The following is a 72,089-nucleotide window of genomic DNA, read 5'->3' as shown; positions in this document are numbered from 1 at the left end:
TTCTGCCTCATAAAAGGAAATTTTTCCTTGCCACTGTCGCCTGGTGCTTGCTCATGGTGGGAACTGTTGGGTCTCGACCTTTGTAAATTTCCCCATTGTGGGACTAATAAAGGATTATCTTATCTTATCACGCTCTGTAAATACCTATTTTAAAGACTATGGTCTAGACCTGCTCTATATGAAAAGTGCCTTGAGATGACTTTCGTTGTGATTCGGCGCTAAATAGATAAAAATGAATTGAACTGAATTTAAAGTTTTAAGCTGACAAAAGATATATTGTCCTGATACATCACCTCTGAAGCTGTGAACTTTTCCCTTGGGCCTGCAGTTATCCACAACTTGACACCCTTCAGCTTCTCCAAAGACAGCTCTTCTTTCATACTATGAGACACAGCATTTACGTCACGTTTTTCCATATAAAAGGGCAAATGCTCCATAAAATGCATATGTTTCAAGCCAACGCAAGTAGCCTCAGACGGAAGACACTGGTTCGTGTTCCACCATAATATCTTACCTCTGAATTTTACATTGCGTCCGTAGTTTCTTTTGCATTGATTTGTATCCATTGCTGGTGTTAAAAAGTTCTCTTTTTGAAGCACTGAAGACCACGGAATTATGCGCTTCCCTCTCCATTAGGTTTACGGTTCAAAGTTGATTTTTCTATGTCTCAGTGCACCTAGAAACCGTTATTCACACCAAGTCAGATACCATATTATTAGCTACGTACTTGCCTTAATACATTATTCATATATTAGCTAGCCATGGATTGAGTTCGCACGATTAGTCCCAGAAAAAACCTCACATCAAATTGCTAACATAAAAAACAACATCCGCTGTCGTGCGCTTGGACACTGTTACATAGCTGAGAAGCTAGCTAGTTACATTAGCCGCATAGCCAATAGCTTTGTATTGTTACCTTACAATAGCATCCTGTGCTAGGGTTTATCTATTATGCTCACTTGATTATAGAGAGAGCTAAGATAACAGTTCATTTCCACCTGTAACGCTATTTTATATTTTATTAACAAGTTAGCGTTAGCCCAAGTTACCTCGAAAGCTCTCCTAGACGTGATGCATTATGGGGGAGAGGTAACCAAGGGCGCTGACAACATAGCAACTAGGGAGAGCACAGAACAGTGTGACAAAATAAGGTTCTGTTACTACATTGTCTTTCCAAAGCCCTTTACAGTATCTCATTGTATTCAGCAGTGAATGGAGTTGCAGCATTGATCACACACACTATAAACTCATCACACTGTACGAGTTGAAGTTCTAAATAAGCCTATGAAATGCTAAATAAAATAAATGCGTCATGGTTTAACCGTGGGTTCACTTACTTTTTTCCAAACTCATCTCACAGTATTAACTAAGTTTATTTGCTGTGAGATGTTTTCAAAATTACTTGAATTACTGCTACTATATTACTACGATAAAGTATCAAACCTAAAATTTCCAAGGTAAGGAATTTACTTTCTCTTAATGCTATAATGATCGATGTTACTATGCTGGTGACTGAGTCCAGTGAAGTGGTAGCAACCTTTATTTTTCTTTTTTTAAGAGTAACATTATTTATTGTTAGGTGTAGGGACCTCAGTCTCAGGCTCAAGGGAGTTAAATGTTCAAATTCATCAGTTAAATTATAGATTGCCAAATAACTAGCTGGGGGATTATTTATCTCCTGATAGAATTAGATAATAGAAATCATCTCATTTGGCAGCCTCTTCTTAAAATGTGTTATTTTATTCCAATATGACATTAGAAATAAATGCTGCAGATTGCTTCAAAATGGAATTCCCACTGGAGATAGATCAGGGATTTAAAAGGCAAACAGGTCAAAACAATCATCACAGAACATACAAATTATATTAGTTTGCACTTTTATATCTTTCTATTTGGATTTAGTACATATATGTTATCAAAATATGAAGCAACTTCTGCCCCTGTTCCCTCTCAAATGTTACAATTATGAAAACAAAAGAAATACTGTTATCCAAAGAGTTACAACAACTTCAGTAATCCCTTTAATACATTTCTGATAATCGTTTTCCAGAAAAACTAAAAATCAAAAGGTACAAATAATTTTTTGATCTGTAAACATCTCAAAGCACATCAAACAAAGGCCTGGGATGTGTATTATCACTACATTTTGTTCAGTTGTTAAAGTTTGTTAAAGAAACAGTCAGTCTTGAGAGGCTGATCTGGATCAAGAGCAAGACCTGGAGCGGGATGCAGGAGAGCTGACAGTCCGTGCCAGGAGGAGATTCTGAGGCACGTTTTGCATTTCTTCTCTCTGAATGGGAACACAAGCGGCTTTGAGACTTCTTGTTGGAAGATTTCTCTTTGGAACCTCTTCGGGATTCATGTTCCACTTTGACCTTTGGTCTACTCTTGAAGCGTGACTTGCAAGTGTCTGAATGAGAGTGGGACTTTTTGCACTTAGAGGGACTGTGATTTGCGGGTGCGGGAGCGAGACTTCCCTGGGGATTTAGAGCGGCTAGACTGTCTCTTTGACCTGGACTGTGACTTCAGTCCTGACCTGGAGTGAGACCAGTGCTTGCTGCATGACTGAGAACTGCCAAAGTGAAATAAAAATTACAACCAAATGAGGTCATGTGGCTTTGTGTAATATAAAAAAAAAAAAAAAAAAAAAAACTGTCAAACCCAGTTTCTAGACTTTATTTCTTGACACGGATGTAAGACTTTGTGCTCAATATAATCTCATAGAAAGTAGGTAGTATCACTTTCAACTATACTATATTTAGACACTTTTTTTCAAAACAGGGTGGGAGCCCGGTGCTTGACTAGCCATGAGTGAGACCTGGAACTGTGAGAACTTCTGCTTCGTGGCTGTGGCTGTGAGAGTGCCACCTGCTGCGAGATCTGTGGGTTCAACATGACAACCATAAAACTAAATAATAAGAGAGAAAAATAAGGCAACAAAACAAATACACTAAAGTATCATCAGGAGTAAGAGCGCCTGCACTGAGGTTTGTCTTCCACCAAACGAATCTTCCTCCCATTGACGTAAGTGTCATCCAGCTTTTCTAAAGCTCGCTTCATGTCTGAACAGGATCTAAACTCAATGACGCCCTCGTTGGCACAGCCTTTATGAGCATCAGCATAGGTTACTTCACCTGCTTGCTGCATAAAATCCTACATAGACACAAATATTTCAGCTCAACACACCAGAAGAAACTAAATAAAATTAATGTATTGCTCCTGCATGAAGTGGACCAGTTTCACACACCTGAATCAGGGTCCAGTTTGTGTTCTACTATATTTGTCTATTTAGCAATTCATAAGTCATCATAAAATTACCAGATATAGACAGAGTTATTTAAGTATTGCATTTGAAAAAAAAATGAATGACTGACTGGATCATCTCTCACCTTGAGGTCCTGCCAGTTGCACCTGCTGGACAGGTTCTCCACAATGAGGCGGTGTTCAGTGCGTACACGTGGCCCGTACTTGTCCCTGCCGGAGCGATTCCAGCTGCTGTAACCACCACCTGCAAAGAAGAGAGAGAGATTAAAATTTAATTTGAAGACACCAAATCCTGGAAAGGTGAGGACTCCGAACAGGCATAAATCTATGAAACCACTACAGACAAGACGTCTTTACCTAGAATTTATTTTTCTGCCTAAGCCTCTTAACTTAATCTATTAATAGATTGCTAACAGCTGTCAAACAGCTGTCTGTGGACCAGGATTAAAAATCACTCAATTAAGGATTAGACAGCATTTTTCTCAACTTGTGTGTATGAGTGGTTTCTTTGAAGTACAGCAACAATAGTAAATCCTGTGACCACAGCTTTAAAGAAACTTGTATAGATTTAACTTTACTAAATGCAGGAATAAAAAATTTTGGGTTGTGTGGTTATGAAACAAAACCTAGTGTCTCTCTTATGTATTTTTGACTAATTTTATGGATTTACTGTAGAATGTTTGACTTTTTATGATTAAATTGGCTGTTTTTTGTTGCTGCCAAGAGTTGCAGATACAACTTGCTGGTGTGTCTCTTGTAAAACCTGACTGCTTTAACTGTTGACATCAAAAATAGTTTTTTGGCTCTCCCCCAAATTAATACTTCCAAAATTCTTTACTTGACTTGTAGCTTTGCATTAAAATTAATCAGTTAAATAAGCAGAAAACATCTCTTAACTTTAACTATGAAGTTAGGATTTTCTCTTACTTTCCTGTCTTACTGAATGCTACAATATTAACATAATAAGACAAAAATGACACCTACCAAAAGCTCTTTGTTTTATTACAAAGTATTGGGAGCCAAATCAGTGACTGAAACATGTGTTGGCTTGGTCCTCTGCAACATGTCTTGCAACAGTAAAACCAACAGGATTCCTCACCATCACCCTGGTCTATTGGAAAAGGATGCTCTCATCATGGCTTCTGGTTATGTCAACCAATGGTCAAATGGCAAAGGTCACACACACATTGTAAGGGGAAAGCCCAGGCCAAACAGCTCAGGCAGTCATCTTTACCCTCATTGAACTCGGACTCAACCCGCAGTGGATTCTTTCAAATTAAAACATCAAGCACTTTGTTAATGTTGACTTCAAACTGAATACATTTTACCTTCAAAAGTCTTGCCTTTTCTTTAATCACAGTTACTCATGGGTTTTTAACATACATCTCTTTCACTGTACTTAGTCTTTGCTTCTACCTGCCGTCAGGCACAATGTCAGATCCATTAGGTGGCTTTTGTAAGAAGACAGATTTCTAATTACCACAGTGTGAGGTAGGACATGTCATGAATGTTGACGGCTTCACTGAAACTAGTTTTTCGGCTGTATGGCGAGTCAGTGAAAGTGAATATCATGTGCTAACAGAGACTGTTTAGAACCCCGAATTTACATGTACTTAGATGTGCTGAACTTACTGCGGCCTCCATAGCCGTATCCGTCTCCCCTCGGTCCACGGGCATGCTCAGTGATGACTCGCTCCCCACACAGCTCCTTTCCATTCAGTTCGTACACTGCATCGTCTGCACCTCGCATGTCCTTCGAACTCTACAAAACCGTACCTGTGGTGGATCGGTGTGCAGGATTCAAAGCAGGGACTGAGCATTACCTCCATTATCCTTTTATCTATGTTTCATATTGACACTTAATCAATTCTGAGTGACTAAAATAGTAACAAATGTCTATTCCATACTATTGTCACCGACCTTAACTTATATCATGAGCTATAGCATGAGATCATCAATTATTAATTAACTATGCAAGGCTGCTTTATATTGGAAAAATGAAATTCATAAGCGACATACTAGTCCCTTCATCATTCAAAAGGAGATAATAGGTGCACATACCCAATTAAAACAATATCGAAGCTATAACGAAGAGTCCTTAATGTTAGTAAGATAATTAAACGTTATTGCTCTGTAAGGGTAACGAGATGCATTAACATTTAACCATAATACGATTTAGCTTGTAGAAATTCTCGTGTTCCTAAGTTTAATAGTGCAAACACGAGTAAGTCTTAATGTGCATTAATAACTATCTCTTCGCGGTGGCTAACCACGTCTTTTTAGCTGAATTATTCGTTTATATACTAGCGGGAGTGCCCAGGCATATAGTTATGTTATCAGTGTATGATTATAATAAACCAAATGTTGTGACTGCTGGTGTCACGTTAACGTTAGGTAGTAAACAATAATGTTTTACAAAACTTTGTGTAACTGTGCACGGTAAAATAACAGAGAATTATTTATCTAATTTTGCTTTTATCAAACATTGGCAAATGCAAATACAGGACACTTGGGCCCTGTCTCAGCACTAACGTTAACATTAGCTAATCTTGCTGTTATGGATGATGACGTGATCTTACCCATTTTTCAGGTCGATCTCTAATAATTTACCATACCCGCTAAAAAAAATTTCTTTGAATGTCTTTCTCTCGAACATGATAGCTAAACTTGCCGACATTTCCGATAAAAATTTACAGTCAACTCTACAAGTTAATATTCGACTTGTGTTGGGCCAGACAGACCAGGGAAACGCAGAAGCTTGTCGGTTTCCGGCGGAATCCTTCAGAATAACAACGTAGTGTAAAGGAAAAAAAAACTTGCACACATTACGCTGTATATCAATGACTCCTCTTTACCTTCATGTTGACCTCAGAGTTACTTAATCTACATGTGAGCAAGAAAAACCTACAAGCTCTCAAATTCCACCATATCGTGCAACAGTGCAAAAGTTCCTAATATTTTGTGCACAGCCTGTAACGCATTATGCCCTTGTCTGTCATCTTGTAAAAAAAAAAAAACCCTAAGTAGATTTTAAGATAGTATGACAGTTGGAACAATCTGTACATCTTTGTGCGGTCATGCTCCACAGTAATGTCACTTTTTATCCTTCCGTAGAGGATAAGTTTGTACATATGTCCGGTTGTCCTCCTTTACAATGATTGTACTCATTTCATTTTCGATCAGTAGATAAGGTTGTCCATTTCCTTGCCTCTCCTGAAACACCATAATTTCACTTTTTTCACTCTCCATTGAAGGCCATTCCTTTTCATCACTGATCTGTCCTCTCTGAATTTTATTCATCTGCTTTATTCTCTTTAACATAGGTGTTTTTCCCATTAAGAAAACCCATGGGACACCTGTTAGCTGCATGCGCTATACAGGCATTCAAATTTCATGCCATCTAAGTTTCTAGTCTGCAGAACTTTCAGTCATTGAAATGGTGTAAGAAATTTTTTTAACCTCTTTTCACAACTAGGCTGTGGCTGGCCATTTTTCCACTATTAGCATTCTAATAATGTCAATGTTGACATTGTGTTTGTTCGATACCTTTGTAAAAGCCTTATAAAACAAACTCCCATGCTCTGTATTTCTTGTTTTCTTATTCACGGAAGGTGAGGTGTAACCTCAAATATATGTAAAGGGAGAAAAAAAGTAGCATATGGCCTTGAAGTTGAATTTGAAATACCAGCATGAATTGGAATCACTTTTGGCTATGATATGCATATCATCTCAAAAATGACAAGCATGCATCCGTTATAACCCTTTAATTCTTGACTGAAAATGAAAATAAGACTTTATGCTTATAGTTTGCTGGGCTCTGTGACTGGTTTCACTCTCAGGACACCCTCCTGGGAGCACGAGGCAGCCAGCACCCCATCTCTTCTCCACAATCGGCCTTGAACCAGTCCCCTACTGCCCCCTGTGGACCACAACACAAACCACATTAGTCCAAAGCAAGATACACAAAAGTGTCTTTGTGTCCAAGCTTTTGACAAGGATGACTGATATGGGCCACATCAATTGCATACTATAAATTGTTAATATTCCGAAAGTATATAGAGATCAGTCATACCGAAGCAAGTCAAGAAATATGTTTGAAAGTTAGAACAAGTTGCTCAGAGTGACCAAGTGTAATTTGCTAATGTGTAAAAATGCTGTTGTTTCTCTCATGCCTACTATTACAAACAGATTTTATTTTCCTACATCTGATATTTTTAAATCTTACTGAAGAAGCAACTTGTCAGTGCTCTTTGGGAGGAAAACTATGTAATGGTGACAGTGTTTCAAAATTATCTTAGACCTAGATTCTGTACTGTAATTTCTTCTTAGAATTACTTATGGGTTAAAATATACACTATCGATGTGTACGAATATGATTACATTAAGCTCATGTCAGCTGATATATTGGCCTGGCAGATTTATTGGTCTACCTATATCAGACCACTCTGAAAGTCTCTCTGACTGAATAAATCAACACTGTATAAAACACTGTATAAATCTAAATACCTGGATGGCTGTAGCAGTTATGACCATCATTACTTTATAGCACAGATAGGAAGTAAACAACACACTGACCTGCCCATGGGCTCTCACACTCATACAACATCCACTCATCACTGCGGAAAGTGTTGTGGAACCACATGGCATGGTCCAGAGAGGCCGAGAACTGGGCCCTGTAGTTGGGATGCGGCAGCAGTGCTGTGCCCAGGAATGCGTAGTCTGACACATATGCAGCAACACAGCAATGCAGCTTCATGTTGCCTTCACCTAAACAAACATCCAAATAAAATGCATCATCAAATTTTAGCCTAGAATTTTTAGATGTCTCAACATTTTCATTTATTTTTACATTGCAACTATTTTTTATACATACATGCGTAGTGTTAAAACTGTTTGCTGGAACAAAAATAAATAATAAGCAATGATAGAATTTTGTGCTTAGAAATCCTGTTCTTCACAGTTGTAGCTTCAAATGCTATTCACTATATGAAGAGCATTTCTTCCAATGGCAGTGTAATTAATCAAGAGCATTTTACCAATATATCCTCGTGCTCGCACCCAGAACAGCTTTCTCAACTCAACTGCAGAAAGTCTGTAAAAGTGTGGTGGGTGGACTGGCTTTATCTCAATGGGGACCTCATTAGCCAGCAGTTTGTTGAGGCCTTGTCTTGATTTCTTGGCCAGGTCTGGTTTACTGTAAAATAACATAAGGAACTACAGATCATGATTTGAAACCCCCTCTGCAAGGTAACTAATGGACTTTCATAGCAAATGCAATTAATCAACATTTTTAAGATAAAATAAGATAAACTTTATTTATCCCACTTGTGGGAAATTTACTTATTATAGCAGCGAGAACAAAACAAGAGTGAAGAATAGACAAAAGATAAAAAATATAATATAAAAGAGGCACAGGAGGATAAAAATTAAAGTGCAAGAAGCAGCATAAAAACTGCAGCTTGTATTACAGAAAAATGATGATAATCAGTGAGGTAGATGAAAGTATGTGCGGTTAGTGGAACTGCTCCTCTGATCCTTTGACTACTCTGCTTACAACTGGAGTCAGTTCCACTGACTGTTCTTTTACCATAATCTAGCAAAAAATACAACAGTTTCATGAATTGAACCAGATCCAGTAAGAATCATAACAGACTGTGTAAGGCTACATGCCAGTAGTCCTCTGATAATCAGGGGGTAATTAACTGTGCTTGGGTCACAGCCACAAGATGGCACCAGGGCACAGAAACATTTTACAGTCATCATAAGACCCCATTAAAAGAATTAGGGTCTTTGATTGAGTAATACACCTTTCTAATAACCTCACTCCTCTACATGTTGCAGTTTTTATACTTCATTATACTTTCTCATCTGCATATTTCATCACACTGGTTTTCCTTTCTCTTTCTATCCCAGGCCTGTAGATTATCAAGAATCACTGAGACACTGATGCTTTGAGCATCAAAAATAAAATTTAATTCACCTCCATTTTATTGGGGTGATGATATAGGACACTAAACAAACTGCAAGGCTTTGAAACCACTGGTGCTTACTTTGAATGTAAAACTCTAATCTAACCCACTAAGAATACAAATTACATGTACTACTTATCATTTAGGTATTTTTTGACTATATTAGTTCCTTGTTAATGTCACCAACAAAATAAATGTTATTCTACCTGAGATATCGATGAATAAGCTCCTCCACAGTGAGGAGGTCTTCAGGCTGAGGGACCACTGGCATGGTGAACTGGTGCTGCAGGGGGCTTGGCTGCAGCATATGGAAGGATGCTTGACAAATCAGTATAGGCTGTCCATGCTGGATGGCCCTCACGGAGCGCACTGTGAAACTGCGACCATCTCGTGTGCGATCCACCTGGTACAGAACTGGAACCTTAGGGTCCCCTGAAAAACATCCAAAAGACATCTGTGGAGAAAAAGTAACTGGGACTCTCTGTGGCCAGTTTACAGGATCATTCTTTTGCTGATGATGTGATTATGGTTGGGAGACAAGGAACTGTTTTGAAGAGGAACTTAATCAAACTGGGCTTTCAAACTCTTTTTATCCATTCTTTTTTTGGAAAGTTCTGTCTGTATAAATGAACACTGTCCACTATCACATGTGCAGTTCATACTGTGTAGGATCAGTTCATCTTACCTGCTCGTACAAAGTAGCAATGGAGAGAATGGGCATAGAGGTTGTCACTGACAGAAGCAGCGGCAGCCACAAGGGCCTGACCAACTATTTGACCCCCAAACAAACGCTGACTGCGGGGCACCCAGTGATGTGTCCCTCTAGGGAATATTGAAGAAATAACTCAAATAAACACACAGTTGCCAGTTTATTAGGAACACCTAACTGAAACTAAAGCAGTCTAATGCAACAGTCCTGGAATACATCATGCTTCCACAAAGGCTACAACACTGAGTTAGTGTTGAAACTGAGTTGAAGAGGTGCTGAGTCCATTGTATTTGGGAGGCTGCAACCTGTGGTGCTGTTGAACTGTACTGCATTATACAGATAAGTATTTATGATATTTAGCCAACCCTCACTGAAATGAAAGGGGTGGACAAAATTGTGGAAACACCTATCAGTTTTACGTTTATTATAATAGACAGTGAGTCATTTTGGTACACTGTATGAAACAAGCATATGAATTTTAAAAAATATCCATATTTGTTTGGTTTTCAGGTACTTACATATTATTTAGTCAGGCATGTCGACTTGTAAAATTAAAATTACGTTGACTTGAACGCTGTTTACGAGTTAGGAGTACGGTCATTCCGACAGGACACGAATGCGGCATTAATAACTTCTGAACTGTCACCATAGCGTTTTGCCAAGGTAATAAATGGACTTCGGCCAGTTACCTGTACAAGTCTACGTCGAGCTTCTCTAAGTTTAAAACGCTGGTGATCAGGACGCTTTTGAGGTCTTGGGTACACTGAGCTTCAGGTCTCTCCGAACTTTCATCTTCAGGTGATTTCGGTGGCTCAGTATCTCCTGAATGATTACAGTTATCCGTTGAGCCGCCCATTTCTCTTTCCACCATGTTTATTTAGCAAGTTCTTCTTCTTAATGTTGCGACAGACTGGACGCAGCCAAAGCGTGCTGCTGCCCTCCACGGGTCAGATAGAGTATTCCACTGATAACCTTAATATGTAATGAAGTATCTCCTATGCCAGGTACGGATTTCAATGAATAGTGACATTTCTGACACTTCTACTTGCAAGATGTAATTTTCTTTGCGATAGTTCCTGCAGTGGATTGATCCTATGTCACAGTCTCTGCCTCTCCACAGCCACACTGGTTTTGTCTGCTTTCCAACCAGTGCCAGCCTGTTTTAGTGTGCAGCAGCTTGGTCCCTATTTAGTACCTTTACCAACTTCTTAAAATCAGATTATGTTCTTAGAGTTAGTTGTATGTTAAATAGAAGCTGCCTGTATTTATATCCCCCTATTCCCCAGAGTGCTTTAACATGCACCATATTTGCTTCTTTAAGGCAGAGAAAGCTGCACCACCCATCATAAGTTACAGATCTTATCATTAAACTAAATATAATCATTAATGTTTCTCTATTATTTCCCTAGTCTGATCATATCAAACAGTGTGTAACACAGAAGACTTTCTCAGATTTTGCAGTTGCTTTTTCCACGTTCTCTCCAGGTCATTCTTTCCTCAAACCAGACCTCCGGGAACTTCATTGTTTTAACCTTTTCTGATATAACTTAAGCTGGTACCATGTTTTTCTTTTTTAAACCCCCACAAATTTAGATTTTGCCAGAGAAAATTTTAAACCCCACTCATCTGCCCATGTCACTGCTTTGTCTGGTGCTTGCTCAAGCTTCCTATAAATACAACCAATATTTCAACCATTGTTCCGTTTGGTGCCATCATCAGCAAACAGCATGACACCACTTTACTGAAAATATAATTAATCATCACATTAAACAAAACTGATTTTATATTGTGCTTATTTGAGGGGTGCTGTCATCCACATTTTCTTGTCCTACCCTCTTATACTTGAACTGTATGAAAATTCTAATCTAATCCAATTAGATTAATCTAATCTAATCTTTACTGTGTGATTGCTGGCAGCAATCACACAATAAAGGAGCCTATTAAGTCACACGCAGTCCATGTCCCATTTCCATTCGTGGAAAGAAACTCTTCATATAGTTATGAAGTAAGCTATTACTATCAAAAGCTTTCACAATTGAGCATTTATATCACAGTAACAAATATATGAGTGAGAACTACAGGGGTATCATGGTGACTATCAAAACAAGTATATTTTAGCATCCCCTGGTGGCTTAATTGCTGTTTAAGAATACAGTTTCATCCTGGCAGGGACATTATTCCTTTTTCTGAAAAGATTATAGAGAAACAAAACACAACATTACTTGTTAGCAGCAACATTCCATGATACTGATATCAACTTAAAAAACCATTTGGTCAAACTTCATACTATACTAAGGGGTTCTTCTTCTGGCATGATCACCTCCAGCATCTGCTGAGTGTTTATTTACCCAAAGCACTTAAGCCATTACATAAACTGGAACAAGCCAACTGTGGAGCCACTGTGAGCCAAATGCTGAAAACTATGGAATAATCATTTGAAAAGGTGTACATGACAACAGATTTGTAACTGTAACTGTCATTTTGTAAACTTGCACATTTATGTTTTTATCAGTAACCATATTGAAATTTGTATCTGTAAGCTTAATTTTGTGGACTTGAGTTTTCTGGAAACTCAGTTTTGCTAGTCTGTACATTCAGACACAGTTTTGCAAGCTCACTCATAAGCTGTGTGGCAAAAATAGTTACACGTGTGCATGCATGCATGAACTTGTGATAGGTTTACTGTGTGGTAATGGTTTCTGCACAGGATATCTCAAAAGAAACAGGCTCCGTAGGGGAGAGAAGGTTTTACATGTAATGATGTTTAACATAGGCCTTAGATGGGTGTCTTACCTCACCTGTATGTCCACTTCATAAAGAAAATTATATACAGTATTTGTAATGTTTCATATGTTTAAATAAATCAAATCGTCCTCAGGGTTAATGTATAGTATTTTTATATAGTATTTTTTAAACCACTGGTGCTGGTCATTATAGGGACTATAGCATGTACTGCAGTATACTGGTATATTTCTTATACTATACCAGAATTGTATATATTATCATATAATATTTGTTATAATTTCTTTATTAGACGGCATTAGTCTTAGAGAGGAGTGCCTAATAAACTGGCAATTGAGTGTGTTTTTATGTTAGGTCTTAAATAACTAGCTCAGGGGGTAAAACGTACAGTAATTGTCTCTGAAATGTTGAGTAAAAGTATCAAGTGGTATAAATCGGAAATAGTCAAGTAAAGTTAGTGCATCAAAATCATACTTAAGTACAGTACTTGAGCTTCTTAATTATGTTGTGACACTGTCCACAGCATTTTCATTCTCATCAAACCATTCAGTGAACAACTGTGCTCTGTGTGGAAGGATTGGCTTCTCTAGGTTACCAAACTATCAATACAAAGTGAATGTTTTAGGAAATGCATTAATAAATATATGTCATTTTTTGCTCTCTGTTCCCCACCCACAAAAAATAATGGCTCACTCCTTTGGTTAACACACCTTGCCATTGATTGGCAAGGTATCATAGATGTCTGTAAACGCATTTGAGAGGATGGGAGCCTCTTCTTGCGCTCCACCCCTCCCCCTACAGCTCCGGCACTCCTGTAGCTGCTATTAGAGCCCTCCCTGACATGACGAGTATCACACTGCTTTGGGGAAGTATCAAAACAAACTGGAGAGTTTTATTGGTTAAACCTTGGAGTTACAATTACCTTTACCATGTCTGCATGCAGCTGTTTTCTTGTTAAAATTAAGCGACTGGTTTTCAGCCGTGATATATTTGCTTTCCGATGATGGCTTTCACTATGCAGTTTGTGAACTCCTGCAGATTCAACTGAACTAACCAAGAGTTTTAAGTTCAGAAACATTCACTCTGCGCTGACCTAAAACATTTGCTAGCCTAGCAATATAATACGGCTACAAACAGCTCACAACACAACACAAAATACCATAGTTACACTGGTTCTTGCTCCACTAAAAAAGAACATCTGTTGTAAAGAATGGAAGCATGATTGTATAGCTAGGCCAACTGCGACTTTACATCTAAGTTTCAGGGGAAAAATATTGCCATATATTACTGCCAATATGGCATCCATTTTTTAACTGTAGTGTGCAGGATAAGAGAATAACTGCAAGAAAGATTTTATTGATACATTTAAAGTGGAATTTAGTTTTCAATAAGGAAAACACTTTAAGAAACTGGATTTTGTGGCAACAAGAGATTTGAGATAAGAGCTTTTATGTCTGCAGTTTACACTAAGATGAAACTCTAAGATCCTGGTTTGTTTTCACCCTTTCTTCATGAAATGTATCCTTGGAGAAATGGTGAGTGTATCAAACCGTGAGCCCTGTATTGAATATCAAACTGACTCTTTAGTTGTTTGAATTGTTCCTCCCCTAACAAAATGGTTCTAGAATTGCATGATTGTTGCCCATTAGTTGCATATTTGAATCATACATGAAGACAACCACTTGTACAGGTAGGCACTAAGGTGGGCTTAAGCCTCTGTCCTTTTGCCTTCATTCTTGGTACTGTCTTGAGTGGTTTTAACAGTATTAACCTTCTCTGAACACATGTGAAACAGATCTTTGTCAGCGTGCTTGATGAAATACAATGATTTATGAGGCATATCTTTTCCTGTTGCCAGTAGGTGGCGCTATCAATATACTTGAATATTGACATGTAGATGTGTTGTAGCCAAGACTCTTATCAAACATGTGATGTTTGGGGCATATTGGATAATGTGTATGTGAGTTACAACAACTTCCTGTTTCATGGCGAAGCTTCAACATTCGCCACACTGCCATGGCAAGGGTGTTTAATGAAGACTCACAATCTTCACAATAAAACATAAATACAGTTATGATCCTTGTCTGACCACATTTGAAGTGAATCTGATCAACCCACTTAGAGAACAGTATGAAACATGTCATGTCATATCATGTTGTTTCCAATAGGTGACACTATGAGTATGGCTGAATATTTGTATGGTGATGCATTCAGGCCAGGCCTCCTGTCAAACGTGACACACCCTCACCAGCACACCGTTCAACAAAGCCCAAAAAGCCTGGCAATTTAACATCACAAAGGTCTATAAAGTCACCTACCAAATTTGAAGTCAATTGGGTCAAATCTCTAGGAGGATTATGTTAAAGTACAGAGGCTGCAAATGGTGAAATTTGGCGCCAAAGTTACATACTAAATTCAAAATGGCCAACTTCCTGTTGGATTTAGGGTATGGCTCCGAGAGGCTTTTCGTGGGGTGTTACATCTCCCTGCCAAATTTCGTACACCTGCGTAAAACGGTTACGTGGGGGCTGCTTTATTGAAAATTTCTAGGGGGCCCTTGAGCCATTTTGCCACACCCACACCCAAGACCCAGAGATCAGGAATTAAGTTACATGACTGATAACAAGTTGCGTGAGCATCCAAGATTGACTCCCACCTGAAAAGTGCTGAAAGTAATTAGGGGGTGCTAGAGAACTGCTATAGCACCCCCGTGGCCAATTGTGATATTAAATCAAAGTGCTTAGGTGTTTAAACGTGTGTAAAGTTTTGTGAGTTTTTGCACATCCTAAAGGCCTCAAAACTGCAATCGAAGACTGAAAATTGACGCAGGAAATCCACAATGGCTGACTCCCTGTTTGATGAAACATTCTCAAAAAAAAATTGTAAGTCCACAATGATGAGAGCAATAACCTCAACGAATTTTGTGAAAATTCAAGCAACTTTTTTTCAACATGGCCTGCGTTGGGGGTGCCATGAAGCCCGCCGACCACACCTGAGCACAGTCGCTCAAGAATAATTACATTTTCACCTTGCGGGAGTTACAATAACCATGAGTCCCATGAAAACTCACAGTCACTGTTGATGATCTTAATGCTTGTCTGATTTTTTGAGGTGAATCAGATCAACCTACCTTAGATGAAACACGTCATTTCCTGTTGTCAATAAGTGGTGCTATCACTGTACCTGAATGTTGTCATATATTGTAGATGGGTGCAGGACAGGTCTGTTGTCAAAGCTGTGAAATTTGGGGCAAATCAGACAAAGTATGCATGAGTTACATCAACTCCCTGGTTAATGGCGAAACATCAAAATTCGCCACGGTGCCACAGACATGCCCTTCAACAGAACATGAAAAGGCATCATGAAGTCCTTAAAGCTTTCCTGACCAAGTCTGAAGTGGATCACATCAACCTGCCAGTAACAGGACGACAAAGTCTAAAACATGTCATTTCCTTTTGCCAGTAGGTGGCACTATAACTTATTGTGAATATTGACATGTGGGTGTGTTTATGTCAGGACCCTTGACATCACTGTGAAATTTGGTGTTGATTGAACAATGTATGGCTGAGTTACAGGACACAACTTTCTGTTTCATGGCGAGTCATGGAAATTTGAGGTGCAGTCACGGCCACACCCTTCGACATCAACAAAATCTTTTAATAACTTTTAATCACAAAGGCCTTGAGAGTATCCTGACCAAATATGAGGTTGGTATGATAAAATCTGTAGGAGGAGTTGAGTTGAAATGACTTTTGACTTTGACGTCCTGTTACTAGCAGGTTAATGTGATTCACTTCAGATTTGATCAGGAAAGCATTAAGGCCTTCATGATGCCTTATTGTGAAAATTTTGATGTTCTGTTGAGGGGCATGTCTGTGGCACCATGGTGAGGTTCCATGCTGTGCCATCAAAGAGGAAGTTGTTGTAACTCCCACATGCACTGTCCAATCTGCCTCAAACTTAAAATATCTGATCTGCAAACCAGTTTTCAGTCATAGTATAAGCGCCACCTACTGGAAACTGGATACTTGAAAACATGTGCCATGGCAGTGTGGTGAATTTTGATGCTTCGCCATTAAGCAGGAAGTTGCTTTAACTCCAATATGCACTGACCAATTTGACACTAATCAATCTTTATGTTTGAACACATTTACATGCCAATATTCAGCCACTGTCATAACACCACCTACTGGAAATAGGAAATGACATTCATCAATGTACTCTTCCCAGTAGGTTGACACAGATCCATCTCACATTTGGTCAGAAAGCAAACCAGGTAATTGTCCAGTCTGAGGACAAAGGACAAAGGCTTAAGCCTCTCTTAGGGTCTATCTGTGCAGGTGGCTGCCTTCGTCCATGATGGAAATGTGCACCCCATGGGCAGTAAGGGACTTCTGATTCATTCATTCCGTCTCACGCAGTTGCAGAGCCACATTGTACAACCTGCGGGGACTCCACAGCTGCAGGGCCCATTCAATGCTGCTTGCAGCTTTAATTATTATTATTATTATTATTATTATTATCAAGGGTCAAAGGGTCTGCCTGGCCGGAAGTCGAGCCGTGGACCAGCTGCTCAGGGCTTGCGCTCATATGGTATGTGCCCTAACTAGGGACACAAGTCTGCTATGATACGATTTTTATTTCATTTGATTCAAGAGCAAGCGATCAAAATGTGATGATATCATATGCTGATTTAACACAGTCACCTCCAATCATATCATCCCGATGCATGATCACAAAAAGCAACTAAACTTACATCTTTATTCCTGAGCTCAACCAGACATTTAAATGAAAAATAGAGTTCACTATTAAGTGCCACATTCTGATTTAGTGAGCTTTGCATTCTGTGCAAAATTTTTAGGCACTAAAGGTAAAGTGAGGATGCTGTCAAAAATAATCCCATGATTCATTTTTATTCATCAGTTGACCTCATGCACAGTGCAGCAAACTGAAAAAAACTAAATCAATTATACCCCTCCCCCCTCCCCCTTTGCCTTTAAATCTCCAGTTCTCCTCAGTACACCTGTACTTAGGTAGTTTGTTCCAACATCTTGGAGAAGTTGCCTCAGGTCCTCTGTGGATTCAGGCTGTCTTCTGTCTCTTCATGTAATCTCACACTGACTCCATGATGTTGAAATCAGGGGCTCTGTGGAGGTCAGACCATCTATTGCAGGATTCCTCGTTCTTCTTGCCTCTGAGGATAGTTCTTTATGATGCTGACTGTGTGTTTGGAATCATTGCCCAGCTGCAGAATTAATCTGGGACTGATAGTACCGATAAAGGATACGAGTAAAAACATCTGAACTGCTTAAAAATTTTGCATAGTACTGTACATTAAAGCATGATACATCATTAAAGCATAATATAAACCTTACTCCTCTTACTCAGTGTCTTACAAATTATTATATTTTAACGGACTATGATGTTATACGTTATGATAGGGTTGGATTAGTGAAGAAACGCTATTCAGACTGCTTAGCTCAAGTACTATTATCCACCCATCCATTATCTATACCGCTTATCCATTAAGGGTCGCGGTGGGCTGGCGCTCTCCCAGCTGTGGGAAGAAGCTGGAGTACCCGGAGAAAACCCACGCAGGCACAGGGAAAACATGCAAACTCCACACAGAAAAGGGGTTGAAAGTGAGTCGATGTAGGTAGTAGCTATCACAGAAAATTTCTGGGTTTTTGTTATTTTTGTCGGCATTGGCTACACAGTGGCCCCCAGTAGCCTGTGTTATCTCGCTTAATAAAAGTTATGACGAAACTGTATGGTGTCTGATCAGTGTTTTAATTTTGGATTGATGCTATTGGATCGTTGATCACTGAAGTATCAATGTAGACTGATGTATCATTATACCCCTAGCACTAACCATTCGGCCAACAGGTTGCCCTTATTGCAATGTTTAATGTTTGACAACGTCTTTACACTGTTTAACTCGGGTTTCTCTCCTTTTCTCGGTCTGTTAAGCAGGTAGCTGCCCTCACCTCTGTGGCTGAGATGAGAAAAAGACCGGGAGAACAACGCGCCGGCACTTCACCTCACGAGCTGAACATGGTGAACATAGCCTCTGATTGGCTGTTGAGGGCTTCACGTGGGATCTTGTGAACTGAGCGGTGCATTCAAATGCAGATTTTAAACTTTGCCGATGTAAACAAATAAAAATAAGAAAATAAATATTCTCTCTTCTTTCTTGGTCTTTAGTGGTACAACAGTATTCATACTTTCCAGCAAGTTGGTGTTAAAGGTAGCTACAAGATCATCACAACTGAAAATATTGGTAAAGGTGATGGCATTGAACATAATTTGTCATTAATGTACCATTTTCTGACAGTTCTGCTTGAATCAACTCTTTGGTAGGTTGTGTCAGAAAAACATTGTAATGATCAGAAATAGCTATATCTTTAATATATATTATTCTGACATTTGCAATTTTGACACTGACCTTGGTCTGAGCAGTGTAAATTATTGTGTGTGTGTGTGTGTGTGTGTGTGTGTGTGTGTGTGTGTGGTCAGGACTTTGGCAGAAACAGAATGCCCATCACTACCCAAAAGCTTTCTTCTTTGAAGCATCATGTTTCTATGCTTAGTTAAATGTTTTACTTTTAAAGAGATGTGTTCCCAATTTTTTGAGTTTTTACACACACATTTTCTTTAACATATTCAGTATGAGCAATCTACTGAGGTGAACCCCTTATAACCATGAGGCTCACACTCTAGAAGGGCATTCCTATGGAGCTAGGACAGTGACATTATTAGGCGGGACTTGAGGGGAGGTTGGTGACTCTAAAGTGAATGTGAGAGTGAGTGGTTGGTTGTCTCTATTTGTCAGCCCTGTGACAGACCTGTGATAACCTACCTGGGGAACTTTGAATTCAGAATGTGTTGATGTACTTTCTTTACAGCACATAAAATGCTTCAGTGCAGTTACTGTCTAAAGTGAATAAAAACACAATTTTCCTCTAAAGGATATTTTCCTGCACTGAACAATTTGGCACCTATAAATAAGTTAAATCCCAACAGAGAAATTTGAACTCCAAACTGGACCATATCAATCTTACTAGGATGCATACAGTTCATTCTAACCCCACAGTAACCCCACAGACTATGGTAGGCCTATAACTACCTTGAAGGCAGGACCCAATGCTAAGGATCTAGTGATTGCAGATCCAAGACAGCTGGGAAAAGAGTACAAGGGGAAAAAGAAAGCGGGGAGAAAAACCATTGAGGTTACTCAAACTCCATGCTCCATAGAAAACAGATGTCATCATGGCTGCAACAAAGGTCAAATCAGAAACAAGGGAGGACAGCAATGTGAGAATATTTCTGAGGAGCAAAGGCAAAAGATCTTCACAGATTTCTGGAAAATGACCTGGGAGCAAAGGAAGGTTTATGTGTTGTCACAGGTTGAAGCATGCACTACAAAATGAAAAACAACAGGTGGTCAATCTCAGAATAACCAAACATATAAGTACAGACTGCAGGTTGATAACAAGCAGGCACCAGTTTGCCAGACAATGTTTCTGTCCACACTCAACATAGGAGCACTGAGTGTCCATGAATGGGCCAAATCGGACACAGGAATGCACCAGATGCAACAGCAGATGCCTTCAAGGAGCTGTAGTCAGCAGTATGGTTCTATGAGAGAATTTCTCAACAGCCTGCCAAGGGTTGAAAGTCACTACTGTTGGAGGGACACTAAAAAAAATTATCTGGAGCCAGTGTTCAGTTCATTTTCTTCACTGTACAGAGAATACCAGACATACTGTGGAGAACATGGTCATGAAGCAGCCAGTGATTGCACCCTCAGAACAGTCTTCAAACAAATGAATCTGAGCTTATTTAAGCCAAAGAAAGAGCAGTGCGATGTGTTTTCAATATGAGGAGGGCAAGGAACCATATGAGAGGCATATCCAACTGAAGGATATGGCACACAGGCTGAAGACACTGGACAAGGAAAGGTATACAGAAGACAAATCAACTGTGGTATTAACAGTGGATCTTGAATCAGTACTGTTGGCTCCAGAAATCAAAGCTAGTGCACTGTATTACAGAACTAAGCTAGCCTTTCACAATTACACAATATATGACCTTCATTCCCATGATGCCAAATGTTACTTTTGGCATGAAGGTGAAGGGGGGTTAGATGCTGACACATTTGCAACTTGTCTTTGGATTACTTGTACAACAACTAAAGGTGCAAAGCAGCATCCACCATAATCGTGTACTCAGATGGATGTTCTTACCAGAATAGAAACAAAGTTCATGCCAATGCACTGTATGACTTCTGACTTCTGTTGCAAGACCAAGAAAACAGTTTTTCAAAAAATCCTAGAAAAAGGTCACACACAAACATAATGTGATAGTGTACATGCTGCCTGTGAAAGAGCACTCAGGGACAAAAAAATCTATGTCCCCAGCAACTACAAAACGTACATAGAGGAAGCCCGTCCAAAGCAGCCCTACCAGGTTGACTACCTGAAGCATGACTTCTTCAAGAACATACAATGATCTAACGTACTATTCCAAAATCCGTCCTGGACGTAAGGTCAGTGATCCAATTGTCACTGACATCTGTCAGTTGAGGTACAAACACGGGTCTCTTGAGTACAAACTTGACTACTGTGAATCTGATATTCTTCCTCTGCCTCAGAGGTGTAAGGAAAACATTGGTTCAGTAAGGAGGAGATATGCAGAAACACCAAAAATTAAAAAGTCAAAATATGATGACTTACAAGCTCTGAAGGCTGTACTTCCTCAGGACTGCCATACATTCTATGATGGTTTACCTCACTACACTGCTTAAAGGAGCCATAGTGTGAGACAGTACCTAAATGGATAAGAAGTTAGCACAAAAGATTTAATGGTGATTTATTGATACATTTTTACCTGTTGGTATACAAACCTGATGTTAAAACTTAGGCATTTGATGTTGGATTTTATGCTAGTCTGTAAGTACTAAGCTCAGGTTTTGAACAGTACTATGTTCAATTTGTTCAGTATTATTGGAGCTTATTGGAGCTTTTTGAATAATATGTTATGCAATCACTGAACATTATGGGAAACTCTGCCACATTCATTTCCAGTGGACAAGGAAGCAAAGACACCAAATTTAAGGAAATTCTCACTTAAGGAATTCTGACCTTAGTATACCACAATGTATTAACAGAAAAACATTTTTTAGATTGGAGCTTTCTGTAGTTACAAAAAGCTCCTATCTACAAAATGATTCAGGAAAAGTGGGGAAAACCTCCTATCTGCACTTTGCAAGGCACTAATACTTAGTTGGTATTGTTAACACAGAATATAGTAAGATAGCCCAAAAACAGTGCATTATGTATTGGTTATCCTTAACAAAAAGCATTCTGCAAGAAAACAGCAAATTTTTTTTAGTTTTCTCAAAAAAGTGAATTTTTCACATATTATGTTAAAGTAAGCGAACATACAGAATGTCTTAAAATATTTTAAAGATGACAGGTATGAATGAATGAATGCCCTTTATTGTCATTATACTAAAAGTACAATGGTTTATGTTATGTTGATGGTGGGGGTTGTTGTGTATTCAAGGTGGTGATGGCTCTTGGGAAGAAACTGTTTTTCAGTCTATTTGTCCTAGCTTTGATGCACCTGTAGCGCCTGCCAGAGGGCAACAGGTCAAACAGCTGGGAACCAGGATGTGGACTGTCTTTGATGATGTTCTGAGCTCTGCTGAGGCACCGGGTGGTGTAGATGTATGTCAGGGAGGGGAGAGGGCTGCCAATGATCCTCTGTGCTCCTTTGACTGTCCTCTGAAGCCTTGCTCTGTCTGCCTCAGTGCAACTTCCATACCAGGTGGAGTATGTCAGTATGCTCTTGATGGATGAGTGGTAGAAGGCCAGCAGCAGCTTCCTGTCTAGGTTGTCTAGGACTCTCAGGAAGTGTAGATGCTGCTCTGCCTTCTTTATGACTGCTGAGACGTTGTGCGTCCAGGAGAGGTCATCGGAGATCTGGACTCCCAGGAACCTGAATGTGTGGACCCTCTCCACACACTCGCCATTGATGTAGGGGGGGGGGGCAGGTATAGCACAAACCAAGCTCTTAACTCAGGTCTAAGAAGTCTGAAAACCCAGAGCCTGATCATCTCCTACAAGTATTATCCCTTTATGTTGTGTTGCAGGTACATTATGTGTTATAGTTTACTGTTATAAATGACAATAATGTATATTTGCAATATTCTGCAGGTGGGTTGCTAGGAGATGAGCAGATGCAAGTGTGGTGTGCATGCTTTTTTCAATGTTGGGGTGCCCCCTTCTGGACATAATAAGGATTTTCTGATTGATTTCTGAAATTAATTTTGCAAGGCTTTTTTTTTTAGATATTCATTTTAAAATAACAGATTTAAAAGATACATTTCAGTGTTATTCTCAGCTAAGATTTGTTAAAGATTTGGAAATCTTCAGGAATGGTGACCATGATGAATCTAACATTAACCATGTTCTCACTGATGACTGTTCAGTAACAAGGTGATTCATTACCATGGGTTTGTTCAAAATCAGGCCACCTACTTAGTAGGCTTTCTGAAATTTTTGCAGTTCAACTGAAGGCCTTCAGTAGCCCAGCCAATTGATGTTAAGCATAAATCTAATGACAATTTTATGACAGACAGATGGATAATATGTATCTTCTGAGCCATGGGCACAACATGTGTAGCCTTGTGATAAATACAGTAGCCTATAGGTCTCCCTGTCTGATTATCTTGGTCCTGACCCTCCTGCCAAGGCTGCAGGTACTGCTGCTCTTCAAAAGACAGAAAACTCCTTGGTGTCTTTCCTGCTGATGCAGTGTCAGGTCTGGACTGTAGCCACTCTACTTTAAAGATTACCACAGTCAGAGGGAAATATTGAACTTTTTACTTCACTACATTTACCTGGCAGCTTTAGTTAAGTTACTTTACAGACTTTACAGAAGATTTTACTGAAAAATAAACCTTTGATAATCTTGTGAAATGCATTGCAATTTTACAGATTAAACCAGTTATTCCCAACCTTTTTTGCTTGATCCATTTACAAAAAGCAGTGTGCTGTTGAGCTCCGTGTCAAGTTTCAGGTTTCAATGAGTTGTTAGCAGTTCCACAGAAGAGTGGAAAGGAACAATATTTTGAAGAGAGAAAAGCAAAGATAAGAGAAAAGTCCAAAAAATTTACACAAATTTTTTGTTTTCTTGTCATCCTTTGGAGCAGCTGGTCAACACTGGAGAAAATGCTGTGCACACACCTCTGCATCAGTGTTAACAATCTATTAATGCCATATACAATATTTCACTTACATTGGCTGTATGCAATGAGTACCCTACTTTCCCTTTTTTTTTTTTTTAAGGTGTTAGCTGATAATATAATATGTATTTTAACTTAAGTAGGTAGTTTAGTGTGAATACAGGACATTTACTTTTTTGTGTTGATACTTTTACATAAGAACATAATCTCAGTACCTCTTCCTCTACTGATCACTTGTCTCAAGGTTTAGGACCTTCTAGCCTTCCGAAAAATTTAATTTGGTGACGGGTAAGTAAAGAACGTAAAACATAAAACGCATCCATTGTGTACAGGATCAAAACAACATGACAGTGACGATTTCATTGTTTTACAGTTGGTCCGCGACTTTGCAGTAACTTGTCCCTCCACGGCCCCCGTTACAAAACTCGGAGACGTGGGTGGCGGTGATCAGCCATATTGTCTCTAAAACAGCAGAAATTACCTTCTGGCTGAGACACACCGGCGACTGAGGGAGTCGAGAACCACTGGCCTGAGAAAACTCAGCTCATTGGGAAGTATATTGTTCCTCGAATTGATCAAGGGGGTAAGCATCTACACATAATATATTTCCGTATTTTCTCTGGTATTGACAATGCTGACTTCTTTTATTTGTGGAAACTGGGGAGAACAAACATTAACCGTGGTTAGCCAACCCGGTCTCACGGCAGTTCATGAAATAGTCACGAAATGTAATCTATAGATTCGTGCCTACGGACACGAATTTTCCATTTTCAGATTTATGTATTTAAATTGGAAATAACTTTCGTGTCCTTGCCACGTATTTTTTCTGTCTTTCGGGACTCCGCAGCGCGGAAACTGTTTTGTTTTTTTCATATTTGTTTGTTGTTTCTTTGTCACGCATTTTAATATATGTTTACATTTGTAGATTCTATTGCTGTTCTCTAAATTATGTTTCTTTAATTTATATCAGTTTTGTTTTGGGCACAACAATACCAATAATCCTCAGCCGTTTTGCTATGGAGAAGAAGCACGTCCGCTTCGATGATTTAATATTTAATACTATGCCACCAAACTCTTGAAAATATAAATTTCCATTAGCCATTTCCCATCTTATAGTCACGGGATATCAAACGCCATTTGTTAGCAGAAACGGTAGTTTTTGGACTGCGGCTGTAACCCATCGACGGCAGACAACCCAAAGCAATACGAAACGCAGCATGTCTACCCACAACACAGTGGCCGTCCCGAACCCCGACCTACCTGCTTTTACACAAATTTGTAGCAAATCCAGTAACATGGCCGCATAAACGGCATTTTTTCCTGAGATGAGAGGTGATTTAGAGCAGTTGGTGACAGGCCTATGCAGTCTCATCTCCCCCCCCCCAATTTCATTGAAAATAAAAAGTAATAAAATATGTGATGACAATTATACTTGCATTATGTATCTATGCATCTGATGCCACCAAGTATCACTACAGACTGTCCAGGAGCTAACCAATGCCCTGACCCAGATCTGGGAGGACATCTCCTGGGACACCATCCCAGCATACCCAGACATTGTAGGGAGTCACATTATGAGTTGCTGTGATGAAGTTGGATCAGCCTACAATTTCAGTTTTGTTTTGTTTTTTTGTTTTTTTTTTTTTTACTTTTGTGTGATTTTGAATCCAGCCCTCAATGGGTTGACAGTTTAGATCTGGGTCAGACAGACACATAATGCCTGCTGGAGCTCTCCTGGTATCTCCTCCATGCTCTTGAGACTGTGCTGGGAGACACAGCACACCGTCTTGCAACTGCACATGGATATGCCACCCTGAAGGAGTTGGACTACCTGTGCAACCTGATTGAGCTGCAGGTACCATCTATAGATAGAGAAATAAGAAATAAATAAGAAATTCTGATCTGATTTAGATTTTTTTTTGTTTACTGCACTTCACATGAGGTTAATTGATGAATAAAAATTAATCATAGGGTTATTTTTGACACCATCCTCACTATTAGTGCCTAAAACTGCCTAAAACATTTGCACAGTATTGTCAGTATATAGAAATGCTAGCAGGATTTTAGGCTCCAGTAGGCTACAGTGAGTAGCCCTCTCTTTCCATAAGTATAATTGTTATCACATGGAAATGCAAAGGCCTCTCGCCAACTGCTCTACATCACCTCTCATCTCAGGAAAAAATAATTCATTTATTCAGCTCAAATGTAGCTAGTTTGCAAGGTTGCTGGGTTTGTGTGACAAAACCAGTCCAATGGCCAATCGGAACCAACCTGAAACCAGCCCACTGGCCAATCAAAACTAGCCTAATACCACAACTCCAAATAGATTGGTTCAGGGATGACATATTTTTGTAGGCCAACCCAGAAGTTAGCATCATCCTGGTTCCCTTGGCAGAAAGCCCATGGGGTTATCTTACTGGGTTTTAAATTATTGCACAAAATAAGTCACAGCACCAACAAAAGTTTGCAATACTTGCACATTTTGTTGAGCAAGATAATCTTCACAAATGAACACCACAGTTGTGATTTTTGAAGCCCTAGTACAATCACCATAAGTAAAAAGCTAATGTTAGGCTGTAAACAAAGTATATCACAGTTGCATGATGTCAGCGTCACCACCACTAAGCTCCCAACTTGTAATTTAATTTAGTGCTGAACTCTTCTACAAAAGCCTTTCATCTTAGAAAAGTAGTAATAGTTTGCAAGAGTGCAAGTATAAACACAGCATGATTGTAAAGGTGGACTTGATAATAGATTGCTTTTCATATGCGGTTTTGTGATGACAGCAACTTTTGTAGTCTCATCTAACTACTTGTTAGCAGCTGCCTTTTTTTAAGACACCATGAAAGCTTAAAAATGGCAAGTGGCATATTTTCTGACATATTTAAAGTTGTAGAATAAATTGTATCTAAATTGAATAAAATGTCTTGAGTTTGTGTTAACCATACCCCTTATGTCAGGCAGTTAACCAGTAACCCATTCAAAAAATGAGGGTCAGGAGAACTGGTAGTGCTAAAATGCAAACTAACTTCTGCATTTTTTCTACGATCCTGCACCACTATAGAGCTAATCTGATTTTTGATTTTTGGTTAAATGCCATGAATAAGGTCTGTGGAGTTATAATGCTGCACATGAAAACTGATCTACTCACCAGTCTGCCTTCATGGCCTCATTGTGTTTATACTCACGCTCTTGCAAACTATTACTAACTTTCTAAGGGGAAAGCCTTTTGTAGAAGAGGTAAACGTGCGCAATTAAATTACAGGTTGAAAGCATAGTGGTGATGTTGACACCATGCAACTATAGTGTAGTTTGCTCATAGATATATAACATTAGCTCTTTATTTCTGGTGATTTAATATTTAGGCTTCAAAAATCATAAAAATGGTGTTCATTTGTGAGGTTTATTTTGCTGAACAAAGTGTAACATAAACTTTTGTTGGTCACGAGTTTGTGACTGAGAGATAGTGACAGTGGTGCAGGGATGACATGACATGAATGTGCATTGCTGAACAGCAATGCCAGAAGTGAGAGCAAACGATCCAAGCTTAGCAAAGTCATTGTCATCTGCAGCATCCTTATGATTTTTCACTTCAGTGCAGGACTGTTTGATTTTGTGGTTTAATGTGTTCTTTCACTTGAAAGACACTCTCCACTGTTGATCAAGCTTTCCAATACCGTCTATGTACAGTTGCAGAAATAACAGAGGTGCTAGCAGGGTTTTTCTCTAAGCACTGAGCACTGTACATGGACTCAAGGTAGACTTGGGTGGCAGACATACACTGCAGGCCAAAATTTTGGAAGCAAGATCAAATTTGTACAAAAAAGGATAATACTTTCATTGGTATACTTTGTAACAAAATAAACATGATTATTATATAAAGAGTCACTTATCAGAATACATTTTTATTGCAATTATCAGGTATTTGGGTTTTTCTTGCTTAGACTTGGCTTTTTTCAGAGTAACCTCCTCTGGCTTTAACAACAGCATGACATGTACGAGGCATTCGTTCCACAAGGTTTTTTTTACGGTATGTGCCAGGAATTGCATTCCAAGCTTTCTTAAGTTCATCAATGAAAGACTGCTGATTCGTGGGGTGCACTTTTCTGACCGATCGATCCAATTTGTCCCACACAAGCTCAACTGGAGACAGGTCTGGACACTGAGGGGGCCAATCCATCTTTCGAAGAACACCTTCCTCATCTTTTCTGTCTAGGTAACTCCGACAGAGCTTGGAAGAATGTTTATGGTCATTATCTTGCTGCAAAACAAACTTTTGACCCACAAGTCTTAGTCCAGATGGAACTGCGTGATGCTGGAGGATGGTGTGGTACCGTTCCTTCTTCATGATACCCTTTACTTCAAACAAATCTCCTACTCTATCACCTGCAAAACATCCCCATACCATGACATACCACATCCATGCTTTATTGTGGGTGTTACACATGGTGCTTTAAGACGTTCACCAGTTTGTCTGTGGACATAGACTCTGTGATTTGAACCAAATAGTTCAAACTTGCTTTCGTCGGTCTTGTTTCCAGTCATCATAGGTCCAATATTTGTGTGCGTTTGCCCACTCATATCTCTTGTTCTGTGAACAAAGTAGTGGGTTTTTTGCAGATACACAACCCTTTAGACCAGCCTTTCTCAAACGTCTTTTCACAGTTGTCAGAGATATGGGTTTTGACCTTGTCATGTTGATTTCCTCCCTTATTTGCGGTGCTGATTGCCGATCTCTCTTACTGGTGACAATGATATGTATCCTCTGCTTTTGTAGTAACCCTCTTCCTTCCAGACCTTTTTCTATCATCATAACTTTCAATTTCTCCTGGTCTCTTCAGAGTGTAGTGAACTTTGTTGGACAGCATTAGGCGTTTTGCAATTTCTCTTTCAGTGTATCCTTCTTTCCTCAATGTACAAATCTGTACTCTTGTTTCTTTACTCAGCTGTTTCTTTCTAGCCATTTCTGTGGTAGATTGTCAGAGATATGAACACAGTTGAGATTTATTGGGATTTTTGTATGCAAACTCTCAAAAGCCAAGGAGCTAAAGTGAATAATGCAAACTGATTTGTTTTTTTACTTTTGCACTGAAGTTGTGCCTCTTGCAAATCTTCTCAACCCCAAAACTAAAACTGTCTTTTCTTTTGTTAACATTTATCAGCAATGGTCTGGTAACATCAATAGCTAAAGGTAAATTGAGGAAAATGGTGCATATCAGTGAAAGCAAAGTCTGATCAGAACTCATACTGGTTTTTAAGAAAGGCATTGTGAACAGAAACTTGAAGTTGCTTCCAAACGTTTGGCCTGTATTGTAACTTCATTTGTGTCACAAATTCAAGCAGGTATTCTTTGCAACATTCTTTTAAGTTCTCTGTTGCTGATGTGAGGAGATGTGTATTCTCTAACTCTATCTGGAACTGAGTTCCATAGTTAACTTTGGCGGGACACCTGGAGTTCTCCACAACCACTGTCACTGTGCTGCTTTTTATGACTCATGCAGGCTCAGGTAGAACTTGATGAGTTTGTGGAAAAACCTGATTTGTGTTCTCCTGCTGAAACATTTTGTTCACTTGGTTTACCTCTTGAACAATGGGCTGAGCATCTGTGTGTATCTGAAACAAAATGTCTGCACTTCACTTTCCTTGTCTTTTGCCACCTGGAAGTGCAGTTTGGTCTTTTCATATTGGCTGATGACTGCTGACAGCTAGCCACCTTGTGTCTGAAGGTTGTAGGATTTTTAATGGAGCTTCTTTGTCTGTTTCATATAGTTGCTTGTAGTTTTGTTGACAGAGAATACTGCATGAAAACCATGTTATTCCACATTTATGACTGACGCATGCATAGTATTTGAGGATCACAGCTGAAAGGAGTGTACTTATTTATGGAGTTTAGTATCAAGCGTTATACATCGTATTCAGTGGAGCCTTTTTTTCTGGTGCTCTGTAAAGTCATCATCATTTATTACCTCTGTGTGAGGATACCATATTTGACATAAAAAAAAACATCCAGTGAAAACTTGTTTTGTTGAATAACTCCATAGTCATCCAATGAATCATTACTTGTCCATGTCTGACAGCGGGAAGTACACTTTATCACTACAGACCTGGTAATAAACCCACAATATACTTCACATCAGCAGCTAAGAGCAAATGTGCAATTAGTCAACAATTATATAACAACAATAATAAAATATGTTATGATGACTCTAGCAAATGTTGAGGTCATTCTGTATGTGCTTGTCTGTCTTCATGTCAAAGTAATTTAAAATTTATATTAGTCCTCATAAAAGAAATTATGAAAATGCAACTATGAACTGAATGAAATGAAAAGAACAAAACAAAACCAGTTTTATGTCTTTAGCTTAGATGATAAGACTGCCCAATTTGCCCCACTACCCTCTGCAAGCCTCACTGTGTCATCTGGCCCACCTTCCACTCCAACAACAGCATCATCTGTGTATGTGTGTCTGCCTGTCAAGCAGGCACAAAAATAAACACTAATCTTGTCTAATCTGTAGGTCTGAAGGAGGAACAACGTTACTGCAGAGCAGTAAACTATAACTATTTACAAATTTATAGTTATTTGCACACCACTGTTTGTGATTATGGTTCTACAGCATGCTGCACTACTCCAGGGCCCTTCTTGTCATGCCAGTCTGCAAAGTAGTTTCTGTGTGCCACTAGGCATAACACAACATCATGGTGACTATATTTCCAGTTGGCACATTTGCCACAATTTGCAGAGCGCCTGTGTCCTTTTGTGGCCATACTAGATGGCCTTCCCCGGTCCTATGGTGGTACCGAATGACCAAGAACCTGTCTCTCGTCATTGCAGTGCGGGGAAAGGAAACAATAAAAACAGAATGTTGCCTCCAGTAATCCACTAGTCTTGGAAGAGGCAAAATAATAATAATAAAAATAATATGTGTAATTCTCTTTTCTTTCAGTTCATAATAACATTTTTAGCTTTACTTATATCAGCATTTACATCTATTTTCGGTTGAGTATTTTTACATAGCTCTATAAAGACAAAAACACATTCCGCAACATTTGCTAGCTCTACCCATGCTAGTTCATTACAATCAAACAACTTTTTATCTCTTTTGCTCGCACATTGAACCTATCATTACTTTCACATTACCAGATAGAGACACCGATAAACACAGACTGACAGACCTCAACATCTGTATCTGCTCTACTCATGCTAGTTCATTACAGCCAGACAACTTTCCCTCCCTATTTTGAGCGTGCCTGCAAGTAGTAGTAAGCAATAATAATTTTCCCTAATAAAATCACTGTCATGTCTAGTGTCTTCGTCTTCATCAAATAGAATGTCTAAAACCTGCTTTACATTAAATTTCTTGATGGTACAGCTTCTTCTTGCCAGTTACTCCTGCAACTGCTGGCCAGTGATCTTGAAAAGCCAGACATAGCTTAATGTCATCCCCTGAATGTGCGCTGAATGTTTAAATTCAGCTCAGTGTGAGAGTTTTGTTGTCATTTGCGGTCACTTTTCTCCTACTTTGAAACTGGTAACTGGCCAGCCTTTGTGGTTTGCTAATCATATTAGTTCAAATTGCAATTTTTGTAAAAATTCAATAAATCGTTCAGCCATATTTGCTAACCTAGCAACATAATAAGGCTTCAGGAAGCATTTTAAAACAGACCAGAATTATTATAATTTCAAGAGTTTTTCAATTAAGTGCTGTTCTTGACCTTTGTCTGAGATGTTTAAGTGTTGCTCTGATGGTTGGCCAGCAGTAGTGTGACAAAGAATAGATTTGGCTGTTTGAATGAGTTATTATAAAACTCATCCGTTCCTACTCCAGTAAGACTGTCAGTGCTGAGGTTTAAAACTGAGTGTAAAATGAAAATTCAGTTGGAGATGGGATATTTTTTTCCTTTATTTCATATCATGATAATTTATGGATGGAGACACTGCATACAGTCATGAAGGTACTGCAACACTACCCGTGTAAATCATAAGTTTCATCATAATTAGAGATAGACCGATATGTTTTTGTTTTTTTTTCTTTTCAGGGCCGATTATTAGTAGTCAAGGAGGCTGATAGCCGATATTCATTTGCAGTATACGTGAAAATATTGGCGTCAAAATTTTGAATAATATAAACTCCAACACTTAACTTTGTTTAAATGCCTTTAAGCATGTGTTTATTAAACAGCTTTTCAGAGGTGCAACATGTTAAAGGTTTTTTTTTTTTTATCTTAGACAATAGACATCTTTGTTTTAAAATTCTAACAAAAAGTGCAGGAAGCTCCCAGGCTCAGCAGCATGTCTTAAAAAGTTAAATGAAAACTTAAACAAATAAATAGCTCCCTAAAGTTTTCTACAGTAAATGAAGTTTAAAAAATTCCAATATAACTGAAATGTTATTTTATCTTTCACTTATCTTTGTTTTGAGTTCAAACTTTTTCTCCTTTCCGCAGTGTGTGTGAGCACTGTGCATGCACAGCTTTCACTGTTGATTGACTGTTACCTGTGCCGTGGTTCTGCGTGTAACCAATCAGATGGTGCTGTGGGTGGGACAATGCTGGAGACAGAATAGTGACTGCAGACAGAGTGGCACGGCTGCATCAGAGCCAAAATAACCCAGTTTTAAATTGATCTCTTATCGCCCATCGGATTTTTAAAAAAGGCTGATGCCGATATGCGTCAAAATGCAGAATATCGGTGCCAATAATCGGCCTGCCTGACAATCGGTCTATCCCTAATCACAATACAATATTATCAGTTCAGTAGACAACAATTCTGTGTTAAATCACAAAGTCTGCTATGATACGATTTTGATTCAATTCAGGAGCCAGCAATTGATATGAGACAACATCATATGCTGATTTAACACATATCAAATCAAACTTTAACATACCTAAAACGTAACTAAAATATAATTTGATATTTTTATTCCTGAGCTCAACCACACATTTAAATGAAAAACAATCTACTGGATTTCCTGTGCCACATTCTGGCATATTGAGCTTTAAATTTTTTGCATTCTTTAAAAGAAAACTGAAAGAACATAAAAATCATGGCATGGCTTACACACAGCATGTGACTAGTCAGTAGACCCATCCTTTCTCCATAATCCAAAACGTTTCCAGACGGCTGATTTATTCACCAGAGGAGAGACAATCTCCACTTATTTTATTTCTAGCTGCTTGCCAGGTGTTGCCATTTTAGACACAGTGAAGCCTGTCTGTCATGTCAGGTGCCTGTAATTGGCTGGGAGCCAGGCATGGAGACAGTCTTTGGGTCTTTCCATAGAAAAAGGGGCTGAAAGTGAGTTCATGTAGGTAGTTTGGGTTTTTTGTTATTTTTGTCAGCATTGGCTTTGGCCCACAGTCGCCTGTGTTATTGCCCTTAATAAAAGTTGATGAAAGAAATGATGAAACCAGCTGACGTCTCCGCACTTGTTTGGTGAGGGACGTTACAATATGTATGATGACTGATCAGTGTCATTTTGGATTGATGCTTTTGTATAGTTGATCACTGAATTGATGTCAATGTATTGTTACACTCCTATGCAACACTGTGATGTAACAATATGAATCAGGAATTCAGTCTCTCTAATCTTTACTTTTATCTCCCAAGTAGCTATTCTACCGTGCCCCTGGCGGCTGCTCACCCGGCTTCCCACAAACCCCCCTCCCCCCTCCCCCAAACCCCTTGCCCTGTTGGGATCAACTGCCTCTGTTCCCTACCATCCCTCCTCTTCCTCTCTCCCACCCATCCTCCCTGCACCCCAGCTGTCCTCTACTGCAATAAGATCTTCCCACCATCTTTGCCAAGCTGTCAGACATGTCAGGACCTGTGCCAAGCCGGGCCCGAGTGTACACAGAGGTCAACACTCATCGGCCCAGGGAGTACTGGGACTATGAGTCCCATGTGGTTGAATGGGGGTAAATACTTTGTTGACCCTCACACAACACTTTCCACATGCTGGTTGGCAATTTTTCAGCCCAGCTGATCTTTGGTTGTAATTTTTCCTCCACAGAAACCAGGATGATTTTCAATTGGTGCGGAAGCTAGGGCGTGGCAAGTACAGTGAAGTCTTTGAGGCAATCAACATCACCAATAATGAGAAAGTAGTGGTGAAGATACTGAAGGTAAATCTATTCATAGACAGCGGTCTAGATTGAGTCATCAGCTCTGATTGAATGATCAGACTTAATCCTCAATGCCATCTGAGAAACTTTCTCATTCTTTTGCTTTTAGCCTGTGAAGAAAAAGAAAATCAAGCGTGAGATTAAGATTTTGGAGAACCTACGTGGAGGTCCTAACATAATCTCCCTTGTTGATATTGTAAAAGACCCTGTAGTAAGTATATTGATTTGCAAAAACACTTGACTCTTTGGTCATGGTCATAGCAAATGTCATGAACACGCTTGCTAGTCTAGCAACGTAATACAGCTACAAATTACCCAGCAATCACAGCAATTTGACCTGGGGTGGAAGCCAACTGATAAATCTGAGAGTTCTAAGCTTGATGGAATATAACTCAAACGAAACCAATAGGGCTGTAGCAGCTTTGCAAATTTTTGTGTTTTGTCAAACTGTTCAGCGAAAAAAATAGATGTCCATACACTACCAATTATAGTCTACCAGTATTTGAAACATGTGACATCTCATTATCCAAAGAATCCAAAGAATGTGGCTGTTTTGGTAGCATTTGAAAGAGGACTTGTGGAGACATAGATGATAACTGACTATGCATGTTTTGCAAACAGAGTGACAGATGTGAATTTACCATGGGGTGCAGAGTCAAGCTTTTGTCACACATCAGTTGATGTATTGAAAAGATATTAGCTCTGCAGGATGTGCAGGTGATTTTTTTTTCTTGGCGGGGAGGGATTTTTGAATTTTGACTTGGACTGTGAAATGTCTAGAAGATTCAGATTAATTAGAGATCAACATGAGGAAAGAATTTTTCCTCTAGGTCACACTGTTCTTGGGTTATAAGCCAAAACAAACATGATTTTGCATCAATGTCTATGGGTGCAATACCAGTAACAGTAATTTTGACACTGAAGCGGTTGGAAAATGTATATTTATACACATGATGGACCACACCTTATAAATAACAAAAAGTCTGGTTTCTGTATCTGTGCATTTCCACCGCATGTCAGGAGTGAAAACTAGGCGATACTAGTGTACTAGGCATTAGAGCCAAGGTAAATTAAGAAAAAACACCAGCAGTGCAGTTTTGACACACTAGGAAACAACAACACAGAGGTGATAAAATGAAAAGGAGACACTTGTCTCCACATTAGACAGTCTATGGAGTGTTTGATGTTACAATTTGTTGATTAGCCAGTGGGGGTGTAAATCACAAGTTTCATCATGATACAATATTATATTGATTCAATGGACAATGATTTGATGTTTGTCAATATCACAAAGTCTGCTACAATATGATTTCGATTCGATTTGATTCAGGAGCCAGTGATCGATAGAAGACGATATCATCTGCTGATTTAACACAATTACTTCCATTCATATCAAATCACAAACAGCAACTAAAATATAATTTGACGTTTTTATTCCTAAGCTTAAACCAGACATTTAAATGAAAACAGTCTTCTCTTTTAATAAAATTATTATACATTAAATTCCTATTTGTTTACATTACAACACAATATTGTGTAAACCCAAGTATTTTATCTCTTAGTGATACAGAATGCAACTTCTCATTAGATCCGTCCTTTCTCCAAAATCCAGACTGTTGATTTTTTTTTTTTCTTTTTCACCAGAGGTGAGACAGTATCTTCACTGACTTTTTTCCTAATTGTTTGCTGAGGCGTCACTCACACTTTCTTTAGTGGTGTGTGCGATTCTTACCATTATATTGTGACAGACTAATATACCCTGTTCCTGTACTCATACTCGTACTCGTAAAAGTGTTCCGATACCACTTTACGGCAGCGTGACGTTCACTTGGGCGGCCAGGTGCTAAGTGAGAGCACGGAGAAGCAATGTCGGCGGTGTGGAGGCATGTCAAAGTGGATGATGGTGACAAAAGTAAAGCGGACTGCAAATTATGCTCTGCAAAGCTGTCAAGAGGAGGGACGAAAGCGAGAACTTTCAACACAAGCAATCTGATAAAACATCTAAAAAACCAACACGACGCCGAGTTTAATGAGCAGCAGCAACCAACTTTGCAGCAAACTCTGGAGAAGAGGGAGAAGAGAGTTAAGAGACAACCCGCGCGCAGTGAAAATAACAGAGGCTCTGACCCAATACATTGCTCTTGATGACCAGCCATTGTTGGTTGTTGATAATATGGGATTTAGACGTCTTCTCAGCGTACTGGAGCTGAGGTATGAGATCCCTAGCTGACACCACATCACTGACACAGTGTTGCCAAAGCTACACGACTTTGTGAAGAGGCACATCCGCAGCCTGTTGCAAGACATTTCAGCCTTCAGCTTCACCACTGGACGAGCAGCGTTAGCCCGGTGTCCCTCACCAGTTTAACTGCACAGCAGATTGACGAGGGTTTTACTCCGCGAAGAATCGTCCTGCATGCAAAACAGTTTAGGGGTTCACACACCAGCCAAGCCATCGCAGGTGTGTTTGATGACATGCTTTAGACATGGGGGGTCACTAAAAGTTCTGTTCATGTTGTGCTACATGATAATGCGAAAAACATGATCAAAGCCATGAGTGACGCTGGACTCCCGAGCCTGCCTCCAGCTGGCTGTTAATGAGGGGCTTTTAGCACAGAGGAGCGTGGCTGATGCTGTGGCAGTCAGGTAGAAAATAGTTGGACATTTTAAACATTCCGCCTTAGCCTACTCCTGCCTGTTTGTTAAAAAAAAAGATGCAGTTGAATGCTAAAATATCAATAACAGTACTTAAACAGTACTTCTATTTGAGTATAATGTGTGGCAGTGCTATATTTAATGGAATGTTCAAATGTCAGTCACAGCAATTTCTTACAGCCAGTGAATGAAACAATATCTGATGAAAATAAAACACGTTTTCAAGTATATGAGTGTAATGGCGTTAATAAGTACTTGTATCCGTACTCAGATCCAAGTATCGGTATTGTATCGGTTTGAAAAAAAGTGGTATCAGAGCATCCCTACAGACTATGATGTTATGCGTTATGTTGGTGTTGGGTTAACAAAGAAACGCTGTTCAAGTTGAAGTACTGTTACTCCAGGGTTAATGAACATGTCTCCAGCTTAGACATGGTGAACCCTGTCTGCCATGTGGTCTCTATGGAGATGGTCTTGCCACAGAAAGAGGGGCTGAAAGTAAGTTGATGTAGGTAGTGGCTATCACAGAGAAAAAGTTCTGGGTTTTTGTTATTTTTGTCGGCTTTGGCAACAGAGTAGCCCACAGCAGTCTGTGTTATTGTACTTAATAAAAGTTGTGTCAAAACCAGCTGACATCTTAATGCTTGCTTACTGAGGGACCCTACGATATGTATGGTGTCTGATCGACATTCTCATTTTAGATTGATGCTATTGGATCGTTGATCATTGAATCGATGTATTGTTGCACCCGTATTAGCCAGCTAATAGAGGATAAATTGCTGACATGCTGTTCAATTCAATTCAATTCTGGTCTAGACCGTATCTTTAGATTATTGTAATTACAGAGAGAAACCCAACAGATCCCACCATGAGCAAGCACTAGGCAACAGTGGCAAGGAAAAACTTCCTTTTAAGAGGCACAACCAGCCTCAGGGTGGGCGGCCATCTGCCTCGACCGGTTGAGTTGAGAAAGAAAGAGAGTGGGGGAAGGGGGTGAGGTGGGGGGCGGTAGAGAATAGGGACAGGAGAACATAATGCAGATTCCATATAAACATATAAATTGGTATTAGTAATACAATAGTAATGACAGTTAAAGTAGTGATTACAAATAACGGTAATACTAGAAGCAGCACTAATTATAATAGCAGGTGTTGAGTGGGGTTGTAGGAGGAGCAGGAGGCCTGTCATCACAAATCAGACTCTACAGCTCCCGAGGCAAAAATACCTGCAGAAAGGTTGCATCTTGGGAAATCCCCTGGCAGTCTAGGCCTATAGCAGTGTAACTAAGGGATGGTTCAAGCGAGCCTGAGCCAACCCTAACTATAAGCTTTATCAAAAAGGAAAGTTTTAAGCCTACTCTTAAAGGTATGGAGGGTGCCTGCCTCCCAGACCCAGACTGGGAGAAGGTTCCACAGTAGAGGGGCTTGATAGCTGAAGACCCTGCCTCCCATTCTACTCCTGGAAACTCTGGAAACTACCAGTAAACCAGGAGTCTGGGAGTGCAATGTTCTGGTGGGATTGTGGGGAATTATGAGGTCTTTAAGATAGGATGGAGCCTGACCATTAAGGGCTTTGCGGGTGAGGAGGAGGATTTTGAATTCTATTCTGGATTTGACCGGGAGCCAATGTAGAGAGGCTAACACAGGAGAAATATGGTCTCTGCTTCTAGTTCGTGTCAATAAACGTGCTGCAGACAACTGCAGAGTCTTTAGAGACTTGTTGGGGTAGCCTGATAATAATGAATTACAATAGTCCAGCCAGGAAGCAACAAATGCATGGACGAGTTATTCAGCATCCTTTTGAGGCAGAAAATGTCTGATTTTGGCAATATTACGCAGGTGAAAGAAGGCAGTCCTGGTAGTTTTATGTGGGAGTTAAAGGATATATCCCAATCAAAGATGACTCCAAGGTTCTTTACAGTGCAGCTGGAGGCCAGGGCAATGCCATCTAATGTAACTACGTCATTGGAAAATGTATTTCTGAGGTGTTCGGGGCCAAGTATGGTAACTTCGGTGTTGTTTCAGTTCAGTAGTAGAAAGTTGCTAGTCATCCAAGTCTTAATGTCTCTAAGGTATGCCTGAAGTTTGGCTAACTGATTGGTTTCATTGATAAATATAGTTGTGTATCATCAGCAAAACAATGGAAGTTTATTGAGTGATTCCTGATAATTTTGCCCAGAGGAAGCATATACAGGGTGAATAGAACTGCTCCAAGCACGGACCCTTGTGGAGCTCCATGGGGAACCTTTGTGTACATGGCGGAATTGTGATTAACATGTACAAACTGAAAGCTATCAGATAGATAGGACTTAAACCAGTTTAATGTGGTTCCTTTAATGCCAATAAATTGCACCAGTCTCTGTAAAACAATGTGATGGTTAGTCGTATCAAAAGCAGCACTGAGATCTAACAGGACAAGTACAGAGACAAGCCCGTTGTCTGCTGTGATTAGGAGGTTTGTAACTTTCACAAGTGCCGTCTAGTGCTATGATGCATTCTAAATCCTGACTGAAAATCCTCAAACTATTATCCTGTAGAAAGTCACGTATTGATAAATCACAACTAAATACATAATTTCTGTCTTCATCTACATCATTGTAAATTAGATACTGTCCATCTTTTGTTACATAGACAAACGTATTAAGACATTACTTGGGCCCTGGACCATATGTGATTCTAGATGTATATTAATAGCGTATAAACATTTAACAACTAATGTAACTAGTGAAAGTTGGCTGGTGGCAGCTCCAGTTCACACTGTTAGCAAGTTATCATTTGTGGATGTGGTCAGAGACTCATGAATGTTCAGCAGTTTTCAGATGGGTCTCATAAAACACTCAGTGTCAAAATATAATTGACTAGTTGTGCTAATTACATGAATTACATAAATGGTAAAAAAAAACAAAAAAAAAAAAAACAAGACTTAGCACTGAGCACTAAGATTAACCCAACATTAGATCCAACTACTAAAGCCTGTGTTTTTAAGTGGCTGTCAACCTAAATTTTAATTCAAACTAAAGAAATATGGAAGTTCTGAATGGCTATATTTCATCTCATCATTAGTAAAGTGCCTGTTGTTTGTGAGATCAAAAGAAGAGAAACTGGAATTGCTGAAATTAGATTTTCTAGTGACAGTCAGTATGACCTAATGGTCCATGCTGGCAGAGTTTCCCTGCTGACAGATGTGGACAAATTTGTTGGTCCCCTTACAGCTTTTTGAAACAATGCTTCATTCCTCCTAAAAAGTGATTAAATAAAAAGTAATAGTCTCATGTATACCTGCCTGCCTATAGAATGCTATAGAGAAAACTGGTTGAAAAAAAAACTGAAAAGATATTATTTGTTTATTTTACCAAGATATGCTTAAACAGATTCACAGAGTCACAGATTTGTTGGTAACCCTAAAAAAAGATTATAAATCATTGCATTGTAATTAAGTTTCAAACTAATTGTTTAACCTAAATTAGTGCCACAGGTGTCTTCAATCTTTTTATTAGCCAATCAGCCTGTTAAAAGAGAGAAAACATGCCATTGCGTAGTTTGGTATCATTGTGTGCACCACACTGACCATGGACCAGAGAAAGCAAAGGAGAGAGTTGTCTAAGGAGCTCAGAAAGAAAATTGTAGATAACCATATGTAAGACCATTTCTAAGCAGCTTGATCATTTGACTTCTGTTGCAAACATTATTGAAAAATATATGGTCCATGGGACTGTAGTTAGCCTCCTAGGATGTGGCTGCAAGAAGAAAAGCAGCCCCATGCTGATCAAAAGGATAATGGAAAACTCCATTATTGAAAGAAAAACATAAAAAAAGCTAGAGCAGTTTGCTTAGGAAGAGTGAGCCAAAATACCTGTTACTAGATGCAGAAATCTCATTGTGAACTACTGTAATCAAAAATCAAACAGTTTTCATTACTGCCTTACATTAATTACATACAAACCGTTTTGCTGTTTCAGTCAAACTGAATTATTTAACAGCACTTACTAGGAGATATTGTTGGTTTAGACCGTAAGGAAGAGGATTAGGGCCACATGTGAAAGATTTATTTATTTATTTTTAGATTTCTGACTTACAATTCGCAGATTGTCATTCTAAAAATATTTATTTCAGTTTTTTCATATTTGCCTAATCATCTTCTATAAGACTAGAATGTATTATGCAATGTATTAAATATACAACTTGAATATTTTGCAGTCGCGGACACCCGCTTTAGTCTTTGAACATGTCAACAACACAGACTTCAAGGTAGGACCTAAATTATTTCTCTCATCTATAAAACTTTATTGTGTAAGATATTGGAAACCTCTTTTCTTGGCATACTGTGTTTTCCTGTTCATGTTTGTGTATGTGATGGAGGAAAATATAAGTCCAGTGAAATGTCTTCTGTGCCAGAAAGTTAGCCATCTTCTGGTTCTATCCTCAGTCACTGGCACAGTCCTACCAGTTGATGTGAGTGATGTTTGACTGTTCATGAATGTGTGCCATCTGTTTTCTGTAGGACTTAACCATAGAGAGACTAATGAGCTTGTTTTGATTTACAGCAACTGTACCAAACCCTGACAGACTATGACATCCGGTTCTACATGTGTGAGATCCTCAAGGCAAGTCCTTCACCTGCCTCTCAGCTCATAATTTGTAACCTCTAAACATGCTGAGGCTGGGAAAGCATGAAGTCTTTAAACAAGACTGCTAATGCTTTTGAAAGAAGCTTGTTTTTCTTTGACTTTTTTTCTTTTCTTTTCTTGGATGTTGTACATGCTGAGGTTCTCATACAATACCAAGTCTCTGGTATGCCTGTCAACACTGCGTGTAGGTGGCATCTTTTTGTAACCTGTTGCTGTTGTGGAATTACTATGAGGAAAAACTTTTTGACCATTGCGTAAAGTCCCTTTGCTCCTTTCTGTAGGCCCTTGACTACTGCCATAGCATGGGAATCATGCATAGAGATGTGAAGCCACATAACGTAATGATCGATCATGAACACCGCAAGGTGAGTGATAAACATGATCACTGTTTGTGCACCCTTTGCCAGAACAAAGAATCATAATATCAGAGTTATTATATTTTACTATTAAGAAAGTTTGATCATTACTGCCTACTACCTAGGTTCTTTTTCCTCATTCTGTGATTGGACTCATTAAATCAGTAAAATGTGACAAATCCGTAAATGTTTATTTAGTTTGCTCTCTTGAACACATGCGCTGTCTAACTGGTTCATTTCTTTTGTCTGTAGTTGCGCCTTATTGACTGGGGTCTGGCTGAGTTTTACCACCCAGGTCAGGAGTACAATGTCAGAGTTGCTTCTCGCTACTTTAAAGGACCTGAGCTCCTGGTGGACTATCAGGTATGTATGTGGGATAGTATGCATCAGGTGGATTTGGCACATTTTATTTGTGTGATAAGAGTTGGTGGAGATTTTTCTATAAGGCCCTTCACTTGGCATTGTTCTTGATTTATCTGTCATGCACAACCTGACACAGCTGGTCACGTGTTAGTGTTTCAGTTCAGGGAGTATTGGGTTGCAGGTAGAACATCTCAAAGCTTTTGACCTTGCATTTATTTTTGTTTTTATATTAGAAAACACATCCATAACAGTTGATAAATAAAAAAATAAATGTTGGTTACAGTTGTAGACTAGAAAATGCATTTCCTATAGAAAATACAGTGTGAATGCTGATAGCTGAATGGATTGCTTAAGCAATGCTGAAAAATGCAGAATAGCAAAATTGCAGAAAAAGAAAAAAGAAATGGTATATTTAGTAAAAAGTAAAACTTTTTGTTTCTTTATTGACTGGAGGAGCCTGGCATCGAACTGCCAACCTTCTGATCAGGGGGCACCCACTCAACTTGGTGAGCTACTGAAGCCCACACTGCAAATATCAAAAATGAACATGTATATATATAGATCTCCCCAGTACACAGATTTAAAAATAAAGCTTTTTTGTTGAGATGTTAGTATTTTCAGTGGGAGATATGGTGAGTTAAAAGAACTGAAAAGCTGTGAAGAGCTACCCACTCTAGGTGGTCATGTGACACACTGGAGTATGTGGCTGCATGCTCCCATAGGGTCCCATTCTTTTTTTTTAATTGAAAACAAAAAAAAAATGTAAAATTACCCATAAATAGCAGGGAGAAAAGTTGAATACGAGCAGATATGAGAAGAATTTGATATCTGAATGGTTTCTGAAGCACAAAGTATGCAGGAGTAGTTAGTGACCCAAAAACATACAGAAAAAAATAATAAAGCATTTTTAAAGTTGGCTCTCATCTTATCACTTGAATAAACAACATACACAGTGGACAGCAGAGCAGAGAAATCAAGTAACACATCTTAAATTTTGGCAATTTCACATAGACTTTGTGGCTGAGACAGTTGCTACCACAAAGAAATGACTTGCAAACCAACCCCTTCCTCTTTTCCCATCCTTTCCTGGCCAGCAGTAAATCCACATTAGCAGTAACACAGGATAGCAGAGGATTGACAAGTGATTGTTGGTTGGTTGGTTAGTTTATTATCCTTTTGGAAGTTTTCTTTGTGTCTGTGGCAACCTGTCAGACAAAAACAAAAAAAACGCCACCATACAACACAACCACAGAGATTTATACAAAGAGTTCCAGTGTAGCGTTAGCAAAAGCAAAACTGCTAGTGTCATGTCAAAGAGCAAGAAAACTCCTTGACTCCTTACAAGACAACATCAAAGTGCCACAAAGAAATGAGAGAGGCCATTGCACATTATTTGGCTAAGGACATGGTGCCAACAAATATAGTGAGCAGAGGGGGCTTTGTGAGTCTGATAAGCAAACTGGACCGAAGGTACCAGATTATTTTTCCCAGGTTGCCATACTACAAATGTACAACACGTCGGAATACGGTTATGTGCAAACTGAGTCAAGTTGAGCACTACATAAGTACTACAGACCATTGGTCTTGTCGCACGACAGAACCGTACATGAGTTTCACCGTACATTTCCTTACTGAAGACTTCAAACTGAAAATACAATCTATCTAATACAGTCTAGAAACTGTGTATTTCCCAGAATCACACACCAGTGAAAATATAGCTCTTGGATTACGTTAACAACAGACAATGGCACCAACATTGTGAAGGCCACCGAAATCAACAACTGGGTCAAGCTTCAGTGTTTTGGCCACAGGCTCCATCTGGCCATCGGTAAGTGTTTAAATGGCTGGGGGACTAAATTGAGCTGCTTGTCACTTTAACAGTTACCTATGTTTTAGTCTTATTGTTTTGTAATAAGTCTAATTATGAATTATCTAATTATGACATAATAGAAGATAATGTAAGGTAACACTAATAGAAGACAATATGCCCGTTTTGTCACCTAATCCCACATTAATTTGTTTCATTTGTGAGAGGATAAGAAAGAAAGATGGGAGAGAAGGGAGAGGAGAAGCTACAATACGGAATACACACAAGGGATGAATTTTATTAAACCAATAGTGTAGGGTTGCATAAAGAGCAAAATGAGACAGATGAAAAATGAACAGCAGAAACTTATTGTATAGCATATTGCTTTATATTCTAATGTTTTTAAGCTCATGAACACACACGTTAGGCTACTAAATGGTAATTGTGGTGATTGTAGTTTGTCTCAAATGCTGTGGTAGTTCTGTTGTTAATCTTAAATTATTATAGTTGTGAAACCATGGTATATATTGCAGTTGTAATTTTTTTTACTGGTATGGTTTAAATCATAAACATTTGTTCTTGTCCTCTTCCCACTCCCCAGAAAATGCTGTCAAACATGATGCCTGCAGTACTCGAGCTGCTGGGCTTTGCAGGAAATTAGTGGGACACTTGTCCCATAGCTGGAGAGAGAAGGTGGGACTGAAAAAAGCACAGCAGGACCACAACCTCCCGGAGCACTCACTCATCACAGAATGCCCAACCAGGTGGGGTTCCAGGCAAAAGATGACTGACAGAGTCCTGGAGCAGCAGCAGACTTTATCTGACATCCTCTCAACAGACAGATCAAGGCATTTAGTTCCCTCATGGCAGGACCTGAACATACTTATTCTGTAAACCAGGCATTACAGCCCCTGCAAGAATTTACAGATGCTCTTTTAGGTGAGAGTTATGTGAGTGTTTCATATGTAAAACCAGTCCTTCATCTAATGAAGACATTAGTTCTTGCAGAGAAGGAAGAAAACAGTGGTTTAACAGTCCATCAAGATGAAAATCTTGGACTACTTGAACACTAAATATGACAACCCATTAACCCAGGAACTTCTGGACATGACATGCTTCATGGATCCAAGATTCAAAGTCCGCCACATCAGCAGTGAAAAGGTCTCAGACATCAAGACCAAGGTGATGTCAGAAATGCACAGCAGCAGCACAGAAGGTTATAATGCGTATTTGACACAAAGGCTGGTGATAAAATCTTTCACATACAGTACTATGGAAGTTTTAGGTGCTAAAGTGAGGATAATGCCATGATAAATTTTTATTTATCAGCTGACCTCATGCACAGTGCAGCAAACAGAAAAAACCTAAATCCCAGATTTTATACCCCCCTGCTTTTCCTTTAAACAGCCCCTCTTCTCCTCAGTACACCTAGTTCCAGCATCTTGGAGAAGTTGCCTCAGTTCTTGTAATCCCAGACTGACTCTGTGATGTTTAGATCAGGGCTCTGTGGGGGTCAGACCATCTACTGCAGGATTCTTTGTTCTTCTGCTCTCTGAAGACAGTTTTTTATGATGCGGACTATGTGTTTAGACTCATTGTCCTGCTGCAGATTTAATATGGGACTGATCAGACACCTCCCTGATGGTAGTGATAAAGGATACAAGTAAAAACATCTCAAGTGCCTAAAACGCTTGCACAGTACTTTACTTAAATCACATTGCATGCTCTTGAATGGAACATGATGTATATGAATATGTAGTGCAAAATGAATAATATATTTTTCCCCACTGTATTCTTCTCTCTGTTCTAGGAGAGAAGCCCCCACTGACCCAAAGCGTAGATCCACCCAGTGCCACTGTGAAGAAGGCAAAGAAATCACTGGGCAGTTTCTTTAAGACGGTCCCAGCCCCTAACTCATCTTCCCTGAAACTGGCACAAGCTGTGGAAGCCAAACAGCTACTTGCTGTTCCCTGTCATAGACAGTGAGGCAGACCCTCTGGCTTGGTGGAAACTCCCACCAGACCAGCTTCCCACAGCTGAACAAACTAACCAGGAAGTACCTTAGTATACCTGCAAGTATAGAGAGACATTTTAGTACATCAGGAAATGTTGTAACATGTAACATTGTAAGGTGTGACATAACAACAGTGTCCTTGATCAACAGTAGAAGGTATGATAAACAGAAGACTAAGGAAGGGGCCTTTAACATGCCTCCCAGGAGACATCCTAACCAGATGTCCAAACCACTTCAACTGGCTCCTTTTGACGCGAAGGAGTAGGGGCTCTACTCGAGCTATAGATCGACTGGTAAATTGAGAGCTTTGCCTTCCAACTCAGCTCCCTCTTCACTGCAACGGTCCGGTACAGTGACCACATCACTTCTGACGCCACACCAATCCGCCTGTCAGTCTCAAGCTCCATCCTCCCCTCACCTGAACAAGACCCTGAGATACTTAAACTCCTTCGCTTGAGGCAGCATCTTTCCCCTCACCCAGCAGGAAAGATCATGCCCCGTTTTCTGGCTGAGAACCATGGCCTCAAAATTGGAGGTGCTGACCCTCATCCCCTGCCATTTCACATTTGGTTGCAAACTGCCCCAGCCCGTGCTGAAGGTCACGCTCTGATGAAGCCGGACGGAACCACGTCATCTGCAAAAAGCAGAGACCCGATTCTGAGGTCCCCAAACCGGACACACTCCTCACCTTGGCTGGCAAACAGGACTGGAGACAAGGGACAACCTTGGCAAAATCCAACACCCACCAGACACGTGTTTGTCCCGAGAATGTGAACACAGCTCTTGCTTTGATTGTACAAGGACCAGATGGCTCGCATCAGCAGCCCCAGTACCCCATACTCCCGTAGCACCCCCACAGGATCCCTCGGGGGACATGGTCATAAGCCTTCTCCAAGTCTACAAAACACATGACTCCTTCAGCAGTCCTGCAAGAGTGGAAAAACTGATCCACTGTTTTGCGGCCAGGATGAAATCTGCATTGTTCGTCCTGAATCCGAGGTTCAACAATCGGTCTGAGCCTCTTTTCCAGCAAGTCACCTTTATCCAGGAAGTCATGGAGAAGGACTTTGGGCTGGGCTCAAGGATGTTCTGGCAAATCTTCCGGTGACAAGGCACCAGGTGTGGATTTGTCCTGAGATGCTAAAGGCTCTGGACATTGTGAGAGTCTAAAATACAGAACACATTAAACACTTTTTTTGTTTACTACATAATCCCATGTGTTCTTTCATAGTTTTGTTATGTCTTCAGTGTTAATCTACATATAGAAAGTCATAAAAACAAAGAAAAAGTTATAAAAACAAAGAAAAACCATTATATGAGGAGGTGTGTCCAAACTTTTGACTGGCACTGTATATACACGCAAAAAATTGCCTTTTTCCTTCATCAATCTACACTCAATACCCCATAAAAACAAAGCCAAAACAGAATTTTAAAAATGTTTGCAAATTTATTAAAAAGGGAAAACTGAAATATCACATTGACATGTTACTCAGTTTCTTATTACACTTAAAATTTAGCTCAGGGTTCTCCTATTAGTCTGAATTGTCTTTGAGATGTTTTTACACCTTGATTTCCCTGTGATAAAGTCAACTGATGTGACATGATTTGAAAAGATGCATCTTTCTATATAGGGTCTCACAGCTGACAATACATATCAGAGCAAAAACGGAGCCATGAGGACAAAGAAACTGCCTCCTTAGGTTAGAGGCAGGATTAGGTCGAGGCACAGATCTGGGGAAGGCTACACAAAAATTTCCTACATTGAAGGTTCCCAAGAGCAAGAGCAAGAGCCTCCACAATTGTTAAATGGAAGAAGTCTGAAACAACCAGGACTCTTCTTAAAGCTGGCCTTGTTAAGTGAGGTGACCAAAAATCTGATACTCACTCTCAGTGAGCTCCAGATATCCTGTGGGGAGATAGGACAACTCTTGGAGGGGCAACTGTTTCTAAGTGTCATGTCTGGTCTCCTCTAGACATGATGCTTAGAATTCAGATCAAACCATACAATCTTGGTTTCATCAGACCAGCGAATCTTGTTTTTCCCCAGTCTAAGAGTCTTTGAGGTGCTCTGTCTGGCCAAATTGCCATAAAGCCCAGATCAGTGGAGTGTTGTAGTAATGGTTGTCCTGGAAGTTTTTCCAATCTCTACACAGGTGGTGCATTGTCACCTCACAGCAAGAAGGCTCTGGGCTTTTTTGTGTGGTGTTTGCATATTCTCCCTTTGTCTGTCTGGGTTTCGTCTGGGTAATCTGGCTTCCTCACACAGTGATAGTCAAAACCCAGACTATGTCAGACTGCTGGAGATTCACGATACATCAGTGCTTATTTAACTTATATCTGGCTGGATTTCATGGAATTTAATTTTTCTGCTTTCATTCAGTCTGTACTCCCTTGAGACTTTTTGTCTTTGTGTGTGTTTCAGATGTATGACTACAGTCTGGATATGTGGAGCCTTGGCTGTATGCTGGCCAGCATGATCTTCAGGAAGGAACCCTTCTTCCATGGCCATGACAACTATGACCAGGTAAACACAAAGCAGGGTTGTGTAGCTGATAACATACAGATAAGGATTATTAGGAAATTATTAGGCCCCCTATGAAAATGTCATTGTTTTAAAAGTGTTTCCCAAGTGCTGCTTGACAGAGCAAAATTTGTTTTTCAGAATTTTTAACAGCTTTTTCAAACATCCTGGTATTATTTTGGATGCTTGCGTTATTTTACTTTGATCACAGAAACAAAATTATTCCACAAAAACCAAAAACTACCAGGGTCAAAATTATTAGTCCCCCCTGATGCTAGTAGTCAATTGTGTATCCTTTTTGCTCGATAACGGCCTGCAGTCGTTTGTTGTAGTTTTCAGCAAGTCTCTGACATGTCCCCTGAGAAATCCCAGCCCATTCTTCTATGGCAAATCTCAAGCTCCCCCACCAGGAGTGACTTACCTTTTGGATCGTTGTTGTGTTGGAAGACAGAGCGATGACCCAGACCCAGTTTTGCTGCTGACAGATTAAGGTTTTCTTTCAAAATCTTCACATACCCTTCTTTCTTCATGATTCCTTCCACCTTGATGAGATTCCCAGTTCCAGACGCCCCTAAGCATCCCCACAGCATAATACTTCTACCACCGTGTTTCACTGTGGGGACGGTGTTCTTTGGGTTATATGCCTCTCCCTTCTTTCTCCAAACATAAGCAATGTCTCTATGGCCAAATAGCTCTAGTTTCGTCTCATCTGACCAAAGGACATGCTTCCAGTATGCATAATCTTTTTCCAGGTTGTCCTTAGCATACTTCAGTCTGGCTTGAAGGTGTTTCTTCTGCAGAAGTGGAGTTTTTTTTGGTCTGCAATCTCGCAGTCCATTCCTGTGCAGAGCTCTACTAATTGTCTTCTTTGAGACTACAATTCCTGACTTGGCTAAGTCATTCACAAGTGTCTTGGCTGTTGTTCTGGGGTCTTTAGACACATCTCTCACTAGTTTTCTTTCCAGGGTCTTTGAAATCTTTTGCTTCCTACCTCTGCCAGGCTAGTTCTGTACTGTGTGGGTCTCTTTGAATTTCTTGATGATACTTCTCACTCCAGTTCTTGAAAAGCATCAAATATTCTTTTTCTCAAGTCTAAACTGATTTCTTTTTGTTTTTGGCATGATGCTTTCTCAAGTCACAGCTCAAACCCTTGCTGAAGTTTTTATACTGTGTGTAAATTGCGAGATAACCCAAGGTTTTAACTTGATTTTACAAGCTTTGAGCATTACAAAGTTAAAGCACATCATTGCACAACAGTGGTTTGTGCTATGGCCCAATAAAAAGGTCAGTTCTTAAGGGGGCTAATAATATTGACCCTGGTCATTTTTGTTTTTTTCTGAAATAGTTCTGTTATTGTGTGCAAATAGAAATAATGTATGCTTTCTAAAGAAAACCAGCTCTGTTAAAAAGCACGTGGGAAAATTTTGAAATAAAGTAAAATTTCACAGGCGGGCTAATAATTTTGTCCTTAACTGTATATATTTGGACCAACTATCTGTGACTACTTTGTTGTAAAAGTATTTTTCCTCATTATTATTTTGGTTAGGTTTTTTTTTTTTTTTTTTTTTTTTTAACTGCACTGACATGCATGGAATGGCATTTCTGGCCACAGACCTCAAAGAGTGGCAACCACTCGCTATTTCCTGTAACCGACATATCTGGTATTAGAGAATTAGTTTTTGTATGAAAGCCATCAAGTCTCTTGTACACAGGTGACAGGCTGTTTGTTCCTGTTTGTGTCCCTCTAGTTGGTGAGAATAGCCAAGGTTCTGGGAACTGAAGACCTCTACGACTACATTGACAAGTACAACATTGAGCTTGAACCTCGCTTCAATGACATCTTAGGAAGGTAAGAGCTATAACATGGTCTCATTGCTATGCAGGCTTTTGTCACAAACTTTTGACATTGTTGCTCCAATGAGCCTAACTTTTTCTTTTGAATGTATTTTTTTCCACTGTGAATATGAATGATTTGGGTCAAGATTCAAATGTCCTGTTGATTTGATCACCCCAGTTCTCTTTCTAAAAGACTACACTTTTGTCAGTGTAAATCGAGTTTCAGTGTTTAGTATTTTGTTTTTTGCCTACAGGCATTCTCGTAAGCGGTGGGAGAGGTTTGTCCACAGTGAGAACCAGCACCTGGTCAGCCCTGAGGCTTTGGATTTTCTGGACAAGCTCCTGCGCTATGACCACCAAGCCCGTCTGACTGCCCATGAGGCCATGGATCACCCTTACTTCTGTAAGCCTTTATTAACAGCCAGTGTTTTTGTTGATAAAAATTCAAAATCACTAATGGCAAGGACATAATAAGTGATTTATTTATATTTGTTGTCCCCACAGTCCCCATTGTGAAAGATCAGTCTCGTGTGGCCGGATCAGCCAACCTGCCCAGTGGGAACCCAGCTGTTAGCACAGCCAGCATGATCACTGGTGAGATTAAAGTCATTATATTACCACACTGGAGAAAAGAATTATTAAAATCTAATGTGTTTATGTTGTAGCAAACTCTATGTAAAGATTTAATTTCTTATTGGAGTTGAGGCTTCCAGCAAAGTACGGAGGTAAACCACACAAGTGAACAGACAGGTTTTAGATATCTCCGTAGTGTAACCCCATTATCTAATCTATCTATCTATCTCTGATGACAAGAAAGGCCAATTTTAAAGTTACTGTAAACATCCTTCAGATGTGAATTCTCCAGGCAGATAATATGGCCACTATGTTAACATTAAAAGTCAACATTTAGTTTGCACTGTCTGTCCACGTTTGAACAGCAAGCTTCATCATGATTAGTTTAATCCAATATGTTGCGACGGCGCAATGTCTTAAAGGTGTAGGCACAGCAGTCTTCAATACTGCCTCATTCACATCTACCCAGGGCATAGATGTGATTACACGACTAACTTGATTTTACATTTTACAAGGAAATATGGCCAAAATCACAGACACAGCCATTGTCTTTAACTGGTATGACTTATACGCTGGTCTCCTGCACACTGGAACGGAAAATTTACAGTACGTGCGAACACGTTTCAAATGGACATTTTCAGACTGTGTGCTGTATATGTTCTCTGAACGGAGACTGTTCAGAGCTGTGAAAACAATTTAGGAGAGAGGCACACAAAACATCTGAAACTGGCTACCTAGGCAGACTACGAATAGTACGTCATGAATGTCCTACTTTGCGCATTACGTCATCTAGTGATGTTTTGCAACTTTTCAAGCAGGCTTTAGCTGCTTTCCATTGAAAGTAGTTCTTCACAGCAGTTTCATGACAGTTTTCATCCTACACCCTCAGTTTTGTACATTAACCATACACAGTCCATCTATATGCTAGGTTTTGACCAGCCTTGCTATTGCCACCTTGTTGAGTCGTAAATGTTATATCATGTTGATTAAGGAGAGTATCAATGTAACGAAGGGCACTTTGTTACTAGTGACTGACGGCTTTGGCCTTCGATTAGGCTCTGACAACACAGTCATATATGTTTGAACATAATTGACGAGCAATCATTACATTAAGTTTTTTGTGTTTTGTGCTGGATAGGTAGAGGGAATTTAGGCAATTTGTAATTTTAATATATTTGTTGTAATGTTTTTGGTGTTTGTGGTGGGGGGAGGCAAAGAGCATGGAAGAACAGAATTGTAAATATTTAGTGTACATCATGAATTACATGCAGTTATGATAATTCCACCTGTAAACAGTAAATTGATCATACCTGTGAGTAGTAGGGTTCAATGTAGTCCACCATGGACACAGTAGAAAAGGCGCCAGTTTCCATCTGTCTGTGTTGCTAGTAAGACTGACTATGTTACTGAGGCTGTCTGTGTAATAAACTGCACCTTGGGTTGTTTATTATCCTTGCTTGGTCATCATTTTACTTACTGCAAATTCAGCCACTCAAAGGCCATGCTAACAATCAAGTTATTGATTCAAAAAGAAGCAATAGTTTATGGTCATGATGATTTATTAAGGATTTAATCCTACAAATATTAAGGTAACAGACCACAACTGACCATGACACTGTCAATCCAATTACTTTTCTAGCCTCTGAAAGTGGAGAATGGCAGGTGGGTAGGAGTCAAGCTGTGGTACACTGTAATACAGTTTATTGATTAAGTTAATGCAAGAAAGCTTGGGCTTTCCTTCTCGCCTCGCTAAAACAGAAAAATTGCACTATTGCAATATTCTGCCTCACCATTCTTTATAAGGTATAGACAGACAGAGGTGGATTGATGTCTTTGTAAAAAGGGTGACCTGGAACGGCAGAACAGACGCTGACCGACATCAAGGCTGCAGTGTTTTAAGTCATGACTTTGATTCTGTGATGCTGGCATACTGTATAAAGCCCCACATCAGGGCGGTATTAAGCTACCCATAGGTAGTTCAATGTAAACAACCATATTCAAAGCATATTCAAGGGAATTCTTAAGGCCAGTATTGTGCAATCTCTGTGTAAAAGGGAGCTAGTGTCTCTTTCACTCCTTTTTAGCTGTGATTATAGCATTTTCTGTTAGCACTTGGTTAGCAGAGCATGAGAATATATAGCATGTGTCCAAAGTCACATGGTGGCGCTTCCTCAGATTCACACACCAATTGTTTGCCATCAGGGGCAACATGGAATTTAGTAGAATGACAACTAAGGTCGGAGACCAGAAGAGCCGGGGCTCGGACCGCCAACCTTCAGATTGTTAACCAAGGGCTCTACCTGTTAAGCTATAACTGCCCACACCAATCTCCAGTACACAGACTTAAGAATAAAGCTTTTTAGCTGTGATTTTAGTATTTTCTGTTAGCACTTGGTTAGCTGAGCCGGAGAATATACAGCATGACTCGCATTCACTTGTGATTTTAATATTTTCTGTTAGTGCTTCAGTAGCTGAGCACAAGAATATACAGCATCCAAATCATTGTGCAATACTTGTTAGCTTGTTTCTCACCAAATGGTGGCGTGCTGGTACCACTTTTGAGTATGTGTAGCACTGATGTGTGAGGGAGCTATTCACCAATCCACCAGTCTTGTAGCTTTTATAGTTTCTGAGCTATTCTATGAACCAGGAAGTTGATGTAATTCATGCTTACATTGTCTAATCTGTGTAGTGTAGATGTGTAGCTGATGTGGTACATACTGTGTATGCATCTGGGCCCCAGACTATTAAGACTAAGTTTTACTGACTGACACAGAGAACAGGAGGAAGGAGTGATACTGACTGATGCATATAAACAAACAACCATTCACACTCACATTCACACCTTCAGGCAATTTAAAGTCACCAATTAACCTTCATGTCTTTTGACTGCGGGAGGAAGCCAGAGTGTCCAGCATGAACAGGGAAAACATAGAAACAACAACACAGAAATGCCCAAAGCCAGGTTGGACACAGAACCTTCTTGCGGTGAGGTGATGACAGTGCTAGCCACTGCATCACCATGCCAACCTAACTCATTTATGTAGATTGTAATAAAACACTATCCTGTAAATTAAACAACAGATTGATATTTTTGTAAATTGTCTATTTATTATCAAAGCATTTGTCAGTAAGACAGGTAAGATGGAAAAAAATGTAGATTTAAGTGGTACTCCTAATTTTTGGGCTGGTGCTCCTAAAATTTTTAGTAAGGAGCACCAGTGGAAAAAATGAGGTCTGGAGCCCTATGCAATACTTGAGCTGCAGCAGGTATGCAGTGGAGGTACAGTGCATGAATCGTTGGACATCTCATACACACATGAGCTGAGTGACCCAAAACCTGCTGCTTTATTTTTAAAAGACTTAAATCATGTGTCATTTTTATGACAAAATTTATGGTGTGAATTTCCGGTTTGAAATGAAGCTACACAACAGCAGTGCTTTGCTTTTAGGTGCATTAAAGGCTGGTTGACAAGATTCTGTTTCCAAACATTGGTGTGATTTTGTCAGTTTGATTACATTTGCCCGTAAACTCAATTTATACTTGCGCAGGACTCCCACAGAGCTGACAGTGTAGACTATACAAATGGCATGTTGTGACCACTTGTGGGGGTGTGTCTGTATTGCACTGCAATTACACTGCCAAAATGCAAGCTGACAGTGAGTTGTCTATGCCACTGTGTTGAGTTTCTTCATGTACTTCATGGAGCTGGAGTTAATAAATGTTGAACAAAACTTACTTTTACAAAGAGATGTCAGGAGATGGTGTCTACAACCATTGAACTGACTGATGCAGATGGGAGGGTGAGTTTTCTGTGCTTGTTTGTCTGCTGAGAGACATGTACAGTTGTGTTCAAAATAATAGCAGTCCAACATGACTAACCAGATCAATCACTGGTTTTGGTAGAAATTATATTATTACATGGCAAATAATTTACCAGTAGGTGTAGTAGAGTCAGAGAAACCAACAGACCCAACATTCATGATATGCATGCTCTTGAGTCTGTGTAATAGAATAATTAATTGAAAGGGGCGTATTCAAAATAATAGCAGTGTGGAGTTCAATCAGTGAGGTCATTTATTATCTAAAGAAACAGGTGTCATTCAGGTGGCCCTTATTTAAGGATGAAGCCAGCACATGTTGTACATGCAATTCTCTCTGAAAACCTGAGAAAGATGGGTTGTTCCAGACATTGTTCAGAAAGAAGAACAACATGCTTTAATTAAAACGTTGATTACAGAGGGGGAAAACATATAAGAAGTGCAGAAAATGATAGGCTGCTCAGCTAAAATGATCTCCAATGCTTTAAAATCGAAAGCAAAACCAGAGAGACGTGGAAGAAAACGGAAGACTACCATTCGAATTGATCGAACAATAGCCAGAATGGCAAAGACTCAGCCAATGATCAGCTCAGATGGTCTGAAGTTACCTGCGAGTACTGTGATAATTAGAAGACGCTTGTGTGAGGCAAAATCTATCTGCAAGAAGCCCCCGCAAAGTCCCACTGCTAAAAAAAAAAAAAAAAAGACGTGCTAAAGAGGATACAATTTGCCAAAGAACATATCAACTGGCCTAAAGAGAAATGGTGCTTCACACTCTGAAGACTGTGAAGCATGGTGGTGCAAGCATCATAATATGGGGCTGTTTCTCTTACTATGGTGTCGGGCCTGTTTATCGCATACCAGGGATCATGGATCAATTTGCTTACATCAAAATACTTGAAGAGGTCATGCCCTTGAAATCGGTGTTTCAACAAGACGACTCCACACACATCAGTATGCGAGCAGCATCTTGGTTCGAGACCAACAAAATTAAGGTCATGGAGTGGCCAGCCCAATCCCTGGACCTTAATCCAATAGAAAACTTGTGGGGTGACATCAAAAATGCTGTTTCTAAGGCAAAACCAAGAAATGCAGAGGAATTGTGGAAAGTTGTCAAATCATCCTGGGCTGGAATACCTGCCAGAAGTTGATCGACTCCATGCAACACAGATGTGAAGCAGTTCTCAAAAACAGTGGTTATACAACTAAATATTAGTTTAGTGATTCACAGGAATGCTAAATCTTAACGTTTTTTTTTGTTGTTTTTTTTTTTAGTTTGAGTAAATATTTGAGTTTGTAATGAAAAATGCAAACACTGCTATTTTTTTTTTTGAACAGCCCAATATAATTTTTTCCTTCATTTTCTGTAAAGAAATTAAAATATTGATGCATTTTTCTTCATGTTTTGATGTAAAATATAATGTGCAATGTTCCCAATAAATGGAAAAAAAAATATTTAAATAATATATTTAAAAGAATTTTGAGCTTTGCTCATATTTTTAAAAACACTGCTATTATTTTGAACACTGTATGTGCTGACCTAGCATATCAAGCACAGTTATTGCTGTGTGTGTTGCCATGACATGTAGTTGCATTCCCAGGGAGGTGCACATCAGGCTCCACAGTAAGCTACTGCTTAGGGTAGGCGACTGTTCTGTACCTACAGTGCTGATGCCGTGCAGAGGTATAATTTGGCCTTTAGTTATCTAAAGTCTATTGTGTTAGTTTTATAATGGTCTCTCTTACTGTCATCTCTCAGGTATTTCTGCGTTGCCAGCCTCCACTGCCCTGGGCCCTCTGACTGGCTCACCGGTCCTGTCTGCTGCCACCAATGCCCTGAGCACACCCTTACCCGCTGCTGCTGGTGCTCCACAGTGATACCCCATCTAAACCCACCCTCATCCCTCTTCATCTCTCCAGCCTCCACCACCACCCAGCTCTGGGGAAGAAACTAGACAGGTGCCACTCTGACACCCTCACCACATCCAACCTAACTGTGACTGCACCTCACCAACCATCTGGATGGAGGACGCAGTCATCTAAGAAAAGAAAGATGCATTTTGCATTCCTTTTCTTCCTTGAATGAACACGTTAACTTGACATCTGAAATGAATGTTCTGTGTAATTGAAATATACAGGTATTCCTTTCATTTTCCCACAAGCTGTAGTGTGTAGGGTGTGTGTTTGTGTCTGGTGAGTCTGAGAGTGAGTGTCATCCGTGGCTGATTGTAGGTGTGCCCCCAGTGTGTTACAGTTTGGATAATAAAGGCACTGGTCATCAGTAGAGGGCAAATGAAATAAATGTTGGCCATCCACCAGGACCAGGACCTGATGAAAAAACGTTTTTACCTCCCAAAATGAGTCTTAACACCCTCCAGATCACAGCATTTTGGAAGTGTTTGGTGCTAGCACTTCAACACTTTCTCTGCCTGAGTAATTGTGTGTTGCCTTTCTAACCATTCCAAATCACCAGTCTACTTTTTATAATGCAACTCCCCATCATGCCATCTGTTGTTAAACTATTGTATTGAAATGTTCTGGACTGCTGGATAAGGTTTAATTGGTTTGATCAACTCTAGTGTTGCATTCTATTCTCATAAGAAGTCAGGTAAGGTTCATTCAGGTTCTTAAGGAAATAGTTTCTAAAACATGCTGCTTTCCAGGTCTTTAATTGCTTGAAGTAACTTTTCTTGCATTTCTTTGAGACATAACCAAAGTTTACTTAGTTGGTTGGGAGAAGAGACTGACCAAACTTTGTTTTATTTTGTGGGGGTTACTCATAGTTGCCTTGATGCAGGTTTAAAATGTGGGTTCTGGTGAATAAGATGACATGATACATTAATCACCTGCAGATGACTGACTGAAGTGCTGTAAGTGTTGTGACATGGGTAAGCTTTGTGATGAGCATGTTGAGGGAAGTACTTAAGTTGAAATGTTGAATAGTACTTGAATGGTAGAGTTTTGCCTAGCATATTAGTGTCAGAGTTTGAAAGTGTACGTTTTAAACCCTGCAATACATACACATCTTTTTATTCCGTTTCAAAACGTTAAAATGCAAATAAATCAGAACATGTATACTTTGACCTGTGAGCAGAGTAGTTTGAGTCCCTACATCACTGTATATTTTTATGTTATGTAGAAAAGCAGTATTTGAAAATATTTGTGTAAATAAATGTGTTTTATTCATCAGGTACATCTGGCTGATAAATATTTGCCATGTTCATTCAACCACTCTTCTCAAACACACTATCACACTGTACCAAGGTTACAACAATGCTAATGAAATAAATAATAATGTTATGTTTTAAAGGATAACTTCAGAACTTTTCCAAGTATTTTACTACATTATTTCTAATACCAAAGGTACACTGAGATGCTGGTTGCTGGACTTTTTCCTCCTGTCCATACTGGCTGTAAAATGTCCCCCTCCCAATGTAACACTATAAAAGACTGGACAAAATCCGTAGTCCTGTATTGGTAAAAACAGATTCTTAAGTACACACCTGAACCATGTCTACACAAGGCAAGAACTGCAGATTTTGTCCTCCTTTTCTTATACTGGAGGCATATTGTGGCCAAAATGGACAGAGGGAATTGTACAATAACCAATAACCATTAAGGTAATAACTACTTTCAAACACTAACATCTACAGAAGGTCTAGAGGTTTTGGCAGTAAAATACCTCTAAAATGTCACCTGAGCTGCAAATCTACATTACCAAAAGGGCATGACAGCAAGTTGCCCTGGCGCCTCAAGTCTCCGTGGGCCCCAGGTTCACTGTGTGACTTGTTTTTAGGCTTCCATGCTAGCAGCCAATGGCTGGAAGCATTATGTTTTCAGGTTGTCTGTCCTCCCATCCATTCCATTCTTGTGAATTCTCAGGAAGGCCTTGCAGGAATTTGTGACTCGGTGTGTCAAGATTCTGTTCACAAAAAGTGTCAAACTCAAGAATTCAGTGACAAAATTCAATGCAAATGTCTAATGTTGGATAAAGTGATGACATTTTATATCAATTTATGTCCCAATAATCAAAGGTGAACTTCACTGTGACATCATAATGTTTTACAAAACCACTTTTCTGGCCAGTATTCAATGCCATAACTTGCAAACACTTTAACTGGTTGGAGGATGCACAAGGCAGTAATTCTAGTTTGACTGGGACACATTATTAACTGTATCCTGCATTAATAGGTACTCCTGTAGCCCTGTAACACTTTTATTTTATTTTATTTTTTTATTGCGCTCACATGGTACATTTTCCTAAAATATTTCTTCATCATATTACCATTGCTGCATAAATGCACAAAATAATCATTGGAAAATCCAATTTACACTCGTTGAATGGGGTACCACCGTCCAGTTTGGGACGGAAATCAGGAGTGTTAATTTTGATGTCAGTATTCTGCATTAATATCCACACCGTAAATTTTAATCAGTCTGATATCTAAGATCGTGATTTCTCAATCCAGAGATCCGGCTCACCATTGCAAAGAAACACACAAAACTGCTGGGTCTACAAGTGTATTTATAATTTATTGATTACTAAAGTGAATATAGATATAAAGTGAAAACGTGCAATAAAAATAAAACAGAAGTGTAAGGATGATCAAACAAGCATGGTGAACTAACAGCATGTAAAATGAGCAGAGTGATCTGGTGGAAGCAAATCGTTTAGTCTGTAACTATAATCTATTTGTATTGAATTTTTAAGATGTCTATTGATAGCTAAATTTTGAGTTTACTTATTTTATCATCAACCCTTGTCACGAGCAGAATCTTAAGACTGGCCTACTGTGAGTTGCAGCAGCTGCAGACTTGACTTGAATCCAGGCTGCTGAGGTTGTGGTGGTAACCATGGAAATGCAGGATCCAGGTGGATTCTCCCGGTCTCAGTGGAAACTTAGTTTTTTGCAGGTTTCTTTGAAATTTGAGGAGCATTTATTTATAAGTTCCTGATGAACTGGGCTGGGGTCCATTAGAATTGTCTCTTCTGAATGGGCCATTTGACCTTTGACCCTGGCTTGGGAGGAAGAGTTCTGTATCTGCTTCTTATCACAGAATGTTGGGGAGGCAGAAGAGAGGATGGGGGTTCAGGTCGTAATTCTCAGTGACTGTACTTTTACCTTGGTGCAGTTCTGGGAATACATTCATGTCTTTTTCTATGGATTGTTTGATAGTTTGATAATAGGTGCCAGGCTGACGTCAGGCTGATGCCAGATGTCGCTACACCATGAACAAAAACCTGAGCCCAGTTGGTTTTCCAGTACAAGAGTACTGGTTGTTTTCCGGGTCTTCATTGTAAATACTGTATGATGAAGATGCCATCTTAAGTGTCCTATAGTACAGTGTACAATGTGTACAATGCTGTATTGGTCAAGGACTTAATGGATCATTCTTTTGTTTACATATTTACCACATCAGAGTAATATTTTTTAAGGTTATGTCATTTTTCTGGGATTTTTGCAGACATAGTTGACACGTGAGCAACAAGAAACCACAATATGGTGTGACATGGTGTTGGCTTAATACTAAAATAAATTGAAGAAGAAGGTGAGGGTCAGTAAAAGGGTAAGTTTAACTTCGCACTCCCTCTACACATCATTGCACAGTGCATGGCCTGATGGTCAACCATTACCAAATATGGATGGACAAAGTATGAAACCCCCTTGTCATTGGGCTTAGTTTGTCCAAGATGAACAAAATTTTTATTTGAAAACTTTGCTCATTTTGGGCATTTTTTTGGCATTTGGGAACGTTGTATTTGATCGAACTCCTCCTCAACCTCAAACTCGGTCAGGATATTCATAAGGCCTTTGTAATTAAAAGTTATTAAAAGATTTTGTTGACGTCGAAGGGTGTGGCCATGGCGGCACCTCGAGTTACTAGCAGGTTAACGTGATCCACTTCAGACTTAGTCAGGAAAGCCTTAAGGCTTCCATGATACCTTATTGTGAAAATTTTGATGTTCCGTTGAAGGGCATGAGCATGGCACTGTGGTGAAGTTAGATGTTTCGCCATTAACCAGGAAGTTGATGTAGCTCATGCATACATTGTCTGATCTGCCCCAATCTTGACGTGTTTGATAAGAGTCCCACCCTGAACACATCTACATTCCAGTATACAGGTATAGTGATAGTGCCACCAGTTGACAACAGGAAATGTGTTTCATCCAAGTGGGTTGATCTTATTCACCTAAAATCTGGCCAGACAAGCACTAATATCACAAAGGTGCTATATGGTGAAGACTGTGGGACACCCTTGCTGTGGCGCCATGGCGAGTTTTGATGCTTCACCATGAAAGAGGAAGTTGTTGTAACTCTCATATGCACTGTCCCAGCCTGAACGCATCTATGTGCCAATTCTTGGTCATAGCGACACCTACTGGCAACCTCAAATGAAATGTGTAATACTCTGTCCAGTCAGCCCCAAAATTCACGGGTTTGACAACAGGCCTGTCCTGAACATATCTGAACATATATACAGGTATAGTCATGGTGCCACCTTTTGAAATTATGTGTTTCATCCAAGTGGGGTGATGTTGTGATGGAATTTTTGCATGCTTTGTAATAACAAAGCAAACAACGACCACGTTGTCGAGTGAGTCAAAAACAACGCTCAATTTCTATAACGAAAAAAAAGAAAAAAAAAGTTGGGTTAGTGTCTAAGAATTCCAGTCATATTCTGACCACGGCGCTGCTAGGGTATTCGAGAAGGAATACCAGGGGGGAGGTCTGGGACCTTCCTAGTGCCTTCTAAGGAGAGAGGGTCGTAATAGGACAGATCTACTATGGGTCGAGGGTATTTGGGGAATACCGCATAGGTCAGGGACCTATTGTCTCAGGGAGACAGTGTAAAATATCGGATTTTACATAAAGCTGACATGTAGTAACTGCAAGGACGCTTGTGTGAGATGGGATCTAACAGCAGTACTGAATATGAGCCTGTGTCGCTAAATGAGAAATATGGGAAAGAAACAACTAAGTTTATGCCACAGTGGTGTGAAGAAATGAGGTTTCCAAAGGGAGATTCTTTTGGGTTAAAAGAAATAGCATCACTTGAGAACAATTAGATAAAAAAAGATAAAAAAGATTAAAAAAGGGAAAAGGTGTTGATTAAAGATTTAAAATGCATGGAACAGAAAAGAGCAGCATTTAATGCGTGGAAAAGTGAAGCAGAACGCAGAGACAGAAAACAGACAAGTAAACTGCTACCTAATGTATAGATCAATCTGATATAAAAAGAACAGACAATGCTTCTCAGTGCTCTGCTTTGTATCCACCTCTTCCTCAGTTGGTAAAGGTTGACCTGGACCTCGACTCCAACACAGCTGCTCCCCTACCACCACCGTATGTTTCACCTCTGCAAGCTCAATAGTCACAACTTGTCACAGACCAGTATGTAGCAGCCATGGTGAAAGTAGCAGGGCCACAGGGGCCAATGCTTGTATTCCGCTCCTGGACCACCACTGATGTCATAGAGGCAGCCAGACATCTTCCGGAGCCAGCAGCATCAGGTACTAAGTTGCAGAACAGTTTTTGTTCTTTTGCCGCGAATTCAGATCAATGATGTCTGAATTTAAAAGACTATTAATCAATAAAATGAAACTTCTGGAGTGGCAAAAGATAGCGGGGAAGTTTCCTGCTACTGATGTCCAGTGTAAAAACATTGACTGGGACCACAACGAGACTGTTATGAGTAAAATCAACACGTGTAAACAAAAAGAAACTGAACCACCAGACCAGTATATGTGCCGTCTCACCGAAGTGTTCAACATCCACAGCGGCATTGATCAACCAGCTAACCTGGGCGACGTTGCGGGCAATATAGGAGATCCACCTAACTCCACTAATTGTTTTTTAAACGGACTTAAACCAGAGATTGCAACGGTGGTAAAAAACTAACTGTGTGGGCTTTCAAGATACTTGACTTGCAGAGCTCCGTAGGCATGCAGTTCAAATCTACGAGCACATGCAGCAGCAGAAGAAGCGTAATGAAAACAGGAAAACAACAGATCTTCACAACGTGGCCCTCACCATGCTGAAAACTGTCCAGACCAACACCCCAGGGTACAGATAACCAAGCGCCGGTTGAAGAGGGCGTGAAAGAGGACGAGGGCGCAGAAGAGATAGAGAGCCAACCAGACTATTCATTGCGGATGATGTGTGTTACACGTGGCAAGAAAGGACACTGGTCACGGGACTGTTAAAAGTATAAGTTGGACTGACGGGGAGAGCATTAGGAGGAGAGGGAAGGGCCCCAGCCCCAAACCACTGTCAGAAGAAAGAGGTACTGCATACACAAACACAACACACACAAATGGTAACGATGTTAATGATGAAGCAAACCCAAATTCAAGACACATATATCACACAACAATTACCAGAATAGTCAGTTGTACTGGGAAGAGACTTAATGATAGCACTGGGGAAATCGATTTTGTCAACAGTAGAGGGACTAAAGATACTAAAACTTGAAACAATGGTCAATCAAATGGTGAATGTTAATTATTTCCCATTTACGTTTGCATATCAGTGGCATTTGAACCACACAGAGACTAGCAGTGCATTAATTGAAGAGACAGAGATAATCATGACAACTCCTAATGTTATGTGTATGTGTGATCTGCATTGTATTTCACTGAGGGTGGTGACATGATGTATGAGACTGACTGATACCAAAGTAAATTGCCTGATGACACTGACACACTGACTGATACTATTTATTGGGATGCAGACAAATGTGCGGCAGCCATACACTTGCCAAAAGACTTGATGGCATTATTTGATGTTCCCAATTCAATCCCACATGCAGTATTAGCTAAAACAAACAACTGTAAGTGGGATGACACAGGATCATTTGTGAATAACTGTTCCCAAATGACTGACTGGACAAACACTTCTACTGAAGGTGTTCAATACTGTGCATGATTGAGCTCATATAAAAAGCACTTCTCTACTGATGTACACAGCAAGTGCACTGTAACAATTTTGTTGAATAATGAAAAGGAACTAACCTGCATGTTTCCACGTATGTCTATTGAAGAGGCACATTGCACCCTTTATTAGGCCAAGTCGCTGATAAAGTGTGGGCCAAAGGGTAGTATGATGTGGGTCTAGTGAAAACTGCAGAACCAGTGGACATAGTCCCTAAATCTGTCTACAGACCATACCAGAGACAGTACCCACTTAGACAAGAAGCCATAGATGGCATCACACCAGTGTTTGAGGCCTTAAGAGAAGCAGGTGTTATAGTACCTAGCCAAAGTCCTGTATGTACACCTATCCTACCTGTTAAAAAAGCCAGAGAAGATGGTCTACCAAATGACTGGAGATTTGTACAAGACCTGCAAACTGTAAATAATGCGGTACAACCTAGAGCACCGATTCTTCCAAACTCTTACACTATTCTGTCACAAATACCACCTACAGCGCAGTGGTTCACGGTGGTAGACCTTGCAAATGCATTTTCAGTGTTCCATTGCACACCAAAAGGGCCTTCACCCACACAGTGATGTTGTTTCCTCATTATGCAAAATTGACACGTTAGACCACGTGTCAAAGGGGGGGATGTATACAGCGGTGACAAAAATTTGGTTTACAAAAGGGTTTCAAATGTATGCAGAAAAATATTGCAACAGGTGCCATATTTGTATGTCACACAATACTGGGAGACCACTGCCCACCTGCTGAAGCCTATCCAGCAGGTAGCACACCCACAACCAATGCTACCATTTGAACACATACAGATTGACTTCATTGAATTAACTTAGAGTGAAGGGAAATCTTATTGTTTAGTGGTGGTTGATATGTTTTCTAAGTGGGTTGAAGCTTTTCCTGCATCAACTCAAACTGCAAATGTGTTGGCATTGCTGTCAGAAATAACACCCAATTGGGGAATTGTGCACAAAATCAGCTGTGATAATGGAAGACAGTTTGCTAACCATGTCATTGCAATGCTAAGTGAGTTCCCACACATTGATCTAAAATATCACTGTGCTTATCACCCAAGCTAGTGCAGGGGCAGTAGAGAGAGAGATAATGGAATGCTAAAATCTAAACTTGCAAAATGTTGTGCAGAAACAGGATTACCATGGACAAAATGCCTACCTATTGTGCTTATGTACATGCGAGAGTAAAAACTAACTTAAGTCCTTTTGAGATCTTGTTTGCCCGCCCAGCACATCTAGGTTGGAGCAACGTGGAAGACCAGCAAAGGAGACCTTCTCCACCAATGGCGATTATGGACTCAGCCATGGTTCAGTATTGCTCTCACTTATCCTCTCTATTATCAGATATTCACTTACAGATGAAAGCTGCTTTGCCAGATCCAGCAGCCAGCACACTTCATTCAATTCAGCCAGGTGACTGGGTGATGGATACAACATGGATACACGCCAGCCACTGCAGGAAGGTGCCATAACCAGCAGACAACACTGATCAAAATTAATCATCTCATAAATCACTTGATCACAGACACTCATAGCGAGGCAGCGATGACCAGCTCAGCTGAATGGTGTAAGCCAAGCGCTGCCACAGCTGCTATGGCGAATCACACAATGTACACACATTGTTCCAGAGAAAACACACCATACGAGGGACAGTGGAGTGTCCAGCAAGGGACATCAAGGGATCATCGATCTCATCACACAATGAAAAAGAAGACGGGGGCTGTTAAGCATAATAGTGCTACTGATTATAATGATAATGCTATTCTCAGCAAATAATCTCGCCATTCAATCTGGGTCTAGTAAACACCTCACTGTTAGAAGAGAGGCAGATATAATTGAAATAGAAATCTATGGTTGTTAATGTGAGAAAGCTAAACATCTCCACCAGTTGTTATGTATGTGCCCAATTACCTCATCACTGCCTCATCTGTTCCATCTATCCCCTGGGCCTTAAATGCATCTGAGGTTCTTGGGGTAACCATAGCCCTATCAGTTGATATTAAGAAAACTACCACAACCCCAAACCAACGTCACATTATAGGAAATCGAACTAATTCCTTAGCAATGCTAAATCTGTCAGTTGTAGACTATTCAGGGCATGGGGTGCGTACTTTCAACGCCTCAGCGGGGTATAATTCTCATATATTTGACCCCTTGTTTGAAACAAATCCAACCACCTATCCTCCAGGCATCTGTTTCTATAGTAAATGTAAACAGTTTACTACCTATTTAGGAGATAGTAGATGCAATATCATACGTCATGCCACTTGTGGAGCCACACACCCATCCCGATTGCCTTGCTTAAATGATAGAAAAACAGCATATATATCCCAACTTAACTTGACAGATCATCTCACCTCGATTCCAAATAAAGAAGGGCATAATAACCCTCAAATTGTAATCCCTAGTGAAGAAGGATATGGTGCTTTGCAAGAATTTGTATGGGTATGCTGGAAAAATGTGTATCAAGTTCTCTGACCAAAGTGGTGTGGAAAATATTTTATGGCTAAGTTATTGCCGTATGTCCGAATAGTTAAAAAATGTAGCATATCACCACAGTCAGTATAGTCATTATTATCTTCCACTGAATCCGCATCGACAAACCAGAGCGATTCTGCGAATCTTGCCCCTGGAGAAGTTCCTCTCAAGACTTCTACCATGGTATGGCACCGTTAACAATGCTCACACACTTGACGAACTGGCTTTTGAAATTGCAAACCTTACTGCATTAGCAGTATTAACAGTAGAAACACAAGCGCTTAGAAATGTGGCCTTACAAAACAGGATGGCATTAGACGTGTTAGCCTCTCAGGGGGGTGTTTGCCACACTACTGGAAGTGAGTGTTGTACAGACATTCCTGATATAACTGACAATATGACACGTAGCCTCACACCTGAATGACCTCTTACAAAGACAAAAATCTCTATATGTGTAAGCTGGACATGGATTAATTTATGGGCATTGTTAACAGAAGGAAATTGGTGGACAATCATAGGAAAATTTATAATACCAGTTGTAAGTGTAATATCAATAATGCTAATCATGTTATGTTGTATTCTCCCTTGTTCAAGAAGGATAATTTCTTCCATGATAGATTCATCATTTTCTATGGTACATATTACTGGAAATTACTACACAGATGATGTTAGTGACAGTGATGAAAGTGATGTGTAACTAAAATAACCTATTCTAAATGATGTGTAGAATTGAAGCTGTAAGCATTTTCTCCACTGTAGATGAATAGTTTATCATAAATGATAAAAAAAAAAAAGGGGGTGGTGAGTTGTGATGGAATGTTTGCATGCTTTGTAATAAAAATGATTTTATCTTATTCTTGATGTATTAGTCTGTAGCTTTATTTGTATTTCATCATGTTGTAAATTCCTAAGATGGATCACTGCCTTTTATTGTACCCCAATTGTTTGTTTGTTTGTTTGTTTCAGTTGAAGAAATGTTCTGTGAAAGTTCAATCAGAGGGCCAGAGGCATATCACAAGGTATAAAAAAGAGGTGAAGAGGTGAAGCTTTTGGTCAGGGGACACACCTCTGAACTGCTTACTGCCGTGTGGTTCTGTGTATTGCTTCCTTTCTAGAGATTAAACATTTTGGTGCATGCTACCTTGCCTGTCTTGGTCTTTGACTCTACAGGCAGACCGGGAAATTTCAGAAAGTGATGAGGGTTCTTGTCAAGCCTGAGGGCAAAACAACAGAGGCTTGAGCCCGTCTTTGGGTCTATGGTCTTGGAGGGCTGCCTTCGTCTGTAATGCACATATGTGACTGATGGGTGCAGTAAGTGACCTTTGACTCATTTGTTCTGTGTCCGGCGGTCATGTAGTTGTGGAGCCGTGTCAAAAACAACCTACATTGATCCTGCAGCTGCAGGTTCCCCAACGGGCACGGGGTGTGAGGGCTCGTTCAATGCTGCTTGTAGCTTTAATTATGTTTTGGGGTTTTTTTGGGCAAAAAGTGTGGGTTCTGTTTATTAGAAAACCAGACTCTATAGGACTTTTCTTCAGTCTGTGCGGACTTACCCCAGGGGGCTTGTTTTACTCAGTGTTACTGTCTGTGTCTGACAGACAGTAACACTGTCTGACTTTTCAATAAACTTCCTTGCATCAGATTTTGCTCATCTCCAGTGGGCCTTTTCGAGTGTTTTCCTTCATCTCCACAAAACCTTGGAGGACGAACTGAGAAACAAAGGATTGTGGCTCAGGTCTTTACTTCTGGCCTAAACCTGAGATCCTGACATTCAACACTCCTGGACAAACAATACTGCATCACACAACACTTCTACTCCCTCTGCAAACTGAAGAGAGCAAGAGCCCTAGCCCCCATCATGTGCTCCTTCTACTGAAAGCATCCTAACCAGCTGCATTTGTGTGGTTCGGTAATTGCACCGACGCCAACCAAAAAACCCTGCAGTGCACAGTGAACACAGCTGGCAAGATCATTGGTGTCCCACTCCCCTCCCTCATGGACATCTAAACCCACCTTGCCCGCAAAGCAGCCAGCATTGAGGGGTGAGTGGGATCACTTACCCAGCACCTGCCATCAGGGAGAAGGTACCAGAGCCTCTGTGCCTGCCAAGACTGAATAACAGCCTCATCCATCAGGCTGTCAGGATGCTAAACTCCCTACCATCTCTCCCGACTGCCCTCATAGTCTGGACTCTAACCCACACCCACATCAAACATTATTTATTTATTCAGCACTTTACACACATATTACATACATAAACAGCTGTAAAAAGGGAAAGAATGTACATACATATATGTATGTATGTATACATATGTATATACAGTTTTATCTTAATTTTGTATGTTGTGCCTTGCTTTGCCTATTTAATCCTCTTGTTTTTTTCTTCCTATTTATTTATGACTGAGAGAAATTGCATTTCAATCCTCTGTATGTCCTGAACATATAGCAGGTTTGACAATAAAGTTGATTTTGACTGTTTAGGCCTTTCAGTTCCTGGAGGTGTCTCTACTATAAATTTATATTCCTATTTGGCAGTTTGTCTGCCATTACTCTGTATCAGCGAAATCCAGATTTTGAACACTTGTGCCTGATTTGGGACACAACAAAAATGCATTTATCTTTATCAAACAACTTGAGTAGACACTGGACAGTGAAAAAAGAAATGAATGATTGTTTTTTGATTTTTGATTTTTGATTTGATTTTAATTTGTGTGAACATTTCTGTTGATTTGAGCTTAGTTTGCAGTATAAAGCATATTTTTCACACTTTTATTTTTAAATTTTTATTGCGATAAAAATTAGGCCAAAGATAAATAATTAAATATTTATGAACATAAGAAAATTGAATCAATATGATGAAATTGATGTTTTCATTTCAGTTTGTGTGGACATTTTCTCTGTACAACGCATCTGTTTATTTTTAGCAGAAAAAAAAAGATTTTTTGCGCTTTGGCCTCACGTGGGACACAGTGAAAGTAGAAGTCACTGTTGTTTCTGCCGTTCAGCTTTTGCAAGTATTACCCTCCTGACCTAGGGGTGTCAGGGAGGGGCGTGATCATCCACCCTGCTGCAGCGGTCTGAATGTAAAGAGGCAGACAACTTTAGCGTCCATAGACTTCAACTGCAGGATTTATTCTGCAGTTTCTGCCCCTAGGGGTTTTCATGCTCCTCACAAGCGCAAGGCGCCCTCTGTTGGCATAAGTGAGTATAGCGCTAACAAAGTAACAACAAGCAGTGCAATGAAACATGCATTTTAATGACTTTTAAGACACAATTAAATAAAAAAATATTTACAGGGGTGTCTATTTTTATCATATTTAACCCTTTTTTCCTTTTATCATGAACTTACTTTTTAACCCATAATGAACCTTTAAATTATTCAAATGACAACAAAATCTCTGTATATATCCCTAATCTTAACTCTGATTTTTAATTCCTTTTAAACATTGTTTAACCCTTTTACACTCTCCCCCACTTTTTTGAATGTTTCCTGACATTTGTCTACAGTGAGAGATGTACTGGAGTTAATATGATACCTTTGTTAATATGCCTAGGTAAGTTAAAGTAGTAAGGGTGTGGAGGTGTATAGTATGGAATAGGAACATTACTCATCTGACCTAGAAGAGGATAACTTGGCATTAGGGAGTTCACTCCTGCATCCCATTATTGGCAAGATGGCTGTTCCAGCGTGCCATAGATGAATATCTGTCTTGGCTGGGCTGACCATTGGGATCTTCTGATAGCCTCAACTTCTGCCTGATGTTCATTCTTCTCTGCTTCCATGTCTCCCTGTAGCCTCTGTTTGATGTTTGTCCTCCACTGTGACATCCTCAAACATTCTGTCTTGTGGTGCATTCTCCTCCTGGTCCTGAGTGTCCATGTCCTCACTGCCAGCAGGGTGGAACTCACAGGCCCTGACATTTAGCCTCTAGTCAGTCTGAGAGTTGGGTTCTGTGTGATGATGCACTGTTGAGATCTCATTAATCTGTAACAGGGTACTGGCTGGTAGGTGTACTCCTCATCTGAGCTGTCTGAGCTGTCTTCATGTGTAGTGGTAACTATCTGTTTCTGTGTTTTTTGTTTTTGTCCTCTCTTTCTGACAAAGTGCAGGAAGTGTTTCTTCCAGGGCAGTTCATTGACAGAAGGAGGTGTTTTGTGTCCCTTCTCAGGTTGTACTTTATACACTGGACCATTATCAACTCTCTCCACAACACAGTGCACTACCTGCTCCCAGTAGGCCCGCAGCTTGCCAGGCCCACCTCTCTCTGACAGACTGACTCCGTCACGTCCACTGTTCTTTTTTCTTTGGTTGAGGATTTGTTACTGTTATTTGCTTGCGATTTCATATGCAGAACGCATCATCTTTGCCCATTTCTCTGCATAAGTCTGCTGATCAGATGTCTCAGCCTCTCTTTTGGGTGGGAACAGCAAGTCAACAGGCAAGTGTGGAGGTTGACAATACAGGAGGAAGAATGGGGAAAAGCCAGTGGCTTCATGCTTTGTACATTTGTAAGCATGCACAACATGGGGAAGATGGTCTTTTCACTGACTCTTTTTCTCTTCTTCCAGCATGCGCATCATCTGAAGAAGTGTACGGGTCAGCCTCTCCATTGGGTTACCTTGTGGGTGGTATGGTGTTGTGCATGAGTGACACCCACCAGCTGCTGTAACCTGCTGAATAAAATATTCTCAAACTCCCTCCCCTGATCGTGCTGGAGTTTCTCAGGATATCCAAAGCAAGGGATGAAGTCTTGGAATATCTTATTAGCTGCTGATTTCCCTGATTTATTCTTGGTTGGACAACAAAGACAAGGCAGATTGACTAGCGGTGGAGCCGGGGCCAGCGAGGGATGCATCTGGTTCTGATGCAGAGACCAAAATCACCCCAAACAACAGATAAGTGGAAATGTATACACACACAATGAGACAGATTAGAGACATAACACACAACAGCTCCTTTTGCGAGCCATGCAACATCTTGAGTCTATACAAAAAACAACTGAAGGGAAAATTTCTGAGCTTTACACAAAATACACACATGATGCATTCAGAAAAATACCAAAACACAGTCCCAGTCCAAGGCCAAAACATCACTTTTTTGGTAGATTCTGGAGGAACGGAGTCAGTAATTAGACAAAAGATATCAGTCCCATCCCAAAAATGAGTACAGATACGCTAATTAGTAGCAGCATCAGGTACTGCTGTACTAGAGAGGTACACAGTCCCACTCTCATGCTATAATGGCATTGAGGGAAAGCTTAAATACATTCATTTTTGTTGTCCAAACACGGTCCTGTAAATCTGCTAGGGAAAGATCTTATGTGTTGCCTAGGTCTTGTGTTGGTTTTCAGTCTACATGGCGTTGTTGTGACTAGAGTTTCTAAAACAGGTTCTTTCATGAAGTACAGCGAAGAAGACCTGATACATGCTTATCAGTGAAGAATTCCAGGCACTGCACTCAACTCTGTCAACAACACACTGGTACAGGAGGCCAAGACACTCACTACAGGCACACACATAGACATCATAACAACACAGAGCGTACACTGCACATTTCATATCTCTCATGGGACTGGGACTAATTTTGAGGAGAAATCGTACAGACAAGGCCAGGAAAAACAGGAATTAAAACTTTGACTGGTTATACTGGTTTAGTGATAATTTTGCTGTATCAGTTACTCTGTCTAACCCATCATGTCAAATTTTATTTAGATTGCCACACTCCGATCCCCATATTTCATTGGTCAAACCCAAAAAGAAGAGGTGGGAGGATTTGGGACCTTGGACAAAAACATGTAATGAGGCCTCGGGGTGGAAAGCAACTTCAGATCCTGGTGTTGACTTCCATCCACATTTAAAGGTGCACTGGAAAAGGTTTTCTGCTGTAAGAACTGTTGAGCTCCTTCCAGACACCGGTTTTCATACAATCTCAAAGGTAAAGGATCCGTTTGATTTGTATCACAAACGTTACAATTTTGTAAACAACATTTCTGAAATTCCTGAGCTAAATCAGGTGCCATCTTGTTTGTG

General features: G+C 39.9%; 4 protein-coding genes and 1 non-coding gene across 10 annotated transcripts in view; 2 read left to right on the top strand and 3 right to left on the bottom strand.

Annotated features, from left to right (window-relative positions):
* ift52 (intraflagellar transport 52 homolog (Chlamydomonas)) overlaps positions 1–1,110 on the bottom strand; it is a 3,675-nt gene extending 2,565 nt beyond the window's left edge. For both annotated transcript variants that reach the window (XR_007814327.1, XM_018681519.2), the window contains exons 1-3: positions 1,050–1,110; positions 515–676; positions 294–381 (exon numbers count right to left, since the gene is read on the bottom strand). Coding sequence is in view for 1 of the 2 variants with exons in the window: in XM_018681519.2 (XP_018537035.1) it covers positions 294–381; positions 515–633 (207 nt within the window). In the remaining variant the exon portion in view is untranslated. The remainder of the gene's footprint in view (positions 1–293; positions 382–514; positions 677–1,049) is intronic.
* A 611-nt stretch (positions 1,111–1,721) lies between these two features.
* Positions 1,722–6,125, bottom strand: LOC108886573 (serine/arginine-rich splicing factor 6). The gene is given in 9 exon segments (XM_051074609.1): positions 1,722–2,448; positions 2,450–2,590; positions 2,780–2,880; positions 3,390–3,508; positions 4,897–5,017; positions 5,019–5,040; positions 5,844–5,893; positions 5,895–5,951; positions 6,120–6,125. Coding segments are annotated over 9 exon segments (915 nt in total). The 3' UTR covers positions 1,722–2,150.
* An 888-nt stretch (positions 6,126–7,013) lies between these two features.
* Positions 7,014–10,875, bottom strand: acot8 (acyl-CoA thioesterase 8). Its single transcript, XM_018681513.2, has 6 exons — positions 10,632–10,875; positions 9,919–10,055; positions 9,440–9,665; positions 8,301–8,458; positions 7,840–8,031; positions 7,014–7,183 (listed from the first exon to the last, which is right to left on the bottom strand). The coding sequence occupies exons 1-6, from the start codon at positions 10,811–10,813 to the stop codon at positions 7,065–7,067; spliced, it is 1,014 nt and encodes a 337-aa protein (XP_018537029.1). The 5' UTR covers positions 10,814–10,875; the 3' UTR covers positions 7,014–7,064.
* Positions 10,876–24,368: 13,493 nt separating this feature from the next.
* On the top strand, positions 24,369–57,827 carry LOC108886571 (casein kinase II subunit alpha). Of its 5 annotated transcripts, none has more exons than XM_018681507.2 (13): positions 24,369–24,518; positions 33,549–33,853; positions 33,949–34,060; positions 34,170–34,271; positions 40,912–40,962; positions 41,259–41,318; positions 41,624–41,707; positions 41,951–42,061; positions 48,305–48,406; positions 50,152–50,252; positions 50,494–50,642; positions 50,744–50,833; positions 56,394–57,827. In XM_018681507.2, the coding sequence occupies exons 2-13, from the start codon at positions 33,753–33,755 to the stop codon at positions 56,510–56,512; spliced, it is 1,182 nt and encodes a 393-aa protein (XP_018537023.1). In that variant the 5' UTR covers positions 24,369–24,518; positions 33,549–33,752; the 3' UTR covers positions 56,513–57,827. The 5 variants fall into 5 exon arrangements, with proteins under 5 accessions (XP_018537023.1, XP_018537027.1, XP_018537028.1 ...); XM_018681508.2 differs by having other exon boundaries at positions 24,374–24,518; positions 33,546–33,853; XM_018681511.2 differs by lacking the exon at positions 40,912–40,962.
* LOC127143154 (small nucleolar RNA SNORA57) lies at positions 41,020–41,154 on the top strand. Its single transcript, XR_007814379.1, has one exon. It is a non-coding gene; the product is annotated as a small nucleolar RNA SNORA57 (small nucleolar RNA).
* Positions 57,828–72,089: the final 14,262 nt, after the last annotated feature.

The sequence above is a fragment of the Lates calcarifer genome, linkage group LG12 (genome assembly GCF_001640805.2).
Source record: "Lates calcarifer isolate ASB-BC8 linkage group LG12, TLL_Latcal_v3, whole genome shotgun sequence".
NCBI classification, from domain to species: domain Eukaryota; kingdom Metazoa; phylum Chordata; class Actinopteri; family Centropomidae; genus Lates; species Lates calcarifer.
The sequence above is the reverse complement of the archived record's forward strand: the minus strand, read 5'-3'. Positions and strand labels throughout refer to the sequence as shown.

Coding starts and splice junctions, on each gene's coding strand:
- acot8 (XM_018681513.2), bottom strand. CDS start 10,813: ATGGTGGAAAGAGAAATGGGCGGCTCAACGGATAACTGTAATCATTCA. Junction 8,032..8,300: donor GCGAGCACGAGGATATATTG/GTAAAATGCTCT, acceptor ATGTTTGTTTAG/GTGAAGGCAACATGAAGCTG. Junction 7,184..7,839: donor GTGTGAGAGCCCATGGGCAG/GTCAGTGTGTTG, acceptor TGTGGTCCACAG/GGGGCAGTAGGGGACTGGTT.
- LOC108886571 (XM_018681507.2), top strand. CDS start 33,753: ATGTCAGGACCTGTGCCAAGCCGGGCCCGAGTGTACACAGAGGTCAAC. Junction 34,061..34,169: donor TAGTGGTGAAGATACTGAAG/GTAAATCTATTC, acceptor TTTTGCTTTTAG/CCTGTGAAGAAAAAGAAAAT. Junction 50,253..50,493: donor TTCAATGACATCTTAGGAAG/GTAAGAGCTATA, acceptor TTTTGCCTACAG/GCATTCTCGTAAGCGGTGGG.